Source organism: Gossypium hirsutum, chromosome A10 (genome assembly GCF_007990345.1).
Source record: "Gossypium hirsutum isolate 1008001.06 chromosome A10, Gossypium_hirsutum_v2.1, whole genome shotgun sequence".
In the NCBI taxonomy this organism is placed as follows: domain Eukaryota; kingdom Viridiplantae; phylum Streptophyta; class Magnoliopsida; order Malvales; family Malvaceae; genus Gossypium; species Gossypium hirsutum.
Genome location: NC_053433.1, coordinates 6189228 through 6256863, shown reverse-complemented (window position 1 = coordinate 6256863; position 67636 = coordinate 6189228). Strand labels below are relative to the sequence as shown.

Genomic DNA, 67636 nt, shown 5'->3' with positions numbered 1-67636 from the left:
AATGGGTTACAGGATTATTGATAAAGGCTATAGAGAATGGAGAATGGATTGTTCTTGAGAATGCAAATCTTTGTAATCCTACGGTATGCAGATTTTGTCATATGATCTAAAATCTTGTAATATTTTTGTTACTGTCTTGTTCATTAACTAATAGGTTTTCTGGGTTTTTTCTGTCAGGTTCTTGATAGAATAAACTCTTTGGTGGAACCAGATGGAACAATTACTGTAAATGAGTGTGGGTTTGTTGATGGAAAACCTGTTGTTCTCCGCCCACACTCTAATTTTCGGATGTTTCTCACCGTAAACCCAAGCTTCGGTGAAGTATCTCGAGCGATGCGAAACAGAGGTGTTGAAATATTCATGATGGATCCGTATTGGATTTTTGAGGAAGGAAGTGGATATAATTCTGAGGAGCTAGAAATGAAAGATGTGCAGAGATTTCTTGTTCTTGCAGGCATTCCTGGCGTTAAGTTAGTTGACTCAATGGCGAAAGCACATGCCTATGCTAGGATTGAAGGTTTATGTCTTAATGTACGCATCACTTATCTTGAGCTTGCACGGTGGGTTCAATTATTTCAGCACCTTCTCATGAATGGTAATCAGGTGCTATGGAGCCTCCAAATAAGTTGGGAGCATACCTATCTTTCATCTTTTGGCGAGGCTGAAGGGATTAACATTGTCAATCATGCGAAGAATGCTTATTTGTCGGTGACTGAATTGCATGCATCCAATTCATCACTGGAGTCTTCTCTTTGTTTACCTGGAGGGTGGCCAATACCGTTAACTTTGAGAGATTTTACATGGTATTCAAAAGGGGCCTTGGTCAAGCAGAATTGCTCATATTTGGAGTTCTTGGGAGCACACTATGCATCACATGAACTTGCAATTGGTATCTGTCCTGTTGAGGACATGTTACATAGGTTTGGATGCAAGCAAACATATCTATTGAACTCTAAGATGTTACATAGGATTCTCTATCCTCATGTTTCTAAAAGATTGACTTCAGATTCTGATGACAAAAAGGAATTTAACTTAAATGTTGTAGATAAGATGATGTTGTTCGCTGCAAACTGGGTAATTGAACAGGCAACAGAAGATGATTTTCAGCTGTATCTTCAGTGGTTTAGCTGGTTTAGTTTTCAATTGGAGCCATATGGTCAGTTTTTCGAATCTTTTTTAACTTCACTTGAACAGGAAAGGAGGCATCCGATTTGGACCTATATAATTCACTGTCGTCAAGAGCTTATATTACTTAATCAAGTAAATACGAACTTGCATCCAACCGCTATGCTTTCTCTGGAATTATTTAATTTAACTTCATCAGACCATTTGTCAAATTCATCAAGTAAGCTCCTGTATGACGCTGTTCGCTGTGTGGGCCTACTCAGACTTAGTTATCAACAATGGAATGCTGAAAGTAGGCATAAATACACAGATGAGTCACATTGTTTCATACCTTTTCTGGAAGCTCTTCGCAGTTTGGAGGAGGAAGTCTTAAGAATGCTTGTTGGGTCTACTTCTTTTGATTTGTTATATGATTTTTACACCAATCTCCTTGAAGATCATATACTGTTTTGGGAAGCTCTTATCTCATGGCAGCTTGAGGGCTTGCTGGTATCTGGGCGTTCATTATTAAAAGATGCTGAAAAGCTGAAGGAATTTTGCCCTACTGCAGTTAAGAATATGCTGGTTAGCCTCCTGAACAGTCATCTTGCAACTTTTCACATATTTATTATTTCATTATTTAATTATAGAATTGCTACTTTATTACCTTTGATGTAATTGAGGGGTAAATTATTTTGGCAACGTGCTGCATAGGAAACTAAGAATCTTGCTGAACCTTTATCGTTGCGATTCGATTGGGAGAGATCACTGCTATGGGTTCATGGGGGCCACCCAATACTGCCCCCATCTCCCAAATTGTATTATCAACAGCGTCAGCTTTTACAGTTTTGTGAGCTAGTTTGGCCAACAAAGGGAAAATTATGCACGAAGGGTATTGCTTCCTATGCTGGTATCTTTGTGGAAATTCTTTTTCTTGCTTTATCATGACTTGGGTTTGTGATTTGTTGGACTTATCTGATATTGCAGCAAACGAGATTCCTATTGAGATTGTTGTGTCTGTTGATCCTGAACTTCGCTTCATTGCATTGGAAGGTAGAGTTGGAAAACTTTTCAACACACACAGAGTTTTCCTTCATTTTAATATTCCTTCTGTTGTTGCTTGTTGCATGGAGATAGGTTTTTGAGTTGTCTAGTATTGTTAAAGCTGTACCTGCTAACATCATGCTTTTCTAAATAAGAACTTCAGTACCTTAAGATAGTATTTTTATGTTGTTTGTGGTGTCCATTAATGTTGGATACTTCATAGCCATTCTAGTTATGCAATCCCTTTATCTTAGGGTTTAGCTTCTGCATTTTCTTGGAGTCAAACTACAATTACTTGTTCACTGATGACTCTTGCTATGAATCTTATCTAATAGGCTAAGTCATGAGTCTTTAAGGCTTTGGTTAGTAAGATGCAGTGGTGATTTCATTTTTCTAGTCAGTTGAAACAAACCATACCTGATTGATAAGTCTTACAAAAAATTCTACCACAGACATAAATCCTTATTTCTCTAATTTAGTTGTGCTGTTGTAGTGACTGTGAGCCCTACATAGGCATACTTGCCCAATTGTGTCCTCTGTTACTTTGCATGTGTAATCAGCATATTGTGTCAATGTGGAATTTGTGTTTTGTCTTGCTCCTTCAGCACTTAAAAGTTTATATCTTCATCCATCTCAATTTTTCTTTTGTCTTCTTTCTTTAGGCATTTGCATGTCATCCTTTATTATGGGTAAACGTGATGAAGATGAAATCCATGTTTTTCATCAAATGGGGGAGGTGTATCAGGTTGTTTCCTGTTCACGTATTATTTTTGTTTCTTTATTATTCAGGCCCTTTTTTTTTATTTTAATCATTTGGCATTACTATCTGACACTTGTGGATTTGAACTTACTGTATCCAGATGCTTTTGAAACGGTTTGAACATGAGAAATGCAAATTGTTGAGCAAATATGGGACTGGTGAAGCTATTTTTGGGGCAAACTCTACTACATGTGATTTTGGTTCTGAAATGTTGTGTTCAAGGTCTGGTTTTGACAGTTGGCTGGATATACATCCGATAGTTGACTGTGCTAGTTGTTTCCTAGATATGGAGCTACTTCAAGAGCTATCATTGCTCATGTTTGTTGATAGTGGGGACCTACAACGAGTAAGTGGACAACTTTTTTCTTCATACTACATTTTTTCCTTGAATGGTAATTTTTTCCTGCTTTACCATTTTATTTAAAGAGCATGAAGAGGCACACCTAACTTCTGGTCTTCCTTAATGGCAGAAGGGTTTAGTTGATCTGTCTAGCCTTTTGGAATCTAACATTAAACATTCCCTGACTTATTCAACAAGGCCTCCGCAATCTTTTGTACCACATCAAAAGCTGTTATGGTTAATTGATGCATGGACATCAGTGGATGCAGGTCAGTATGGTTTTGTCTACATCTGTCTGTTTTTCTTATCAGGAAGCTTAATGCTCTCTATCCTTATATTATAGTGCATGCAAAAGTTTCTAGTTTTATACTAGAGATGTGGTTTTGGTGGCATTCATTCCTGTGGAGCCAGTTCACTGATCCTGTCATGGTATGTTCATCAGAAAGCTCTGTGCTTTTATTTCATGGATGCCTTTCAAAATTCATGATTTGCTTCTTATTCCAGAATTTCTCAGTAATTGATGGTTATGATGTTCCGCTACCAAATGCACTTTTTCAGCCTGTGAGAACAGCTAGCGTTGCCAAAATATTGTAAGATAACTAATTTCACTCTCAACCTGTTTAGAATCTTTATAATATGCATAGAATGTTGCCTGGAAAATTTAATTCTGTTGTAGAGATTTCATTCAACTTACAACATTTCAGTGTAAAATATAAAGTGGATGGGAAATTCTCTCTTCTCTTAACTGTTTGCTCCTGTCCTCTCATTGTTTATGATTTCCATTATGATTTGAGGCTATATTCTGTGTTTAGATGTTTTTGACTGTTATTGTGGTATTTTGCGTAGCTAAACTTCCTTTTTAAACTAATCTGGCAAGTAGGATTCCATTTATCAGCAAATTACTATCAGCTTACTTTCCATAGGTTTAGATTCAAAAGTAATCTCGAAGATTATGTTATTTTGACTTCCGTTCTCACGTTTTTTCCATTTTATTTTAGGCAAAGTACACATGATATCAAGGACTTTTCTGTGCTTTCTATGAAGCTTAAGGTTTCTTCATGTGTTCTCTCGCAAATTTCTTCCCCAAGGACGGATACATATAACTTTCTTTTCTCTGCTGCTCGCTCTCTTTTCCAACAGGTAGCTTACTTTTGTTTTATTATTCATTTCCTTTGATCTCAACGTGAATGCTCAAATCTTGATGTCATTATGTTCCAGATTATTTATTCACATAAAAAATCATTTGATGCTGAGAAGTTTGCTGCCATCAAGTCTATTCTCTGTTCATCTTCAGACAGTGTGACGGTATGATTTACTTAGGCATGTTACAGATGTGGGAAACTTCTGTGCTGTTTTGAAAAATTTTAAGCATGTTACAGATTTTAACTTTTTTTCTTAGGCACTTCCTATTCATTAAATGTATCATAAATTTCCATTTCTGAGCGCCGTCTTCTTTTATTGACAGGAAAAAAGTATAGAGCTTGTAAGCTTGCTTATTGCATCATCAAGTCATCAATGTCTGCAGTCGTTGATCCCTTTACACATTGATCCACTGCTCAAAGGACTATATCTTAATGGCTCATCTACTGGTGACTATTCATTGTTGTCTTTCGAGTTCAATTCTGAAAGTAGTCATTTTGGATTAACATTGACATCCTTTCTTATAGAATCATACTGGGATCTTGGTATTGCTTGGATGCATATTGGAGGATTACGTTTTGAACTCTTGCTTAGATGTGATAGTATGGATCCTGCCAAAAAATATTCATGGAAATTGTCCCATTTAGAAGAAAAGATTGTTTCTTCTAAACTTGAGATGAAGGTAGGTATCTTGATCTATCTTTGAAAGGTTATGCGGTATTTAGTTCTGTTTCAACTTGTTAGCTCTCACAAGTGATGTTGGATCACAATAACATGTTCAAATATGAACTATGGTATCATGATTAAGATTTATTTATGTGTAAACACGTCTATTGATCAGTTTAGGCATCATAAAGCAATGAAACATTTTAAATACTATCTTTTTCCTGGGTTGGATGCCTACATTTTCATTTAAGAATGTCCCGAAAGGCCAAACCTAATGATCTTTTCTTTCTGGATACCTAAAACTCTCAACTTTTGATATTCCTTGTTGATTTCTTTTAGTTTTTTTTTTTCCCTTGTAAGCTACTGCCATTAGAAACTTTGTTTTCAAAATATTTTTTGAATTTGGTGAAAAATTCCTAATCACTTGTCGTATAAAATAAGTTTTATCAGAAATGAGCAACTATTAATTTTTTAGTCTGGGGCTTAACTCTTATTCTTTTATAGGTGCGGCAAGAATGCAATTATTTGGCCGGATGGTCTTCATCGAAAGAAACTGATAGCAGGATGTCCCAAGCATTAGAAAAGCTTGAAATTGAACGTAGGAAGCTGCTAAGGAAGGTCTGAATTTTTTTACTTATTTTCTCGGGTTTTTATATTTATTTTGCTCTTTTCTATATATTCATTTGTGGAATTGTTTTTTATTCAGATTGTTTTCCGCCCTGATCCTGCAAAATTCAAAGCACTGAGAAAAGAATGTGATGAGTTTCTTGTACTTGTTGATTCTTCTACGAGTTTGGTAAAAGATACTGAAGGCATGGAGTTGCAACAGATTGTTGACAAAGTGTGCAACTGGCAGGTAAAAATCTTTAGACATAGTTTGATTATATTCCCATTGAATGGAGTAGGTAGCTTTACCATACTTATTTGTTATTGTCTGATTGATTTTTTCAGGAGACAGCCAGCTGTTTCATTGATCATTTGTCAAATGAATATTCCGAGTATATTGATGTAGCCCAGCCAATTCAAGTGGCTGTATATGAAATGAAGCTGGGCTTATCACTTGTTCTGTCAAGTGTGTTGCGGAAAAAATATCTTGACAGAATCCAGGAGGACAATATGGATAGAGTAACGGTGATGTATCCATTTGTTTATTCTTTGGGTGCTTTGTTTCTCAGTCTTGTTTATTAGCTTTCTTGGCTGATTTGAAGTTCCTTGCAGGAGTTGATCCACTCGTTTATGAGGTTCCCAAGGGGCTGCCCATCTAAGTTAGTTTCTGTCAATGACAGGATGCTGCCAATGTTTTCTTCCCTTGACATGCCTTGTATTACAAAATTCTCTGAAAGAGAGTTGAGCTTGTTGGAAAAGTTGGTTACCATTTCCAGTGATGTCAAAACTGAAAAAGTACTTGCGCTTCCTGTTTTGACACTTTAATTGTATTTTTCCATTATCATGCCTGACATGGTTTCATATCTGAAATAGGGATCTGTTTTGCAACTGAAAGCTGCTCTTTATAATAACGTTCTTATTCGTATTGCACATTCGGTGGCTACTTCAAAGTTGATGGATGATGCATCTTTTATGGTAAGTCCTTTGGTTGATCATTTGCACCAGTACATGACGTCATGCTGATGCTTCATTATGTATTGTCAATCAGCTATTGGACAAAATCTTCTCTGGATTTGCAACCATTTGGATGCATATGAAAATTCAAGGGAAGAATCAAGAAGACCTTCATGGTCAATCTTTTAAGTTCAGACCTAGGGCATTTAGAATTGAAAATGTGATGGAAGTGGATATATCAGCTTTGGGCAAGATGCTTTCAAGTGACAACTTCACTGAATGGCAACAATTGCTGTCTGATGAAGAATCCACTGAAATAGTAAGGCTCCTATGCTGTTATGACCATCTATTTGTTTTTTTCCCCTTCATCTTTTATCTTATAATAATGTTAATGGCCTGTTGATTCAGATGGAAGAGGGAGAGAGAAATGAAAATTTACAGGATGAATGGAGCCTAATGGAAGAATCTATTCTGATTAACATGATCCATATACACAATCAATTGTTTGGTTCCAGCAATCTTGTCCTCACTGTAAGTTCTCCTGAGAGTGTACTGAAATACATTAATAGAATGTCGGAAATGACTTTTTAGTTCATATTCAATGTTCCAAATTGCATTAACTCCTTTAAGAGTTATGGAAAAAATGTTGTTAATTTTGTTATGTAGAAAGTGTTCTCTCTGCTCCCCTCTCCCCATAAGCTATTACTTTGGTTTCTTTTCATTCCTCTTAAAAGTTTGATCTATGTATAATCTTGTAGTTGTAATTCTAATTTTTTACTCCCATAAGATGGATGTCCATCATGATTATCTTTCTTCTCCTTGTATTAGTGCGTTTTTGACTTTATGTTGATTTTTGAGTTTTCTCATGTGAACTTTTTGCCATGTACCTCTATTTTCTTCTGTCCAGCCTGGATCTTTTCAAATCACTGATGTGGACAGATTGCATTCCTTCAGTGGCTCTTACACTTTGGGAGTTGGAATGATCAAAGGTGTGGTTTATAGTTAATATTTTGTTTTTTGTTGTTTGGAGAAACGCTAACCTTATCTTGCTTCTTATTTGCAGGTTTTGGAGGTCTATTTTCTTCCACTTTGGATGCCAAACTTGTGCCGGAGCATCTACTTCGACTCTGGTGGGAGTATGAAGAGAAGTTTCCTTCATCTCATAAAGCTGCTTGCAAATATAATTTTTACAAGGTTTTATAAACCAGTGCATCTTACTATTATGACATCAGTTCTGTATTCCTATTTCCAGCTCAAAGCATTTTCAACTGTATTTATTTTGTTTCCTTTTCCCTTCGCATAGGATTCAAATACTAACATAATGGCCGAAATGGTGGAGTTACTCATTACTCTTAAGAAGCGAGTTCTCACTCTTTTAAGTGAATGGGAAGATCACCCTGGTCTACAAAAAGTCCTGGATGTGATTGAAATGCTATTGGCTATTCCACTGTGCACCCCTTTAGCTAAGGTAGGAGAAATAACAATGCTGCGTGTTGAGCTATTTGTGCTGGTTGTTTATTTTTTATGTAAAGGTTAAGCTTGCAGTAAAATACTTATGATTTTGTCCGAAGGTGAAAAGAAGGTTTTCATATCCCCCACCCAGCCTTGTTAAAAAGCTTTCTTGGATCTTTTAAATGTGTTCCCAGTTGCATGTTTGTGGCATTTATTATGAAAATAAAGTGGTGGGGTGAGTGGGGGGGTTGGTGGAGGGAAATGTATATAAATGTGATAGACATGTTGCTTGAAGACCTTAGTATCTCCTTTTGATGGCTGAATTCATCTTGTTTGCGAAGGCTTTATCAGGATTGCAGTTTCTGCTTAACAGGACCCGGATTTTACTGGAAAATGGATCAAAATTTTCTCTCTCTGGTATGTATTTAATGCGCTAAGTCTTAGAAATCATTTCTTGGATTTGTGATTTATTTATCCATTTTCTGTTGTTTTTAACTTGGTAGAACAACTTGAACCCCTTATTTCTTTGGTGTGCTCGTGGCAAAAAATGGAGTTTGACTGTTGGCCTGTGTTGCTTGATGAGGTTCACGACCAATGTGATGTAAATGCTGCGAAGGTATGAATTGTATATATTTTTGATGTGTGGACTACAAATAAATTTGAATGAGAAAAAAAATTGAGATATTCAGCTAGATGTTTACAGATGTGCACATATACACATATGTGCAGTCACACTCGCTCTTGTAGACCCCCTTCCCTCCCTCTTTGTTCTCTTCTCCCCCCCCCCCGGCACCCAAAAAAAAAAAAAACAGAAAAAAAAGAAAATCCGGTGTCCGTTCTTCTGGATGCTTTGATCATTCCCTCATGAAGTTGAAGCCAATTATTCCTATAGTGTATAATCTGATGCATTATTTATTATGCTCAGAACATTGAAGGATATTTAAACTCATTAGCGTTATATTCATACTAATTGGCCATATTTAAGAAGCTGTTTTATCTTTTAGCTGAATCCCGTTTTCACAACATAATTTTGGGTTAAAGGTTGACTTAGTCCGCAAATTTTTTTTTTTTTGTTTAGGTTGGCCCCCTAAAGTTGCAAATTTTCATATTCGATGGGCCAACCATTTGCATGTTACAAAAAAGCTGACATGGGATGTTGAGAAAGCGCCACACTGCACAAAATATTTTCTTATATGTGATAAATTCAGAAAAAATGGGAAAAACTAAAAAAGTAAAACTTCAGAAATCTTTTTATTTTTAAATCACTAAATTTTTTAAAGATTTTTATTTAATATTTGTTTGTGACTATTTTCATTGCAGTTATGGTTTCCGCTTTACTCTGTTCTTCATCCAAGGCATTCCTCTGATTCTGCCGGACATGATCAGTCTACACTTGCAAGGCATGTTTTGACTTCTATTATTTGTAAATTTTCATTTTGCAAGAGCTGGTGTCTAACACAAATAACATTTGCAGTTTGGAGGAGTTCATTCAAACATCAAGCATAGGTGAATTCAGGAAGCGCCTTCAACTTCTTTTTGCATTCCTGGGACAAATAATTAGTGGTAGAAGTCTTGGAATATATTCAAGGTCAGTCATGCTGGAGACTGGACACCTTTACTGTTTTTGCATCTGTTATGATACATTTCATATTAGTTACTATTTATAACAATTTTTTGGAGGATTATTTATATTTACACTGCATATAATTTCCTTATTTTGCTTCTTTTAGTGGCTTGGCATTTTCATCATAATCAGGCCATGTTGCAATTTTAGCTTTTCAATTTTCTCTGATATGTTCTCATTGTAAGCATTTTGTTTCAAAACTTTAATGCAGCCCTTGGCAAGAGGAAAATATCAAAATTTTGTACAACATATTTGGATTCTACGTGCAGTTTTTACCGCTGTGAGTTACTTTCTACTATTGCCATCCATAATACCCAAGCCCTGGTCTGAGAATTTGTATACTTGTTTTGTTGCTTATCATATCTGTACCTTCCTCAGTGTAATGGAGTTGATAGAAGCTAATAGAAAAAGAATAGAGACTGAACTGAAAGACCTTCTGAAGTTGTGTCGGTGGGATCGTTTTGAGAATCAGTTGTCCTTTGATCACTTGAGAAAGCCTCGGCAGAAGATCCAGAAACTAATACAGAAGTACAGTGTAAGTTGCAACCCCTTGGCAGTTATAGAGGATTTTCATTCAGTGTTCTTGGTTCAGGCTTATATAACTATTTTTGGAGAAACATTTTCAGTTGCTTTTAATGTGTTGGACAGGATATGTTGCAGCACCCTATTATGCTTATTCTTAATGAAGAGGCAGGACAGAAAGGATTGAAAATTGTTTCAATGCAAAGCCCAAAGCTACTCAACGATACCTCTGAGAGCTTTAGGATGTTAAATTCTGTTTTAAATCTGACACAGTTTAGTGATGAATACAGGTTCAATTGCTTTTACAGTTTTCCATTTTGGCTCTTTGTATTCATCTATTTCTTCATCAAGAAAACTTCCTTAACATTGAGGTCATTTCTCTGATCTAGGTCTCTGTGGTATACCAACTGGGGCAAGAAAGTAAATGACACCCTTCAAAACTTGCACCTTGAGAAGATAACTGAATTACATTTTATCAATTCTGAAGGTTTTCTTCTTTTTGCTCCTACTTCTTTCCTTTACAGTTTCATTTAAATAAAATGTTCAGGAGACATTATCAGATGAAATTCTTAAGAAATTAATTTTTGAAGACATTGCAGGTGTCACAAGGCAGTTCTCCTTCACCCAAATTGCATGTTTATCTTTCCAGGATGAGTGGAATGATTTGTGGCACACACTTGAAAAAATAGGTAGAACGACTATGGATTGTGGTGACCTTTGGATGGATGTTAACAGAAGTCAAGGGAAGAAGAGGGCGTTGTCTGAACTTCTAAAGCTGTTAGAAAGCACTGGGCTACATAGACACAAGTTTGAAATTATGGAGGTAACTGATGCCTGATTTTACTTTTGTAGTTTTTGTGCATTGTTGTTTAAATTTCATGATTCATCCTAAATTGGTTGTACTGGCATTTGGTAGATATCAAATCCTTCAAGCTGGTTATTCCTTCAGCCCTCATATGATGCAAAGCATTTGTTGATGGCACGAACTAGGCTACCTAATGGAGTTGCTGATGTTGCTTCTAATGTGGAAAAATGTTTGCCGAAGGAAAATCTGGATTCTGAATGGAAAACAGTTAATGAGTTTTACTTCAAAAGCTTGGCTGCAGTGCAGGTTCTTCAACAGATTCGCCTGAAACATCATCAAGATTTTACATCTGAACAGGTAGAATTTGTGGCTATCAATGCCGCTCGGTAGAAACCTGGTTCTTTGCATGCTTGTTTATACCTCTACTTTTGAATATTAAGGATAAATCACATCTTATTTATCTGCTTCATTTGCTGCAATTGTGCAGCCATTTTAATTATTGCCTTCTTGCCTGGAAGGTTAAGCTTTAGGCAATGAAGAAAAGGGGGATTAAAAACAGCTTACGATAAAATTTTATTTGTTTTAATAATTTATGCAGGTTAGCCGGTCAGTTTCTTATCTTAGCCATCTTTTAACTATACTACAAATGCAAAGAGAAGCTGCCTATGATTTTGCGAGACAATTAAACACCTTGCACAAATATGCCACTGCTCTGGAAAGTTCATTTTCGCGTTGCACGGATTCTTTTGGAAAAGCAAATGGATGTTGTGTATTTGCTAAAAGTCAACATGCCACCTTTAACAGCTTGTGGCAACAGAAGGTATATGTTTTGTTTTTGCTTGTTCTATTTTCTGTAAAGCTTCTGCTAAGTCTTATGTTGGTAATATTGCAGCAACTGTTTGATAATCTGGACGCAATGTTGATTGAAGAGTCTCTGTTGCTCAGAACTGTAGAATCTACCCATTTGAACTCTTGTCAAAATGTCAAAGCTGTAGCAAATAGGATCCTTGGTGTCATTGAAGAATTTATCCCAACTTTAAAGAAATCTAAGGTGCAAAAACTTGCTTCTAAGCAGTATTGGCCTTTTCACAAGGATGTTGTTACTAATTAGAATTCTGTCACAGGAATTATTGGACAACTATTTTGTTGGTTGTGATGGATCTATAGTCACTTTGGCTGGTACCATTCATCCTTATGTGATTTCGGAGCAGATGGAACAATTGGTGCTTCATAACTTCCAAGTGCTTCAGGAGTTTGAGCAGAAGCTTTCTGTTTCTGTCAAGGGAGATTTTGAAAAAAATTCAATTGTAGAGTCTGTGCTCAGTCATTTTGGTGAAAGATTCAATAAGGTATCTTCTATTTCTAGAAGTATACATGTGTCAATTATAGAGTCTCGAAATAGTTGAATGTATTCTGTGCATGGCTGGTGTGTTTAGAGGGAGCTTTAGTGAATCAAGTGTTCCTTTTGCAGGGGAAGTTGATCGCTGAATGGTTTAGGGTAGCCTTTGAGAAGGATAATGAATGCAAAAATCTTCATGAGCTAGCTGGTCCTTGTGAAAAGTGTCCTGAACTTGAGGCTCAGTTTGGTGATGCCTTCAAAAGAACAATTACTCATGTTATGGACGTGTTGCAAAAGTTAGGTTCACTGGATAACCATGTATCTAAACCTGAAGCTCAATCAGCGAGTATAACAGCATGGGAGTTCCTATTTAAATCTGTAAATTTGAGAGTGGATGAACTATGTAATAAGGTTCTTGAAACAATCCAGTTTGCAGTAAGTTCGTTATTTGTGTTTCTAAGTGACTCCTAACAATATGTTTGGTTTTTGCCTTCTGATTTAGTTCTGTCTGTGGCAGGAATATCTGATAAGTCATTCTGGCAAGAATATTTTCAGTCTCTCTGTGCATTGTGGAACAAACTTAAAGTGCATACATGCCTTGCTGGACTTAATATCAAGCTTTAGTGATAGTTTCCTTGAAGACTTCTTAGTTATGCATAAAACGGTAAGTTGGTTCATCATGAGTCCTTACGATTTATTTTATGTAACTTGCTTTTCCTGTCTGTCCACATTGAAATGAGGCATAACTTGTATGTTGAAAGTATTTAACTAGAGCGATTGAGCTATCACAGTTACTATATTTTCATCCCATCTAATCTTTTATGCATTCTGTTTTTGTATATCTCCTAATAAAATGTGTAGGAAATTGGATTGGTAGTTTTGCCATCAAAACTTTTATGCAATTCTGTTTATAGAATTTAATGTATTCTTTTGTACAATCTTTTAGCTATTAGAAAAAGCAGCAAAAGGTTCCCCAGCTGGATATTTCTAGGACTTGATTTTTGTTCTTCTGTTCAGGTTTCTGTAGTTACTCATGGACTTGCAAATATATTAGCTGAATTGTTTGCCAAAGGATTTGGTGTTTCACCGAAAGACCAGGAAGATGATACCAGTCATGATATGACTAGAGATGCCAGTGGGACAGGTATGGGGGAAGGTGCTGGGGTAAATGATGTCAGCGACCAGATAAATGATGAAGATCAGCTACTTGGCGCATCTGAAAAGGTATGTTACTGTATTAAATTGGAGTTTCCTTATTCATTCCTAACATTTAATTGTGAGAAATTATATTGAACTTTCACTCCATGCTGCTGCAGCCAAGCGAAGAACAAGATGCCTCAAATGATGTTCCAAGTAAGAATGAAAAAGGAATTGAGATGGAGCAGGATTTTGCTGCTGATACATTTAGTGTCAGTGAGGATGACTCTGGGGAGGATAATGACGAAGATACTGAGGATCAGCAATTGGAGTCTGCTATGGGGGAAACTGGAGAAAAGAGTGAAGTGGTTGATGAGAAGCTTCAGGACAAGGATGATGATGAGAATCCAAATAACAATGAAAAGTATGAATCTGGGCCTTCAGTTAGGAACAGTGACATGAGCAGTAGGGAGTTCAGAGGCAAGGAAGATTCTGCTGGTAATGCTGATGAACGTGAAGAAAATAAAGTGAATGAACTTGAGAAGGAAACTGGTGAGAGTGAAAATCAGGCTGATATCGACGAGAATGAGAACATTGAAGACATGAACTTAAACAAAGAAGAGGCATTTACTGATCCAACTGGATTGGAACTTGATGAGCTGAATCAAAATTCTAGTGAAGATATCAACATGGATGAAACTGATGTTAAGGAAGATGATGGTGCTGACGAGGAAGAAGAATCTGCTAAAGATGGCACTGATGAAGGTAACTCAAATCCTGTTGAAGAAACTAATGAAGAGATGGAGAGTGAAAGACATGATGGAGCTGCTGAAAAGGATGATATGGTGGATGCTACTTTTGAGAAGGATGATCTTGGTGGCGATCAGGAGGATCCTGAGATGAACCAAATGGCTGCAAAGAAAAATGTTTCTGAATCGGAAATTTCTGATCTCAATAGTGATCCTGTTCCTGATGGGGGAGCTGCGACTCAGCCAAACAGTGAGGCATTGGATGTGAGTAATGTTGCATCCGAAGCAAACTGGGCTAATAGCAGTGATGTCTGCAATGACATCGCTCAGAGAAATCTTCCTTCCACTAACAAGTCCGACTTGAATATCATGGTTGCTGACTCATCAGATAGTGGGAAGTTTGGTGATCATCATCCAAAATCAGAGTTTCCTCACCCAGATGATATTCCATTTCAGAAAAAACAATCAAACCCTTACAGAAATGTTGGAGATGCCCTTCAGGAGTGGAAAGAAAGAGTCAACATCTCTGTTGATCTTCAGGATGATAATGAGGAGTCACAGGAAGAAATTGAGGATGAGAATGCTAACGAGTATGGTTATGTCTCTGAATTTGAAAAAGGAACGGCTCAGGCACTGGGACCTGCTACAGCTGAGCAGATGGATGCTGATGTCGATGTCGATGTCAAGAAGCCTGATGAAAATACTGTTTCGGAAAAGGAAGATGGTATCATTGATATGGAAATAGATGAGAAAAATCCTGAAGAGCATCCTATTAAGCACTCTTCCTCCATTAAAAATAGGGAGAAGGAACAGGTTCAGATTTCTGAGTTAGAGGAGCAAGCAAATCATCTATCCCCTGGAGACTCTAGTCATGATGATGGTGATCAAAGAAACATTTCAGAGGGCTTGATCTCTGTAAAGAAGTCCTACTTGAGTGAGGATGTATATCAACTCAACAGACTTTCAATAGGTGAAGAGGAAATGGGGCAAGTCCAGGACCTTGAAGAAGCTGCAGGTGATGTAAAAAATAATGCAACTACTCTTTGGAAAAGATATGAGCTGCTTACAACAAGACTATCCCATGAGTTGGCTGAACAGCTACGTCTTGTTATGGAACCCACTCTTGCCAGCAAACTCCAAGGGGATTATAAGACTGGCAAAAGGATTAAAATGAAGAAGGTAGTGTGTATGATACATTGAGTGTATACCTGCCTTCTTGTTTTTTTTTTTTTTTTTTTTTTTTGGTTATTGCAAAACCTTATTTTTCTACGTGTTCGGAAATTATAGGTCATTCCATACATAGCTAGTCACTACCAGAAAGATAAAATATGGCTAAGGCGAACCAAGCCAAATAAGCGAGATTACCAAGTTATTATTGCAGTTGATGACTCTCATAGTATGGCAGAAAGTGGTTGTAGTGAGGTTGCTGTCAAAGCTTTAGTGACTGTTTGTCGTGCCATGTCTCAATTGGAAGTTGGAAATTTGGCTGTTGCCAGCTTCGGGAAGAAAGGAAACATAAGGTTGTTGCATGATTTTGATCAGCCCTTCACTGGTGAATCAGGTGTTAAGGTTAGTACTCTCAATTATCCTTCTTGAAAGAGAATGAGATTATTTGCCTTATTGCTGTGTCTTTCATTTAGACTATATGTGTGTCTAACTGCTCACTGAACTCTGAAGCTTCTGAGAACATGCTTTTCTTATAATTTTTTTCCTCTTCTGGATCTAGCAGAGGTTTATTCATCTTCAACATGACTGATTGTTTAGTAAATAATTTTCTGGGACAGATGATTTCTAGTCTGACATTCAAACAAGAGAATACTATCACGGATGAACCAGTTGTTGATCTGTTGAGGTTTTCAAATAAGAAGTTGGATGCTGCAGTTACAAATGCAAGACTTCCTTCTGGACAAAACCCTCTACAGCAACTTGTTCTAATTATTGGGGATGGCCGGCTACATGAGAAGGTGCTTGCTGAAAATAAAAACGAGAACGGAATCATGCGCTGATAGTTTTGTCCAATCCGAATTGATTAAAATGGTTTTATTTACTTTTTTGTGTTTATGCACTATGTATGCAGGAGAACTTGAAGCGCTGTGTTAGGGATGTCTTAAGTAGTAAGCGAATGGTTGCTTTCCTTATTCTTGATAGCCTGCAGGAATCAATCATGGATCTTCAGGTTTGTTGACGCCTTGTATCAGATTGCCTCTGAAGATATAAGATTTGATTTCTTTTGATATATCTTTGTTTTGTCTACAGGAGGTAATAACTAGTCAGGACAACAACAATCAATTTAAAATCTCAGTTTCGAAATATCTAGATTCTTTTCCCTTCCCATACTACGTCGTATTGGGGAATATCGAAGCACTTCCAAAGACCCTAGCTGATTTATTAAGACAGGTAATTTGGCTCTAGGTGATTATTTGCATGTATGTCTTATTTCATTTATTTGATTAGCATGAGTAAAATTCGGTTTCTCTTTCTGTTGGCAGTGGTTCGAGCTCATGCAGAATTCAAGAGACTAGACACATTTTTTGATCGAAGGACGGAGATGTGGAGAGGTTAAAGGGATCACAAATGAGGAAATATCCAACAAACTGTATAAGCTAATTTGGGAGCTGCCTAGGAGAGACTGAAGATGATGATGATCCAGTCCATGTACTTTACAGGTACAAATATGATAAAGACAGCTTGTATATGGAAGCCAGCTAGATAAGCTTCTTTGTGAAATTGTCATTATCATTTTTTTAATAGGGAAAAAAATATAGAAACATTAAACTGGTTAAAATGGGTAAACCAGTTTAACATAGGTGTATAGTTGGATGTTTACTCCTTCGGGAAAGAAGATGAAAGTTGTGATCGAAAGGGCCAACCCAACCATCAGCGTCTTATAATCTCAACTTTTATGGTCCAAATGTGAGATATCATACCATTTGGTCACCATCATTTGGTGCACAGTATTGGTAATTTACATTAATAAATTTACTTACATTGAAATAACTTTTTGCATATAAAATGCAAACAAATGGGCCGATAATCTTTGTAGATATAAAAGCTTGAGTTTAATGTCGAATAATTTCATTTTCCTTTAATTATAAAAAAACAAATAAACCAACAAACAGGACTCAAAATTGATAAAGAAATGATGTGTGATTGCGATGCACCACTACGTGGGAATGTGGCTGCCTTGAATTATAACCTGCTTCGAGAAGTATTAGGATCATACCATTGCCGTTGGAAAATCGAATAGAAAAATTCGATAGGTTATTTTCACATTTTGTAGTATATGTGTTACCCTTTTTTTTTCAAAAAAAAAATTCTACTATCCCTATGGAATGCATAGTTTCATTTTCGAAAAAAAAATATTTTTCCTAATGTTTGTAATGTTGGAATTATAGTAGTGTGAAAAGAAAATTGATATTCTCTTTTTAAATCTGTTTAAAATATAAAAAATCATAAAAACTAATAAAAATAGAAACTTTTAAAATTATTGAAAATATTGAAAATTAAAATTAATAAATAACTGTAGAAATTACATCAAAACTATTAAAAAGATTGTAAAACTATTTAAAAAGATTATAAAATTAATAACGATAATTATAGACTTGCTAAAATTACAAACAATAGAGAAATATAAAAAATTACCAAAAAAATAAAAATATGATTATTTTTTCATTTTCCCAACAAAAAATAAAATAAAATTTATATTAAGAATATTATATAAATTAAAATAAAAATTATAGAAAATTACAAAAAACAATAAAGAAATATAGAAAATTATATATGACCTAAAAAGTTCCAAAAAAAAAATAGGCCGCTTTGTTCACCACTTGGACATTAAAAAAAAGTTTAGATGAATTAAAAAACTTGGTTTATTTCCCATGCTCGTAGTACAGTGAGTGGTGATTCCGACAAATTGGCAATTGCTAGACTTAATTTTTATTAAATTGAATAAAAATTTTATTTTATGTTTTGTTGGGAACTTTTTTTTTATAATTTTCATTTTTTAATGTATTTTATATTTCTTGTAATTTTTATTATTTTATAATTATTTATAACTTTTTTAAATTTTTATACTTTTTATGGAATTTTTATAATTTTTCATATTTAATTATTAATTATTATTTTCTGTAGTTTTTGGATTTATACTAATTTTTATGGTGTTTATTAATTTTTTAATATTTTTTGTATTTTTAACAAATTTAGAAAGAAACTATCCATTTTGCCATGTGGTACAATAGTAGTGTGCCACGTGAAAAACATAATCCAAAAATAAAATCATTAAATTTTAACTATTAGCTGTTAAAATTACGATCAAAGGAGTTGATTGAATGTACTTTTTCAGTATGAGAACTAAGAAAAACAACAAGGATGGATGAAAAAATATAAAATAAAATTGTGAAAATTTTAAAAATGTAAACAATGATAAAAGAAGAAAACTGAGCGGATGGATGAGGAAAAAAAAAGATGAATGTACTTTAGAGGTTTTTTTATTATAGGGACTTAAGTAAAATTAATCCTTTTACTGTTAAAAAGAATAAAATAAGAATAAACTCGAGCTAACATTTATTATTTACAAAATATATAGGAAAATGCTGATGATTTTTGAAACATATGATTAATGAACAGTTAAAAAATTGATAAAATTTTAATATATTAAAGGAATATTATTTAATTAAATTAATTGATATATTAAAAAGTATTAATACACTTGTCTTTACAAGATCAGTTGATTTTGACAAAAAAAAAAGTTAATGGTGTGAGTTGTAGGTAATGGTTGTCAAATTTTAAGGACTGATATGATAAAAATAGTTTAAGGACCCATGTGAAAAATATAATGAGCTATTATTATTTGAATAAAAGGATGCTTAACGAATCGACAATCATCAGGGTTTATGAACTATGGATCTAATCAACTTTAATTTATAAAATGAAATAAATAAAAGACTATAATAAAGTTAATTCGCGGATAAACTTTTATTTAATTAAATAACATTTAAAGTTTATATTTAATAGGCAACTTAAAGAGCATTACATGCATTGGGGGAAATGTTATAAGCTATGGGAACTAAGTTTTTTTTTCTTTTAATTATGGGTAATTACGTTTTAATTTTAAGGATTTAGTCTCTATATATTTTTTATTTAAAGATTCAGATTCATTTAATAACTCTGTTAATTTTGTTAATTATGTTGATGTGCCAATTTAAATATAAAATAATTAATAAGGTTGAAATTCTTCTATTTTGATTGTTTTTAAGTTCCGGATAAATATTAAACTCTCATGTATTTTTATACCGAAATTTAAAGAGATTTATTTATATAATTTATCTTTTTACATAAAAAAAGTGAATTTTTAAATTCTCAAAATAAGATTAAAAAGTGATTATAATTGTTAATAATTTAAGCAAGTATAATTCAAGTGTATTAGAAAAAGTTACTTTTGTTTGCTTCGGGTTACATTTTAGTTATTCATGTTTAAAATATTACGTTTTAGTTACTTACATTATTGTATTGTAACATTTTAATCACTTAGTTATTAATTACCTTTAACGGCGTAACAGTAAGCTAACGTGGCACATTAAATCATTATTTCAAACAAAAATTTTAGGTTAAATTATATAATTGGTGCCTATATTTTTTTCGTTTTGAGCAATTTAATTTTTATTTATTTTTATATTTTTTTAACCTTTTTTTCTCTGTATTTTTTATTCTCTTCTACTTCTCTCTCTGTTTTCCTTCCTTCTTCATTCCTTTTAATATAATTTTTCTATATTTTTCATTTGTTAAAAATAGTCCCCATACTTTATGAAGATTGCTTTCCCCCATAACCATATTGTCGTCTTCAACAATATTCACCCCTCTTGTATACATTTTATAAAGTTAAATATAAATTCATGATTGGATCATAAAATAATCGAATGCAAAACAATACCTTCAATACTCATTTCATCTTTAGTAGATTAATAAGTTTGATCTTCTTTGTCATCATTTAGACAAGTGTTAGGTTTGTTCAAAATTACATTATCACCTTGGACTTCATCACTAGCTTTGTCATCCGAAAAGCAAAGTTAGCTCTCCTGTTCCTCTGCTGCTACTTGACTTGGATGGCTGACATAATTTTGTTTGATCGTTTTCATTCACATTCTGGAGTTTGTCACAGCTAGTAAATCTCATTCGTGTAGTTATAAAACTAGATTCTGAGTTCCTCCTAGGGCTGCCAAAAGGGGACAAATTATACTCTGGGAGAGAAAGAATCCTCCTTGAGGATTTAGAAACCTTTTGGCACGAAAAATTCACATTTTCATCCCCATTTATTATTATATTAGATAGATGTTTCTTCGCTTCGATATAGAGGTTATATAATGCCGGAAAAGTTAGTAATCTCAAATTTTATGCCTAATTTGGAGCCTTTTAACTTGCTTGGCTTTTCTCCCTTGTTGACACAAAAAGATGGCCTTGCAACTCTTTCGTTAAAGAAGTGATCTTTAGTTGGAGAATTCATCCTAATATATTCCTTAACTCCTCCATCGTTCCCTGAACTTTGTCATTCGATAATCTTTCAGAAATACCATCAGTGGGGTTTCTTTGTTGCTCCCTTCCCATGACATGTTTCCACTTTCTTTTGATTTCAGAAAGAAAATAGTGGGAACCACCTTCATGAAGTATATGGATTAGTTTTAACAAATGGAAAATATAAAAAAATATTATGTTAAAAGAAATAGAGAAGGGAGGAAAACAAAAGGAGAATGAAAAAAAAGGAAAGTTAAAAGATCATAAAAGAAAAAAAATTAAATTACTCAAAATGAAAAAATATGGGGACCAATTGTATAATTTAACCTAATTTTTTTGTTTGAAATTTTTACAATGTCATTGGTTAGCTCTAATACTTTTGTTTTGATTAAAATATTGATGTAACTTTTAAGATTTATTAGTACTATTAAAATTATTTGTTAAATTCAAGTCCATTGTAATGCCAATTTTTTGTTACGTAACTGTTAAGTGAGTATTTTTTTTAATTTCAAAATATTACATCAGCGAAATTGATAGAATAATTTAATGGTGTTAACAATTTTATTTGAATTTTTAAATTTGAAAAATAAAAGTACCAAACTTCTAAAATAAAAATATTAAATTTCAAATATAAAAAGAATACTTAAAATATATTGTTCCATACTAGTTATATTAAAATTATTGTGTAATTTTAAGATTTATTTAATTTAAAATTGAATTATTCCAAAAATTGGAATATTTTTATTTTGATTTACACGAATTCAACAAGAAAGCAAGGATTACTCGGAATTCAGACCATTTACCTGGGATGCGAAGAATCTAGCAATGAACTTCCATTCTTGTCGATTTCAGTTCGTTGTGAGAGAAAGGAATAGAGCAGCGCATGCAATGGTTGTTAAAGGTTTGCAAACTAATGGAGATTCGTTATGGGTTGAAGATGCGCCATTGAAAGTTTTGGAAGTGGTTGATTTTGATTGACAGTTCAACCGACCACTATAATTCCTCCTTTGTGATGTCGATTGGGATGAGAAATTTAGAAATTTGGTTGCCTGTCTCAACTTGCTTCTGTTCCTGGGTGAATCACTGCCGGAAATTGGAAGATTTAGCTGTTTATTTTTGGGGATTTCAGATATGTAAGAGCTTGGAAGATTGCTGTAAGGAGAAGAGAATGCTTTTTGGGTTTTTTTCTATTTTTTTTGTTTTTCTTGTTATTTGTTTTCCTTTTATTTTCTATTTGAGATTGTTTTCTATGGTTTTATCTTTCAAGCTCAAGTAATAAACGGATTTCATTTAAAAAAAAAGCTTAATGTTTTTATTTGATTTACTATCGTATTTAATCAAAATAAGTAATTATTTTTCCTAAATTTGGATTAAATATTAAGTGAAATATTATTGAGAAAATGTTAAAACATTTTAAAATATTATATGATGTTAAGTAAATATTTGTTATGCTTCTTTTAATTGTGATTTTGTCTCACTGAAATATATTATCACTTTTTTTCTTTCGTCAACAGTTTTTTTTTTCATTATTGTAAAACAAATGTATATTGAAATAAGAAATTTGATATAATTTAGGATTATGATATCAAATAAAAATAGAATTTTATTTAGGGCAAAAAACCAAAATTTTATATTATTTATATTTATTATATCTATAAATTTAAATTTAAATTATAAAATAACTATATATTAAAATAAAAAATTTGATAAATTTTAAGATTTTGATATCTAATAAAAGTAGAATATTATATTATTTATATTTATTATATCTATAAATATAATCTTTAAAGAAAATTTGAAAATAGTCTAATTTAAGAAAACTCCCAGACGGCATTGTACCTTTGAAACTTCGGAGTTCGCACGGCAATCTCAAAGGTACAATCGCTGATAACACGACACTCTCAAAAAGCCATCATTTAATTTCCTATTTTTATTTGATTTTATAAATAAAAATCCCATTCTTAACGCCCTCACTTTCCATTTATTTTCATCTCATTAAGACTTGTCGGACCACCGGTCGTTTCCCCTTCCTCAGATCGTTGAAATCAAGGAGAAATCCGAAGACCTACATGCTCTAATCAGGTATTCCATTAAAAACTAGTAGCTTTTGTTTATCGATTTTTAAATGTGCATGCATATAATTATTTGAAGAAAAAAATGGTTCGTTGTGGAAATTCTTATATGAGATTTTTTTTTCTTCAACTGAATTTCTGGGTTTTGTTGGAATCCTTGAAAAATATATATTTCCTTGTCAGATCGTGATGACATTGACTAGATTGGTTGTCTTTGGATTACATTAATGACCTTTCGATTGGAAAAAGAAGTGTTGGGTCGATCTTGCTTTTGACCAATGATGAGGGTTTACTGAATATCAGAATTAAGGAATCAATTTATGTTTTTTTCCCCGTTAATTTTAATTGTTTGCAATGATAACTTTTCAACTGGAAAATAGTATTTATTTTCAGCTTTGTGGTGGGTGGTTGTACCATTAAGATTGAGAATGAAATTATCGAATTATAGTCAATTGAAATCCGCTGTGCCTTTTTTTATTATCATGGTATGGAATTTGGCGTGTTAATTTTTACTTAAGGTGTTAATTTTGCGTTTCTATTAGTTTGAAGGGATTTTGTGAAAGCTGAGAAAAAGGGGAGTAAAGATGGTGAAACTGACAATGATTGCTCGTGTTACTGATGGTCTGCCTCTGGCGGAGGGACTAGATGATGGTCGGGATCTGACAGATGCTGAAATGTACAAACAACAAGTTAAGGCTTTGTTTAAGAATCTCTCTAAAGGCCATAATGAAGCTTCAAGGATGTCTGTCGAGACTGGTCCTTATGTATTCCAGTATCCTTGTCCTGGTGTCTATTTTTTGGATGCCATATTTTTTGAATTATGAAATAGGTTTATACTTTATGGTCTATTGAGGGAAAGAAATAAGTTCTGTTGTATGTTTTTCTCAGTACGATTTGCAGGTGCATCTGAATTATACCATTATGGTGTTACCTTGACCTAAGTTCATAGCTATATCATTGAAGGTCGTGTTTGTTACTTGACAATGTGCGACCGTTCTTATCCTAAGAAACTTGCTTTTCAATATCTGGAAGACCTCAAGAATGAATTTGAACGTGTTAATGGAGCTCAAATTGAAACTGCTGCCAGGCCTTATGCATTTATTAAATTTGGTAGGTTCCTTTTCTGTTGTTTGGAATTAGTATTTCTTCCTCCTTTTCTTTGTGTTCTTTCTCTTCCTAGGCTTGATTGTATTTTTTTCTTTGTCTATCAGATACATTCATACAGAAGACAAAAAAATTATACCAGGACACCCGTACTCAACGGAATATTTCAAAGTTGAACGATGAACTCTACGAAGTTCACCAAATAATGACTCGCAATGTGCAAGAAGTTCTTGGTGTTGGTGAAAAGTTGGACCGTAAGAGAGACCTTTTTCTTTTCTGAATTACTTTAGGACATTTTTATAAGATTTAGTTTGAAAATTCATTGAACTTTGTTTGAATCAATGCACCATGAGGAATGCTAAAATTTACAATCATGTGCTAGGTAAACTTTGCTTTTACAATTTTAATGCATCTGCATTGCATGTACTGGTTAAAGATGTGAAAAACAATCGTTTAGGTGAGACCAGCCTGTTACTCTATATTTGATTCTGTCCCAATTTAACTTTTATAAATTACCCTCAAGTCTTAATCCAAGCTGGGACATAACTGATAACTGGATGATTTTAGTTCCTTATAATTATATATTCGTGTTTAAAAGAAAAAGCATTTTTCTAGTGTGAGGTCATGGGTTGGTTTTGTAGCTTTTGTTCCTTTAATAGTCAGATTTAGCTATTCTGGTCTTTTTGTTGTTGAGTTTTTCTGGAACTTTTCATCAGTTCACATTATGCCAATTAACATTTAAAAGAACCGGGCTTTTAGATTTTTATTCTCTACTAGCAGTACAAGGGCAAAGTTATTTATGGCTGCACCTTGTCACTGCTTAGTTTACTTCTAAGTATTACTTTCAGATTGAAGTCACCTAATCAGATTGTCTTTACTGTTGCTTTGATCTCTCTCCTTTTCACTGACTGAGGATAGATTGTATTGCTTTTCACTGACTAAGCGTTAATTTCCCTTTTCTGACAATACAGAGGTCAGTCAGATGTCCAGTCGTTTGACCTCGGAATCTCGCATATATGCTGATAAGGCGAGAGACTTAAATCGACAGGTTAGTTTTCTGGATTAGTGCAGGATGAAGACTCGTTATTGCAGTCATTTTTCTCTTTCTGTCTCTCCCCTTTTTTACGTTGAGGCATTTAGCTTTTTCCTTTTGACATTTTTGTTGACAAATGCATGCTGCTAAGTCATTTTCTGGTAGAAAACATAGGCGATTGATATAATGTACATGATCGAAGTCAAAATGGATCCTTCAGCATGGACCGGCCTATCCTGTTAAGAAAAAGAAAAAAAGATCAATGTCTGCTTTGGGCAATTAATGCATCAATTAGTTTGAGTTCGAAGCTCTGCTTATAGGCATAAAGACAAGCATGGCTAGTTACATAAGTATAATTGCTCCCTCCCCACAAAAAATCAATGTCTGCTTTGGGCAATTAATGCATCAATTAGTTTGAGTTCTAGGCTCTGCTTATAGGCATAAAGACAAGCATGGCTAGTTACGTAAGTATGATTGCTCCCTCTCCACAAAAATCAAGAAGAATATTAGCACTTAAATGTGATATGATTTATGTCGGACTGTTTGATTGAAGTTTGCCTTAAGTACCATGGGTTATTAATTTTGTTGCCTAATTCCTTCTATTCAAACTACATAATTTTTAATGTAAGTCTCTTTAGCTAGAGCTTGCCATGCGGTTGTGGCTGGATTATTTTTGAAACTGTTCTTGATTCGTTCTAAAGATCATTATTGTTAGCAATTCTGAAGTTTGGAAACTCTTGCCTGTAGGCTTTAATTCGGAAGTGGGCTCCGGTTGCCATCGTGTTAGGAGTCGTGTTCCTCCTCTTTTGGGTGAAAGCAAAGCTGTGGTGATTTCAACCGTGCTTCATGGTTTTAACAACTCATCATCAAGTTTCTTAGGTTTCTCTGTTTTGCTGTGGGTAGCTTGTTGTCCACACCCAGAGACCAAACATTGGAGTGAGTTATGGTTTTTTGTTCATCATACTATTCGGCAAAGTATAGGGACGGATTTGCAATGTGGAATTGTGAAGGAGAGACCCTACCTTAAGAGCATATGTTCAAAGACAAAACTATTCTTTCAATATGTCAAAAGCCAGAATAGAACAACAAATAGTAAACTAGTTAAAAGAAAGCCTTTTGTGGTAATTAATTTAAATTCTAGCACATCTAGTGTCTATTTTCTCTTTAATGCTTGGCCCGCCACGAACATGAGCAGGATTTATGTTGAAGATTAAGATAATGTCAATTTAGTTTTTACTGCATGAAATAGCCAAATCTCCTCATCATGATTTATTTTTGGCTCATCCCCAACCCTGCATAACTTTTGCAAATGTTTTTATTTGATTTTTTACCTTAAAATTGGGATAGATTTTTCTCTATCTGTGACAAAAATTATAATGATTTATCTACATTTCTCAAAAACTTGCTTCCAGGATTCATGTCGTGATCCTAGGAGCCAATCTCCTATGGCCCAAAGGGTAAAATTATAACACTATTCATCCTCCAAATTACAAAAAGAAAGAAAGCAAACAAGGTAAAATTCTAATGATATGTTAAGCGAGTGGTCTATTGGCAAAAAAACTTCGATTATAATGTAATTATTAAAAGGAAGGATTAATATATTATTTAGTATTTGAATTTAGTTTTAATGTTTAATTTAATACTTAATTTTGATAATGAATATTTGATACATGTATTCTAGTAAAAGAACGCATGTACTTAATTGGGACAAACAAAATAAAGCTCATTTACCAAATTGACAAGTGAAAACAAATTTCAGTACTTAAATGGAAAAAATTAAAAACACGCGTATCAAATTTAAAAGAACTTGAGTCTAAAGTAAAAGTCAAATTCAAATGTCAAATCGAACATTAAAGCTAAACTCATGTTGTGCCTATATATTGCCTTTAAAAAAAAGAAAAGAAAAGAAAGAAAATTTAAGTCGAGACAAGGGGTCATCACGGTCTAGACTACTGAACGGGTAAGATTCCCTAATATTATATAGCCAATTCTATCTTATTAGATCACCTCCAAAATCACAGTTTACAAGGTGGCCTAGTCAGAGAAGGCAAACTCCATATTCAGTACTAACTTCTCTTTTAGTTATTCCTTGTAAACATTCCTATTTTCAGTGTAATTAGTTAGCATAACCAAGTAAACTAGTAGGATAACCTTATCATTTACTAACAAGAATTCTGGAGAAGCTTTCAGCTGTCATCGGTATGTTTTTCCCAAGATCAGCTTGGTTGCTTTCATTATTTTTGTATGAACTTTAAACCCCAGCTCTGATGGGTCACTATGTACTGGTTTTTTTTTAACTTTTTGACGCAATTCAAACACTTCTCATTTGTTCTTATGCATTTTATCAGATTACTTCATGCTATGTATTGTATTTAGTGAAGAATAGGGTTGCTAAGAATAGTTAGCTCCCACTTCTGTGCATACCAGCTAATGTCAGCATGCCTGTACCTGAATCTTGCCCTAGCTCACCATCCCCACTCTGTCAATGAAGAAACTTTGACCTGTCATTTATGATATGCTTGAGAAACCCTGTACATGATATAAACATGAATTACCTCATTATTAATAGCAAAATTCTTAGAGGCTCAAAATAGGGGATTTTCCTGTTTTAGGAAATTGCAGCAACCAAGGTCTGTATATCAGTACTCATGCTTGGGTTTATTACTGCAATTGATGTAGCAGAACATTATATATGTATCTAGGATAATGGCAGAAGAACCTGTTAATGTCAATGGATTTCGAGAACTAGCGAGGCAAACCCTTCCAAAGATGTACTATGATTTCTTCACTGGAGGAGCTGAAGATCAATACACCTTAAAGGAGAATGAAGAAGCTTTTCATAGAATCACGTAATGCCTTAAATTGTTTAACGATTCAAAACTGAGCCAATAGGTTCCATCATTATAACTAATTATTTTCTGTAACTTCTTAGTATTCAGCCTAAAATTCTTGTAGACATGAGCAGCATCGATTTATCAACTATGGTATTGGGTTACAGTATCTCAATGCCAGTCATGATAGCTCCAACTTCTAGACATAAGCTGGCAAACCCTTCAGGTCTAAGTCTTCTACAGAGAATTCCTTTCAACTTGTTCCAACTTGTATTCATCAATTGTTTGTTTTATGTCCAGGAGAGATTGTAACAGCCAGAGCAGCATCTACATGTAACACAATAATGGTACAATATATATGAACTGTCACTATATTAGGTGCAGATTTAATGTTTGTTTCATTGTTGATTCTCATTCCAGGTTTTATCTATCTCATCCACTTGCACTTTAGAGGAAGTAGCTGCCTGCTGCAATGCCGTTCGCTTCTTCCAATTATGCGTATTCCGCCTTGCCTAAACTCTTTTTTAATGTTATAATTTAGACTTTATCTTCGGTTGGCAGCAGAAATATCATTGCTAGGCAATGGACTCTAATTTGGTTTCCCACTCAATAGGTGTATAAGAGACGGGATATAACAGCTAAGCTGGTGCAAAGAGCTGAAAATAATGGATATAAGGCCATTGTCCTAACCGGTGACTCTCCAAGACATGGTCGAAGGGAGGCTGACATCAAGAACAAGTGAAGTATCAATGTTCTCACGTTCATTAAGTTTCCGGGCACTAAAGAAGCTATTACTTACGCTTCTCATGTGAAAACATTAATTTGATGAATCTCTACAGGATCATTATACAAGAATTGAAGAATGTGGAGGGTTTATTATCAACTAAGATTGTCACTGTGAGTAGAATTGTTTCAATCCTGCATCTTCCATCAGAGTTGTTTGATGCTTCTTAGATGTTTTTGATCATGAAATAAAGATAAAGCATAATATATTTTGCAGGATAAAGGTTCAAATTTAGATGCTCTGGCCAATCAGACCCGTGACCCTTCATTCACTTGGGAGGTAAAGATGAATAAATCATTCATGTTATTTCTGTAATATGTTTATGTTATTTATTACAGAACTTCCATTCTCAAGCTTGTTTCACCCTCCTTCACTTTCCCCTTGCTGATATAACTAGTACATTATCATTTCTACAGGACATCGGATGGTTGAAATCCATCACAAAATTGCCAATTCTGATCAAAGGGGTACTCACTCATGAAGATGGTACGGTTGAGGCACTACCTTTCTTAGTTCAGCTTACATTTTATTCAGTTTAGTTTCATTTGATTAACTTTTGAAATCTCATGCTGTCATTCACAAGCCTTAAAAGCTCTGGAAGTAGGTGCTGCTGGGATTATTGTCTCCAATCATGGAGGTCGCCAACTTGATTATTGTCCTCCAACCATTTCTGTTCTTGAAGAGGTGTTCTCCTTGCCCTGCAATAGGATTTCATTTTTCTACTTGTGAAATTTAGCAGGCTACCAATTCAGTCCATATTTTTGTATGCACAATGAGGTTGCAGGTGGTTCATGCTGTTGGTGGAAAAGTTCCGGTTTTCCTGGATGGAGGAGTGCGGCGAGGAACAGATATTTTCAAGGCAATGGCTCTTGGAGCACAAGCTGTCCTAGTAAGCATATAGATCTCCATTGATGACTTCAGTCCTGCAAATGGCCATAATTTGGGATTCATAATTTTGCTTGTTACCTACTTGGTAGGTCGGAAGGCCGGTTCTGTATGGACTAGCTGCAAAGGGAGAAAATGGAGTTAGACGAGTCCTTGAAATGCTGAAGGAGGAGCTTGAACTCACAATGGCCCTTTCTGGTTGTTCCAATGTGAAGGAAATTACCAGGAGCCATGTCAGAACCAAACATGATAGGCAGCTCCTCTCATTGCTTTAATATTTTATCCACTACAAACATCAAATAGCCTATGTGCTCTATGTTCTGTTAATATTGGAATCATAAACTGAGAAAAAAAATGCATAATAATGATAAAATTATAAACTAACGAATTATAAATTTGTAAAAGGCTATATTCTTCATAAATTTGGAATATAGTCTTTGGTACTTTTATTTTCAGGAGTTTCGTCTCTCTACTTTTTCAATTTCAACATTTAAATCCAGTTGTTAACACTATTAAATTTATTGATGACATTTTGAAATAAATGAAAAAGTTCACTTAGTAATCATGTAACTAAAAAGATACATTATAATGAAACTATATTTAACAAACTAATTTTAACAATATTAACAAATCAACTTGAATTTTGAAATTTAAAAAGTAGAAGGATTAAGTTATTATAAATAAAAGTATAAAGACTAAATTTCAAATTTATGAAATGTGCAGAGACTTATGACATATTTTAACATTTATAAAATTATAAATTAACATAATGGATTCAATTCTGATTCCTAAAATGTTATTTTTGCCTTCACGGCTTCACCCCTACCATGTTACCACTTGAACTAACTTTAGCAATCAATCTTCAATGAATTAGGTTTGTACGATGTTTTAGCACATTAACAAAAATATCTTTCTTTTTAAGTATATTGTGCTATCGTGAATATCGCATATCTCAAAGTTTAGTCCTTCAATTTTGAAGAGAGCTTAGGAGTGCCTTTTGATGCTTGAAATGGATCGACTCTCTGTCGAGAGAAGTTTTTGAAATGTCATCCTTTGAATAACCAATCAAACCCTCAAATAGTGAGGTATTGTATTTTAAGGTGTCTATACTTGATTTTAGTCTCAGATTTTATCTTTTTATTTCGAGGGGAGCTTAATACCTCCATTGAATAAACAAAACTTGTTGAGGGTATTGTTACGGTTAAATTCCGTAAATCCCTTTGAACTCTTCTAAAAATAGAAAGACAAAACTCAAAACTAAAATCAATTCTAAACACTGCAAGAATAATATATTCATTGAAGATTTAAAAAGGAACGAACTCCTCTCAAGAAAAAACTTTATTCATTGTGAAACTTGAACCGATAACCTCTAAATATAAACATCCCATTATTCTTTGAATAAAATACTGTCATAAAAAAGCACACATTTGAGCCATAAAAATTCGAACGAGGTTGGAGTGCCAAACACTAACAGGAACATAAATACCGCATTGCAGGCACAATGCGGCGCATGTAATAAGAGTATCTTGCCAGTCAACAATTTTCACTTTTTTTAATATAAAAAATTAGAATTAAATGAAGAGATTAGTGGGTATATTCTATGTTTATTCGGGCCCATTAGACACCCAAACGGTAAAGAAAACTTTGAATTTCAAATTTTCTTCCTTCAAAGCCCATACCTCAACATTAAAACCAGGAACCACACTGCTAGTCTAGCAATTCATCAATGGCAATTTCTGACTCTGACCCAGAAAGTTCTCAAGATTACAATGAAATCTTTGAAGAAAAAGATTGCTGTAATAACTCTGAGTCCGACCCGGATTATCATTTGGGTACGGACTCAAGTTACAGCAATGACAAGGACACTAGCACCAAGTTCCATAACTTGTCTATCAAGAAAGGTCATGATAATTCCCATATCCCTATATGCTGTAATAATAGTAGAAATTGTATTTAATTTAATTTATTTTAATTGGGTTTTCTTTAAAAATTTAGTTTTAACATGATGGGTTGTGCTATAGTTTTTCATTTCTTTTGGTTTTTGTTTATATTTGCAGTTTGGCCAAGCATTCTGATTTCAGTAATGTGAAAGACCCAGAGATGGGGATGGATTTTTCACACATTGATGATAAAAGTTACGAGAATGTTCAAAATATTATTAAAGGTTAGTGTTTATGATCTCAATACAATAAAATGAGAAATTAATAAAAAAAATGGATCATTTTCACTGAAATTAAATAGATTTCATGGTTATTTATTATGTACATGTGAGTTTCTTGTTACAATGCTTGACAGATGGGAGGCTAGAGAAGGTTAAAGTAGATGAGTGTAAAGTTTATCTGAGGAGAAATGGACTTAGATTGAGTGGAAACAAGGATGTTCTTATTCAACGCATAAAGGAGCATTTAGAGTAATATCCATTTTCTACATTAGCATCATTCATGATTCTTTAGCCTTGCTTTGATTGGCTTTTGTTTCTTTAATTATTTTTTTTCTGTATTTTAGAATCTCAAATGGTGGAGGGGAGAAGAAATATCCATTATCAAGCTTTGTAGTGAACTGCACAGGTGAACATTTTACCGAACCCAGAGTTTATGAATCCAGCTTAAAAATTGTAGGAAACACTTAATATCTATCAGTTTGTATCTTCTACATTATACAAGCTAATGGGACTCTTTAGATTTGTGCCTACCTTCTTTTTAAATTTGTTCTAAAAATCAAAGGAATCTGGTGCAGGTGATGCATGCACTGGTGATGTTGTTATGTTTGAGCAGAATGTTTATGAAATGTAAGGTTTATTTTTTCTCTTTTAGCATACATGCAAAGTATCCTTTGATATGGACCTTGGCTACACTTTATCCTGAATTCCTTATTTTTTTTTTCTTTAGTAACCATGGTTGGATATGAGTTATGGTCCTCCAAATTGTATGTGAAAAATCTTTAAAAGTTGAGCATATATATGTTCTTATAGCTTCCAACTTATATTATCTAATTATCCTTGATTTCTATATCTTGTTACCACATATTATTTACAAATTGTTTCAGGTTTAACATAGCATCGCAAAGTGCTTCTGGTCCTCCATGTGGTACAAGAATTGTTGTAGGGCGCATTGTCAAAGAAAGCTATGGCAGTGCCAAGCAGCAGCATACATTTACTGTGAGTCAAAGACAGAAATAAACATGTTTAGATTAGATAAAGAGAACCAGATATTTAAACTGTTTACTGTTTTTCCTAGTTGGGCTACATCCAACTATGGCTTAAATAATATCTTGAGGCAATAACTTGAGTGAGAAAGATCACTGAATGAAACAATCGGTTTATATACATACCCGATTCCTTTGTTTTATAAAACTCTGAGCAACCTTGATGCAGAGTTTCCTACAAAAGCATGCAGAAGACATGCAGTTTTGATATGATCCTTTTGAGAAGATGATATGTTAGCCTCAAAGTTAATATAGTCCTTAACACAATGTTTGTGGCTAATGTGATCAGATAGAGGTCCTTTGGAGTAAAGGAGAGAAACCACTTTCTCCACTTCATCCCCTCCTAATCAAGGGTCGAACCTTTACCGACTAAAGACCTTGAGACAGGTTTGAACCATTTCAATGGTTTACATTTTCAGCTGTCAGTTGATTTTTGAATATGATGCTAGCTTACCAATAGTATTCATCAGAGATGGAAGGATGAAGGGGAGAGGCAAAAAGTTTTGGTGGAAAAGCATTCAAGGGGCTCACTAGCCAGGTCAGATAGAGAAGTGCGGATCCAGGAAAAGGAAAGGAGGAAAATACTCAGATCAAATAGGTAAATGTTGGTTTTGATTCAAAAGATTCAATATTAGATTAGAGTGATGCTAAGTATTCTGCACTAATTCAGAAATCCAGAAAAGAAAGAGATTAATCCTAGAATCTCATTTTAGTTACTAATATCATGTTGGACTTTAGAATCTTAAAAAGAGAAGAAAAGAACAAGAAAAAGTCCCAGACCCAGTTAAGTTCAACAACAACAACGAAGGAAATTCAACCTCGACAGCCAAGCTCATATACTAATTCAGGGTTCATAGCACCCCAACATCAACAATCAGGTTCAACTGTTGAAGGAGGACACCTAACAAATCAAAACCATGGGTCAGGATTGCTCTTTGATTTGGAGAAGCTATCAATTAGAAGTCGTCAGTCAGTTTCTAGTCATAACAATCATTTACGAGATCAAGTTCCTCATAACTTGGTTGAGACCAGTGGCATTCAGGAGGTGCGACTTCAAAAGGGTGATAAAATTTACTTGAACAGCATCCAACCAAACTTCCCTATGGATAGATACTGGAATCTTACCAATGGCAGATTCACAGCAAATGAATTTCCAGAGACGAATTATCGTAGACAATGGCTAAGAAACATGGACCATTGTCATCCAGCAACTCCACCACAGAGACAAGGCTTCCTTTCGCAACAAATTTGCCGATATTATTCTCAAGGACGATGCTATTATGGAGAAAATTGCAAATTTTTGCATGAACCAAGAGAGTTGCATGTAGCAGAGGAAAGAGGTGCCAAAGGCAATTCAAGTAAGATGGCTTTATGAACAATAAAAAATTTTGTATGTAGAAAGACTGATGGGACATTTCATAGTGTAAGGAGTAATTAAGCATCATGTTTTTAGTCACTTCTATTTGGAGATTACTATATTACCTTTGTCTTGGAACTGAAACTGCCTAAACTGAATTCATTACCATTACCATTACCATTAGAGTAAATATTTACCAGTAAACTTGACAATCTCTCATGTCGGCAGTCTTGAATTTTTTTTTTCTTATACAAGTCTTGGATTTATATGTATTCTACAACCCTTTAAAAGATTCTTTAAATATATGAAAATATTTGCAATAAATTAAATATTCTTTTGTTGAACATGTATGGGTATTTATACCAAAATCCAAGTAACATAAGACAAAATTGATGTGCTCTATTTAATTCCTAGACCAAAACAAGAGAACCATGGTCCAATACTGAAAAAATGAATGAATCGTAAGAGGTTGAGAAAAGGACATGAGCTGGCTGGGAAAGATTATCTGCAACTTGACTAGCAATAGTTTAGTTTTATCTAAAGTTGATTAATATGAATACAGACAAAACTAATCTTTACTTTTCTTGAGGTGCGTGGAAAATTCAGAAGAATTAAAAAGTAGAAAGGTACACAACTAGATCATTTTTTATAGTTCATTATTTATTGTTGCAGAGAATCTCAAGAAAAGAGAAATATTTCTGGATAAGCTTTCTGCTCCAAAAGGTAATTCATCGTCATCTTCTGAGCTTCAATCCAAGCACTGGTTTTCATGGCACTCAAGCAACTTTCAGTCTCTTTCATGCTTGCTATAAAATGACATCATGTGATTCAGATATTGATATATGAGCAAGAGTTCATTTGTTTTAAAAGTGATTAGCTTATAGTTTTGTTGTACCAGCTTAAACCTACATATCTGTACCTAAAAATGCTCAGTAATCATAACACAGCTCCCTCCCCCTTCTGTCAATAAAGTTCATCATTCAAGAGTTCCCTTGATTTCATGCCCGATTGCCGCTTACAATTTAAATATCTAGTATGTAATAAAAGCTTGAGAATCCCATACGTTATATAAGCATTTCATCTTTAATATTAATGACAGCAGCAATTTTCTTTTTCAGAAGCTTCTGCAGGAACATTGCTCGGATTCTGGCAATCAAGGTCTGTATATCACAACTCTTCTAAGATCTATTCTGTAACTTATACATTGGCTTGTTGGTAATTAAAGCTAGGAAAACCTGAAAGTTTAAACATCATATTATTGTTCCAGGAAACCAGGATAATGACAGGAGAACCTGTTAATGTCAATGAATTCAGAGAATTAGCAAGGCAAGCCCTTCCAAAAATGTACTATGATTTCTACACTGGAGGAGCAGAGGATCAGTGCACCTTAAAAGAGAATGAGGAAGCTTTTAGAAGAATCATGTAATGTGTTTAAAATTGATTAACGCTCTATAGCAAAGCTTGTTCAGATCATGTTACTGATTATGGTATGTGACTTGTCAGTATTCAGCCTAGAATTCTTAGAAATGTGAGGTGCATTGATTTATCAACTACAGTGTTGGGTTATAACATCTCAATGCCAGTTATGATTGCCCCTACTTCTTTGCAAAAGCTCGCAAACCCTGAAGGTCTGAAGTCCTCTTCAAAGAGTTCTCAACATTACTTATTTTGAAACTTGTATCGAATACCTTTATATTTTCATTCCAGGAGAGATCGCAACTGCCAGAGCTGCATCCGCGTGTAACACGATAATGGTACTAATAGTACATACGAACTTTACTCAAAGGTTATGGCCCAAAAAAGACTTCCTTACTGAATTTCGGTCTCAAAATATTGTGTCTATTTCCAGGTTTTATCCACCTCATCTACCTACTCATTGGAGGAAGTAGCAGCCTGCTGCGATGCTATTCGCTTCTTCCAACTATATGTATATTTGGCCTTACCAGAGCTCTTTTCAATAGTTTCTTTTATGTCCATACCATCAAAAGGAAAGGAACACTAATTTGGTTTGCTCCAAATAGGTGTATAAGAGACGGGATATATCGGCTAAGCTGGTGCAGAGAGCTGAAAATAATGGATATAAAGCTATTGTCCTGACTGTCGATTCTCCAAGACTCGGCAGAAGGGAGGCAGATGTTAAGAACAAGTGAAATATCAGCATTCTAACTTTCATTTTCTATCAACTAAAACTTGAGTTGCTTTTAACTGTGTAGATTAATCTGCTTTATATCATTGAGATGAAATACTGTTCCAGTTTAACGTCATACATGAAAAGTTACTTCTTATGCATCCTATGTGAAAAGATTACTTGTGACGAACATTTGCAGACTGGTTGTACCTCCGCTGAAGAACCTGGAGGGTCTATTACCAACGAAATTTGTTTCTGTAAGACAAATAGCCCCTATCCAATTCATCTTCTTTATCTAACGGAGACAAAACTTGTTTTCATTATGCCTGTTTGATGTGCTTAATAACAAATATATTCCCTGTAATAAATTTTACAGGATGAAAAAGGTTCAGGTTTGGCTGCTCTGGCCAGTGGGACTCTTGATGCTTCTTTCTGTTGGGAGGTAAAAATGAGTAATCAATCCAGGTTTTTTTGTGATATGTTTCAATTATATAGAAGTTGCACTCTGGCTTTGTTTTCCCTCCATCCAGTTTGACACTGCTTAGGTTGCAAAACTGTTGGTGTGAACCACGATTGCATGAGGTTTATGTAAAAAGAAAGTGACTTTTCCTATGGTTCTCAGCTCAGGACTGATATTCTTCGACCACCCCACGAGTTCGAACTAATGCTTAGTTGTTAGGAAACTTGTACTTGTTGGCTTAAACGCTTAGCATAGGGCCTCATATATGTAAACGAACAATTTATTCTCTGTTAATGTTGATGTTGGAGGGGAAGTCTGGGGTTAACATGAGATCCATGGTTCTGGTAGTCTTATTTGTTAATTATCACATTCTTATATTCCTGCAGGACATCACATGGTTGAAATCTATTACAAACTTGCCAATTCTGATCAAAGGGGTGCTCACTCGTGAAGATGGTAAGGTTGAGGCGCAGCTTGATAATATTCTTCACCTCCTTCTCTCTTTATTATCTAGGATAGATTATAAGGAGTATAATATTTCCACTAGAAGGCTTCTAAAAGAAGCGCTTGGATATTGATTTCAGTCAATATTGTCATATATATTTCACAGCAATAAAAGCTTTGGAAGTAGGTGTTGATGGGATGATCGTCTCCAATCACGGAGGTCGGCAGCTAGATTATTCTCCTGCTACCATTTCTGTTCTAGAAGAGGTGCTCCACTTCACTTACTGTTGTTGATGGTGACCGTGGCATAGTTGCAGCTATAAATTTCATATGTTCTTAGTTAAAGGCATATACACACTAGAGATTACTGAAATTTCTTATTGAGGTCACAGGTAGTTGATGCTGTAGGAGGAAAAGTTCCTGTTTTGGTTGATGGAGGAATACGGCGAGGAACTGATATTTTCAAGGCGTTGGCACTTGGTGCTCAAGCTGTCCTAGTAAGCTATGTTATTCTGTGTCACATTTACCTTCAAGTTAAACCATGAAATCACAGAGCTTCTGTATGATTTCCTGTACACACATATATATAGTAATATGGGCGTAATAAGGGAAATTTCAATGGTAATGGATGTGTAATAGGTTGGAAGGGCAGTTGTTTATGGACTAGCAGCAAAAGGGGAAAAAGGAGTGAACCGAGTGCTTGAAATGCTAAAAGAGGAGCTTGAACTCACAATGGCTCTGTCTGACTGTTGTAGCGTTAAGGAAATTAGTAGGAGCCATGTGAGGACCAAACATGATCAGCAGCTACGCTCAATGCTTTAATGTTTACCTAGAACCAAAACATATTTCCTGTTGATGGAAGGATTATGCCAGTTAATTTTTCAGGCATCAAATAAGTGTAGGCTTCTTTATAACATATTATTCACTCTTTACACGGTCAAATAAATAAATGCTTCACTGAAATTTGTTTCACTTAATTCAGTCTATATGCCTAATGACCTGAAAAAATAAGTTCCCATTTTTTTTCCTACATTCAGACGTATTCGTTCCCCCTCCTAAAATTTCATTAAAAGCCATGCCTAGCAACAGTATGAAATATATGAAAGTGGAGGCGGAGCACGAAGCATGGGTTCTACATCTATTGGATTTTGGATACCAAACCGTATGAAATGTATAAAGGAGAAAATACATTAAGAAGCTTCCTACACGTTTTAGAACTCAGATAAAATCTGGAAATACGTACGATTGATACAATCGACAAACATATGCTATATAAAGATAAAAAGCAGGATGGCATGCAGCCTCACTGCTATCCAAGGGAAAATACATTTAAAAAGCCTTCTCCTATTTAGAACTCAAATTAAAAACCTGCAAATACAGGAAATAAGGATATTACCACACAACCACTTATTTCTTTATATGTTACTGATAGTACATTAGCTGCTGGGCAGCAGCAACATTCGGGTATCCACCATCATATATAGCCTGGCTTGCTCCAGCAGCACCCACCCCCATTGCTGCCTGCTTCAGAGGATGCTGTCCCTGTGGGTGCATTAGAGCATGAACTCCACCCATCTTGCTCATGGCAAGTTGTCGTTCGTAAGCTAAAAGGTCAGTGGCTGAAAGACCAGGTAATGGTGCTGCGGGTGGGGGAAGTGGATTGGAGCTTGTCCCTGGTGGTGTAGGCTTGCTGCCCCAAGAACACTACACAAGCAAACAAATGAAAGATAATAATCCACGGGGAATTAAATAAAAATGAAAGTTGGAATCATAATTACATGGATTTCCACGCAAGATGTAATCTAAGAACACTGGCCATCCCTAACAAATCCAACTCATTCTATGGCTCATTGTAGGATACTTATGGGTTAATGATTCAATTAACATAATAATCTACGGAAAGAATAGCTAGAGCATCATTGTTGCATATTTATATTTCTCAAATACAAATGACTTTTGACTAAAAGCAGAGAACAAACCTTTATTTGCTTGCCGCATAGATATGACTGAGCATTCCCCATCTGAATAGCCAAAGCTGCCTCAGCATGAGTACTGTATCTCACAAAGCCAAAGGCCTTATCACGCTGGACCCGAACCTCCTCTATCACCCCAGCACCAAGAGCATGGAAATGACGATGGAGTTCAAGTTGGGTGACCTGCAGGAATGAAAAATAATTGGTTTTCTTGGATAACATAACATACTCCTTTACAGTGCAAACTGATGCGTTCAAAACACGGGCAACTCTCGCATGGACTAAATACTTCATCAGAAAATGATAGCTATCAGGGTCAAAGTACCAAAAGGTTCAAACTCATACCAAATACAGTTGAAAAGCTTGAATTGGTAGGTGAAAGATCAATTGTTCTTTTTTACTCTAGGTGGTTAAAAGCCACACATTTGTACAATGAAAGTAAGCTCATAAAGCATTGTGAAACCCACTCTGTTGTAACTTGCATGATGAATACTATTGATATACATGCGAATATTTATAGAGCTACACTTTGAACAATAAACCAGAAAATGAAGGAATTCAAAAAATAATAATATTAACAGCAATAATCAAACATAAACCAGAAAGAGAGGAAAAATGAATTCAAAAGAAGCAAAACAATCAAAACAGAACAAGTTGAAAGACTTGATCAGCAGCCGTTATTTAAAAGCTGGTGGAGATAGTTACTTGCCTCTGAAGCAAGATTGCCCACATAAACAGTAGTATATTGAGGATTATTCTCAGGAGCCTCAGTATTGGTTGTCTCTTTACCATCCTCTGCATAAAAAGGCAATAGATGTAAGTTTATTTCCCTTTCAGCATAAAGATAAAGATATACAAAAGGTTAAATAAAATGATGAAGTACTAATAGTAATGAGGCTAGCATTGAACAATGAAATAATTATTGTAAATGTTTGATTTTGAACAAAAGATAATGAATTGCAGCAAAAAAAAAGGCACCAGATGAGCCATTGGTAAGTTCCACCACACTTTTGGCATCAGAGCTCTGCTTGTCATCATTGCTACTAGCACCCTTTGTTGCCCAATTACAACGAATCTGCCGACTGCCGAGCCACTTTCCTAGAAATATAAATTAAAGCACAATTGAATTTTGACTGCAATGAACAACAACTCATACAAGTAACAGTTCATCTAAAAAATCAGTGCTAAATACAATTCTTCCAACTAGGCCATGACAATTTAATGAATAAATACTCTACACATGGTGATTTTACAGCAAATACAAGGAATAGCATAATAAATAGAAAGTCATTCTTTTTGGCTTTACTATTACAGCAACCTATCAAAATCACTCTGAAGCATGAGATATATGAAATAAAAATTTTGGGCTATAAATCACAGCTTTATTTGATGAGTTAAAAAATGCAACTAATGAAAATAACATGAAGAGTGAAAAACATCAATCTTACCACTTAAGTCATTAATTGCACTTTGTGCTTCCTGAACAGAGGAAAAAAGTCAACATCAATAGATGAAACAACCTTACAATAGAAGAGAAACACAAAGAGCCACCAGATACTTAAACAAAGAGTACCTGCTGGTTACGGAATGAAACAAACCCAAATCCTCTTGAACGCCCAGTTTTCTGATCCCACATAACCCTTGCATCCCTGAAATAGTAAAGACGTCAATTTGTTATTTACGGTGACACTAATGGATCAATAGTGTATTATTTGAACATGAAACACAAATCAAGGTTTACTAACTAATAAATTTGCAACACTGATAGTTTAGGAATTTAGTTTAAGAATGTCCAACATTGTCAACACAAGCCTTTACTGAAATCAAGATCAAAAAGAGAAGATGCTTACGAACAACTGGGATAGACTGAAAAGCATGCAAACAGCATTGCATCAGTAACCTCAGGACTGAGATCCCCAACAAAAATGTTAAAGTGACCTGCAAAGATTATGATACTATCAAACAGTATAGTTATAAAAATAGTTTCCAGCTCCTCACAAATATTTTATAATGAACTTCTGTAAACCAGAAAGGAAGCAAACCTGATGTATCCTCTCTCTGACCACTAGCATATGCCCAATTGACCTTGATAGGCTGTCCAAACCTGCAGATTACATGATATGATGGAAATGCACACTCAAAAAAAAAGTAAGAGGAGACATCAAAGGTTATTACTTACAAATGCCTTCCATTTAGAGACAATATAGCAAGAGCAGCTGATCTGCGATCGAAGTAGTGGACGAATCCATACGATGACTGCTTAAGTAAAGTACAGAACAAAAAACAGATCAATAATATGCTAATTGAAAGGATAAAGGGAAAAAAAAGACACAAGATAATAATTGCAAATTTGAACATCTCAGAGTTTCAGATAAATAAAAAACATACAATATTGAAAACAATATACCTTTTCCTTTCTGACAAGCTTGCAACCTTCAACAGGGCCAGTACTTGCAAAAACCTCTTGAAGTAGTGGTTCAGTCACTTGTGTATGGATATTTCCCACATACCTGCAGTTTCTCAAAAAACAAACAAATAAAAGGCTATAAGCAACTTTTTAAGTTGTTTGAATTTTCAAAGAAGCAAGAACATACAAGTATCTATCAAGTTCCCAAAACCATTTAACTATCGATCAAAGGAGCCATTAGCTTCAAATTTTGCATTAAGGGTAGTTGCAACATCTTTGATTGCCAGATTCATGAAGGAAAAATGTCTCCAATGAATATAACCATAAGCATGAAATCAACTGTACAGTTGCTTAAGCAAGGGAAATAACAGGCACCAAATATAAAAGAAACAAAAACTAAAAAGAAAATATAGGCAAACACTCACACACTGCGGCAAGTGCTTGGATCAAAACCAGCAGGCAGATTTCCACTGGGAATTGGCTCTATCTGCAAAATTAGAAAAGAAAAAAATAAATTAATAAAAGAATAAAAAAGGGGAAAAGAAGAAATTATGTACAGCAAAAGTCCCTTCCCAATCAACCCAATTTTACAGTGTTCAAATCCGGGAACTAAAAAGGGTTTTATGAGGCATCCAACACAACCTAAAACACGACCATCAGCAATGGGAACATCACGTCTCCAACCTCATTGATACTATCAACTTAAAGACAAAATAGACAACACGTTTACTCGCTTTTACCATGATCTCTTTTTTTCACCTTTGGTTTTTTCAGTGACAACAAACCAAAAAGTTTCTGCCTAATCTAAATATGAAATACTTCCAGCAGAACTATAATCTACAGGTCAGAGTAAACTCAAGGATAAATACAACTCAAAATTCTTCTGAACCCCCACCTCCAAATTGAAAAACAAGACCATTTCGTTCTATAAAATTCAAACAAAGTGGTCTTCCAGAAATGTAACTTTTGACAAAAGGAAAACACATTGAAAGTGCCATATACTTCATAAATTTGCTTCATGATGTTATATTCAAGTACTACTAATTATAACCCTAAACAATCCCACAATGAAATTGGGAACCATGTTTTATGCTCCTCAACTTGAAACGAGAGAGAGATGCAGCACACTTTTACCTAATATTAGCAAACACGAGATACAGATAGATGTTTAGATGCATATAAACATAGACAAATAGACTGATCGATTAATTGACAATGAGCGTGACAAGAACGATGGCAACTAAGTTTACCGGGAAATACTCAATTCTTTCTCCAAATTTGCAAAAAAGAAAAAAAAAACATGAAGATATCAAGTAGCCGTGAACCAAATAAAACCAAAGTGATAAGAAACACAAGTAAATAATAAAGAAAACACCAAAGAAAAACTTCGGCTTGAAGGCTGTAACTTCATACAAGAGAACTAACAACACTAGAAATTCATGCGAAGAAAATGTCAAACACTAACAAACAAAACAATCTCTCATCAAATTTAACCAAAACAATGAGCTTCAGTTTGCACCAAAAGCATGTTAAAGACGCATACATTGCCAAACTAAATGCTAATTAATTAACATTCAAAGCCTTCGAATCAACAAAAACAGAAACGAAACCCACCAAATTCAAGCAAAAGACACGAAGAAAGCCGTCGCCACATAAAACATCAAGCTAATCAAGCTCTACGATTCAATCAAAAAGAAGTAACAAAACACGAGCTCGAAGATAAAAAAAACGATTTCCAAAAAAAATTCAACAAAACATTCCTAAAAACCAGATGAAAAACACGTTGATAATTGACGAAAAAGAGAAATTAACAAAAAATTAAAGGGATACTAGAAGACAAAAAAAGTTGAAAACCTGAGGAGGAGCTAATATGCCGGGATGATAGAGAGACTGCTGTTGAAGAAGAGCTTGTTGCATCAAGGCTTGTTGCTGTTGCTTCAGCCTCTGGTGCTGCATTTTTTTTCTTGGCGATTGACTGGAGATAAATTAATCGAAGTGTTTGGTTTCCAAGAAAATTACGTTTTTTTTCTCCAGCTAGGGTTCAAAAATGGAGGCCTCGAGAAAGTGAGAGAAGAAAAAAAAAAGGAAAAAAAAAAGAAAAAGAAGAAGAAAACTGGAAAAAGAGAAGAGGCCCCTAAAGAAAGAGGAAGAGAAACGAGTGGCTCCAAAAAAGTATTTATAGCGGGATTATTATTGAGGAAGGAAAAAAAGATAAAGTTATTGCTCAGTGTTACTTGTGTTTGTCAACAACAAATCAAACAGTGCCACGTTTTTACATATCTTTCATTTGGGCCTGGACCCCCAAAAAACTTTTACCATATACATATCAACTACATAAGCTTAAATTAATTTCGTTAATTTCTCTACTCATTTTTTTATCTCATAATATAATTTTTAAAATAAAACCATATTATAATTATTTTATTTATGTATCCATCGAATTAAATACTTACTAATATTAAATTCGAAAATTTGTTTTTTTATTTTTAAATTACAATCATGTAAATTTAACAAAAAACCAAATTACCATTTTTTTGAAACAATTAACATATTTTTTTAACTTCGATTATAACTTCTTAACCAAATACCAAATGTGTGTTTTTCTTGTTTCTAGCTTATTACAATTTTCACTTGAATATTACTCTATATCTCATTACCACGTTAATGTTATCAATATATACCTGTGTACGTATTAACTCATTTAAAAATTATTTAAAAATATTATTTTTATAAAAATACTTTATCATTTTATATTTTCATATGAAATTAATAAAATATTAAATATTGTGACATTTTAACTTAAAACAAAACTTCATTTACACTTTACATTAAAGATTAACAATATATATTTATTATATAGTTTTTTCACCCTATCGTAGGTATAATTAGAGATGAGTAAAACTCAATTTGATTCGAAAAAATTAAATTTTGAATTAATTGAATCGATTTAAATTTTATAATTCGAATAACTCAAATAATTTGAATAACTGATTGGTATAAATACCCCTTTATATCTTTGTCAGTTTTAAAAATAAGCAAATTGGTCTCTCTTTCAACAAAAATTACAAAAAAAATCAAAATATTTATAAAATTTTAAAATATAAAGAATATATAAATAAATTTAAATTTTAATATTCTCTAAAATAATAGTTTTGGGACCCAAATAAGTTAATTACTGATTCAAGTTTGTTTTGAAAAAAATTCAAATATATATAATTTTAAATTTATGTACTTTAAAATGAAACTAGTTATATTGTAATAAAATTTTAATTTTTTTAATTTAACTCAAAAAATTTATTCGAATTAAATTTCATTTCACAAAATTTAATTCGAAAAAATATAATATTAATTGACTCCTTCAAGATCAAACATCAACTTGCATGTATTATATTAAAATTTTTAATTTAGATCAAAGTTTAGATAAAATTCATTCAACTCGATACATTAATTAAAATAATTACTTTTTAATTTTATAATCATGTTTGATTATTTTTAAAATTTTATAAATTTATAATATAAATTGAATTTACCATTAAAATATTAAATAGGAATGAGTTCAAAATACATATACGTAAAGATCTAATAGGAGAAGGAAAAAAATCTCAACGCTGCCAACCACATAAACTTCGGCCTAATGGATTAGAAAATGGGCTTTTTAACAAAACGGCCCACTAGAACAGTTAAAAGTGACCGAAGCTTTCTGTGAAAACTTTTTTTAAGATACCATTACAATTTACAATTATTCATGTAATGGATAAATTCTGCTATTAGACCCTATACATTATAAAAGTTTCGGATTTAGTTATTATACTTTAATTTGGTCATTTTTACTCCGCGTACTTTTTAAGTTCTGAAATTTCAGTCCTCAGAAAATGATACGTATTAAATTCATTAAGTTAAATTCTTCTATTTCCTAAATATGATGCGACAATAATACCATATCAATTTGCTATTTTCACATACTATTTATTAAAAATTCAATTAACGGATTAAAGCATAACTTAAGCTTTAAATGTCGGAGTCGAAGCTTTGTCCCTATTTTAATTTTTGTCTAAGCTTATTTTTGAATTTAATATTTTATTTCTAAACCCTTTCAAATTTCGAAAAAAATTTAAAGTTTCAGCAAATCACCTAATCCTAATTCACTAATTCATACATCATGGACATGGTGTACAAGTTCTTTTGTCGCTGTTAGTATAGTGTGAACTAGTCTTCATTAACCCATTTTTCCGAATTTGGACAAGCTAAGCTTAGCTAAGAAGGCACCGGAAAAGCTGAAATGTATAAAGACGAACTGATATCAAAATAGCCACTGGGATTTAGCCATCATCAGGGGGGCAATGCCTAATGACATTGATCTCCCTGTTAAAACTTTGGTCTGTTTTCTGCTTTTTACAGTAATTGGGCACATTTCAAACAGATTATTGGCTTCTTCCACGGTTCACCATGCAACCAAACCTAAGTTGAGATTTGTGGCCTCTGATTAGTGAGAAAAAGCGATTCCAAGACATTTCAGAGAATTTATTTAAGACCTTCGGGATTTTGATAGTTTTGTATTACAGGCAACAACTAGTACAATAGGACATTGTCTCCATCACACTCCATTTACCCACTGTCACAGTAACTTTAAAAAACGAAACCCATCAATTGTTTCTGAGTTTGCTACAGAATCAATGGATTAAAGCTTGGCATGAAAGGGGGCAAAAATAAATCAAATCTCAATTCAATTGTAAATAGATTAGTTACAAAAAAAGATAGCAACATATTGGTGGAAGAAGTATAAAAATGCCTAATAAACAATAGTCAAAAGAGTTTTCAGACCTTTTTAAGCCTGTATCACTAAAGGTATATAAAGTTACAACACAAGTAAGTGATGGATATAACTATAAGTTGAGATCAATGTCTCTTGGTGTTTCTTTTGATGATTGACCTTCCTCGTGAGATGGCTTGTTTTCGTCGGGTTTAGGTGGAGGCGGGGAACCTTGGTGGTTGATCAGTTGGTATGGAGCTCTCATGGCCGCCCTGCAAAACGAATGCCATTGATGGTCAATTTAGTGAAATATCATTCCATAATGAAGTGAAGAACAACAAGGTTAATTCTCAAATTCTCAAATTTGTAGTTTTTATAGTACCTGTCTTTTCTCTTTTCAAAGAACTTGTGAAGTGAGTTTCTTCTTGCAATTCTCAAATCTGCAGAGATCAAAGGAATGCAAACAAGTTAGGGGTTTTGTCATTAATGGTCTTGAAACTTCATCAACATGATTCAAGGCCTGGTTTTATATCAATTACCTGAACCGACATATTGGTGTCGCTCAACCGAAGGATCTTGAGCTGAACTATTCACGGTTGCAGAGGTGATGTTCAAGTCAGGGATATGAGGACTGCTGTAGTCAATTTTGTCAAGGTTAGCATTCAGTTTTTCCATGGAAGAGTCGGCAACAACACCACTACATGCAGTTGACCATCCACGGTTAGCTACGGCCATGATCTCCTTCACCTTGTCCGCGGGAAAATCATTATATACAAGCACTTGGCCACCAAAAAATATGGTCAGCTGAGCATTCTTTGGTTCCACTGCTGCTGATTTCCTAAACCAAAAAAAACAATATTGTAAGTCCAGACTCCATAGATGTTTCTAACAAGGTCAGGATCTAACAATTTCAACTAAAATAGACTAATTGCTTCCAATTAAAGATCAAAGGGGGGTATATAAATGAAAAACAAAAACACATACATGAAATCTGTCTTGTTAATGGTATCTTCCTTGGAACTGGAAGCACAAAAACTGCCAATCTCTGGAAAGAAATCTGAAGATTTCACATTTGAGGTAGACGCCACAAGATTTGGTCTTGAACTCTCAGAACAATTCGGCATATTGGACAAAAAATTCATGTTTTTTGCTTGTTGCCTAGATGTTTCAAGCCCTGCAAACATAACCATATATATGTCATCCTTCTCTCCAAATCCAAGAACCCTTTTTTTTCCTAACAACATCCATAAGAAGAAACAAAATTCTTTGACAAATCAAGAAATCATAAACTCCCCTCACCAAACACCCTCCACAGAGATATATAAAAAAATAATAATAAAAACCAAACAAAAACCTCAGTATTTTACTAATAGAAGCCTAAAAAGAAGGCAAAAAAAAAGTACCTTTAGCATCTGGTTTTGAAGTCATTCCAAGGCTGAAATCCCCAAGATTCCTTTTTTCTTTCAAGTACTGGCTTAGAAGATTGACAAAACTTGCTCTGTCAGGAGATTTTTGCCCTAAATTAGACATTCCTCCCTTCTGATGTTGTTTGAAAACTCCCTCAAGTTTCTTACAAAAACTCAAATGAATGAATTGTTTGTAGAAGAAAATAAATCTACAGAAACATGAAGATTCAGGGTGTTCAAAAGGTTTAGCTACTTTGAGAGAGATTAATGCTAAAAGATGATGACGGGAAGAAATATAAGGTGAAGCAAGTTTCAACAAATTGAACCCTTCTCACACCATGTTCCTTGAACCTGATTAGCTGTGAGTTGTCTTGGTTTCTTTATCATGTAATTATTAAAATCTTAATTATTTTATTTTATTTGAAGCACGTTTTTCTTTTGCACAGAAGATTAAAAGGAAAAAATAACAATATTAAACAAGTAGAAGAAGTCAAGTGGGATGCAGATGGGTTTCCATGCAATTGCCTACCTCACTTTTTTCCATGGTTGCCCTTTTACTGTTTTTCTTTTTTTTTCTCCTTTAATATTTGAATAATTCTTAAATTATTGGATAAGATTTCGTGGTTCTCATGTTTTTACTCACGTTTTTTTTTCAAAATGTTATTATAAATGTGAGCAAATAGATTTTTTTTTTAAATTTTTGTTGGTATAATTGTTCAACAGGAGATGGTTGTGGTGATAAGGGGACTGATTTATCTAAATAAGTAAATTTTTTTGGGGGGCTTGGGTTTGAAGGAGCAGTCCAACTGAGTCCCTTTATTGACTTGGCCCGTGCCTAAATGAAAGTGAAGTGGTGGATTTACCCAACACAACCAAGGGTATGTTCGGATTCGCAAAGAGCAGCACCTTATGATGTTCATGACTAAATAGATTCTAACTTACTAGTGCCATGGGTCGTAGCTCAAAACCTGTGTCCATTGCACAAAATGCATCCTATGGAGGTCTATCGTTTAAATAAGGATCATTTGACCCACGAGAGCTGACCCAATTTAAAGAACTGTTAGAGAATCTTGTCCGTTTGAAGCCTAGGTTGCCCAATGATGCAGATATGAAAATTTAGGCTACCTTGATAAATAGGGAATCTAATCTTAGAAGATTGAGTAGAATAATATCTTATAATATTAAATGTGATTTGATATTGTAAACCATGTAAATCTCTTAATTGTAGGGATAGGCTTCAGCTCATCCATCGATGTAACTTGGTCTAGACTGTCGGTTTGAGAGGAGCTCAACTATAGAGTCTCCCCCTCATTTGTAAATCATCAATTATTCCATTGTATTCATTATTCTTTGAGAGAAAGAATAAAGTGATAGCATTTACTCAAATACCTATCGTGCATTATTTTTTGTGGCTATTTTGTTCTTTGAGCATTCTTTTGGCTTTATGTTGCTTCCGCTATATAAATTGATACCTTGGAGAAATTCTACGAGAATCCTCAATTGTTGATGGTTAGGTTAACTTAGGTGTGTTTGTGATGAGGGAATCGCCTAAGGCCACATGGATTGCAAAACTAAAGTACTAGCCCTGTGACAGTTAGTATTTGAGCTTAGGTTGCGAAGGCACCATCGAGATGTTGAAAGAAGTTGTCTATCAGAATAACTCAAAGGGGACCCATTGGTAGGCCAAAAAAGTCGAAACTTAACTATAAATCATTTGAGCCCTAAGTACATATGTCTAATCGATCCCTCTGCTAGCTCGTTGAAACCATAAATGATTTGTGTGTTGAATCGAAAATGAATAGAATGAATAGAAGTAGAGAAATGAAAAATATTTAAAAATAATTATGGTTTTCTCCAAAATGAAAAAATAAAATCATTTGAAAATGATGTGGTTTTCCCAAAATAGAAATAAAAATGAAAATGAGAAGTGATTCATTTGCAAATGTACATGAATTACTCAAAAATGATCAGAAGAATAAGTTTGTGTTTTTGAACAGTTTTAAAGCCCGAAAATGAAAATAAATCATTCAATCGTAGTGAACAAGTTGAGTTGTGAAATATTAAATATATTTTCTTGGAAATTTTACCAAGAGTAAAAATCGTCACAATTTTATCAGAGTTAAAATTGGGATAAGAAAATTATTTAATTGGAAAATTAATTTTTATTTTGGAAAATAGAAAAATATGTATTAGGTTGGATTAAATTATAATGTGTTGGGTTAAAAGTCTAGAAAGCATATATAATTATGCCCAATACAATGAGAGGCCCGAATCCCCATAAGAATATATATGAGGGGAAACACACCCTATTAACCCCTCTCCCTCTCCTAGTTAGACTAAGAAGTTGTTTTTCTATTTAAAATAAATCTCTACAATTTAACAAAGGTTTTACTTTCTCTCCCTATAAATAGATGTTACAAGTAGAGCTATTTATACAACTTTAATATATTGTTACTTTACTGAAAAATAGAGAGAATTTATTATCAACTATTAAATTTTTTTTCAGAATAACAATTCTATTGTTTTCTATTAAATAAGAGAGAATTTTCGTTTTCACCTCAAAAGGAAAAGAAAGCTTTTTCTAATTCTATGTTTTGATTTAATTGGTTCAAGTATACACTCGAAGTAGTTTGTGGTACGAGAATAGTGGATAACATTGTTTGGTTAAAAGTTGGAAAACATCAAGGATCCGCTTATCTAAAAACACAGGTATAGTCTCGGTTTAAGGTTCATTGCTATAAATATCACAAACTTGGTCGATTTTCAAAATTTCAATTTATTACTGTGCAAGAAAATCATTTTCAAACTGATTTTTTTCCAACAATGTCGTGTTGGGGTGTCGAATTCTAGGTTACTACCAAATCCTGGCTGCTAGACATTCTGCCTATCACTGTTAAAATTTAAGGCTGAAACAGATTAGTATCTTCCTATTGATGATTTTGGGATATCATAATGGAAACTTTCTAACAAAGCCGCGAACCCATCGCACAATGGTGTCGTTAGACTCTCAGCATGCTCTTCCATTCCAGCCTTTCGAACTGGAACACATGTCGACTTTCGACCGCTTTCATCTATGTTTGCAAACTCCGCATATAACTCAAGCATTGGTGATCCACTAGAAATATGTGTTTGGACCATCACCTTCATCCCTTTTGCGCATCTAATATCTAAAGCTTCATATTTAACGAGGTTGACCAAAACACAAAATTGAAATTTCAATGATGATATTCTCATCCGGGTGGATTCGATTATCTTTCGCCTAATTCTTACAAAAAGCTTCGATAATTGTATGATCTGATTGAAAGCCAATTGTGCTACCATGTAAATTGAAAATGTTTCCAGCTAGGCGCACTTTCAGTGTTTTTTTTTACATGTCACTAAAAATACGCCCTGTGGGTAGTATTTTCTGTAACACCCTAAACCCGGTCTAGACGTCCAAACCAAGTTCGGAGAGTTACATCACCAATACTAAAATTACTACTATCATAATCGAGTCGAAACAAACCATTCATCACATAGTATCCTTCACAACAACTAATTAAACACATAATCTTCACAAATACCATAGCATCATAGAATATCGAAATTCTTAATAGTAATATTTAAAAGAAAAATAAAAGCTTGATCGAGGTCTCGTGGCATTGACCTGATCAAAACTGGGAATCACCTGAAATCCAATCAATAATAAAATAAGTTGTGAACTCAGTGCATAAATGAAAATTTATTCAATTAATACTCACTTATAAAGCAATTCCAAATTCAGAGATTCGATTCGATATAGCATTAATTTCAGTTCAAATTCAGAGCAGACAAGTTACATACATATATGCAATTTCAGTTCATATATGGTACAAATCAGATTCAGATGTGACATTTCTATTTCCGTACGCTACACACCATCTTCGGCCATCCCAACACACCTTTATGGACATTCAATGTCCAACTAACTCTGCACACCTTTAGAGTGTTCATTGACGCTTTCACAGAAACTCAACTTGGTTGCTAGATTAATATGCGACAAGCGCCAAAATCAGAGTAACATTGTGGCGTAGCCATGATTTCAGAACAAACTTCTTTCTCCTTCACAATATCCCAACACATGCCAATACAGAACACAAATGACCATAACATGTATTCAGTCATTCCAACTCATTACACAACTAAACATGACAGTTCGATATCAGAGTAAGTATTATAGTGCACATATAATCATGTTGCTCACAGATCAATCTCAGAGTACCAAACAATTCTTATATAATTAAATTCAATTATCCGTACATTAAGGAAGCCAATATCAAGATTAAGTAACATTCACGACCTCAAAACCAGCTTCCAGGCCCAATAACCTACCACACGGCCAAGTCACTGATAAACCGTAATTTATACGTATTTTTACCCCATGCTTAACACATTTTATGGATGATTTTTCCTTAGAATTGGTGAATTTGATGCTCCTAATGCCTTAATTTCATGTTTTATATTTAGGTGAGCATAGGAGAGCGAAAGGAACAAGAAACGGGCCAAAAAACGGAGAAAATGGGCCAATGTACAAAATCAACACGGCCTAGACCTCCTCACACAGGCAGACCACACGACCGTGTCAATTTGGCAGAACTGAAGCACGACTCACACGGGTGGATCACATGCCAGTGCCTATTTAACAGGCTTGACCATAGCCTGAAGTAATCGCACACGAGCGTGTCACACGGGCGTGTCCTTGCCGAGCCCAAGTTTAGTCCAATTCAGAAAAGGCCAATTTTGAGGGTTCTGAAGCATTCCAAAGCCTATAAATACACCCTAGAGGAGGAGGAAAAATGAGGCACAAGGAGGAAGGAAGAAATTACTCGAATAAAGCCGATTGATCCATCTCAAAAGCCGGATTCATCATCAAGACTTAAGAGCTCCCCTCAATTTCCCTTCAGAAGTTTTTGGGTTTTCTTTATGTTTTGTATTCATTATTCTTTTGAGATGTTTTCCTTTTTAGTTATGAACTAAATCCCCTAAATACCTAAGGGGAATGAAACCTAAGATGAATCTTGTTATTATTTTCTGAATTGTATGATAAATATTTCGCTTGTTCTCAATTATGTGTTCTTAATTCTTGTCTTGATATTCCAGGATATTGATTCAAGTTAAGCACTTATTTAGAGGAGGAATAGACCCTGTCTAATAGTACATTTGTCATAATTAAGTGGAGTTGGTTGCGCACCTAGAGATAGGGTGACAAGATTTTGCCGGATTAGGGTGAAACCTAATAAAGGGATCCATAGATCGAGTTAATGCAACCCTAGGGAGTTAATTAAAAAGAGATTTCAATTATTCAACCTAGGGTTAGACGTTGTTAGTCTCTAGAGGGATAATAATATAACTTAGGGATTTCTACGGATCAAGTCAAATGAATAAATCGTCCGATTCGGAGTTAGAATAACAATTGAAGTCTAGGTGGATTTTTCCTTAGGTATTGTCTTAATTCAATCGTTTTTCCAAAAGTAATTCCCCAATTTTATTTCCTGTGAATTATTAGTTTAGTTAATTAGTTAGTTAAAACAAACCCCATTATTCTTAGGCTAGATAATAAAAGACAGTCATTACTAGTACTTTTAGTTCATTTGGGTTCGACAATCCGGTCTTGCTAAAGCTATACTACTGTTTGATAGGTACGCTTGCCTTCATCATGATAATAGTTAGTTTTAAGAACGATTCATTATAAATTTATAAAACTTATCACACAAAATCACGTATCAAGTTTTTGGCACCATTGCCTGGGAGCTAAGATATTAGGAACACTCAATTTTTATTACTTTAGCCATTTATTTTTCTTACAAGTTAATTTTATTTTAATTTTTATTATTATTTATTAATTTACTTTTTCTTTCTCTTGCCAGGTTTTTATAGTTTATGACTAGAAGAAACCAGTCAGGACCATTACTTTTTTACAGTGAGATCAATCACACAGTTCGCAGAAACTAAAGGGAAATAAGGCGAAACTTAAGATACACAGAGAACGAGCAAGAGGACGATATTCAAAACACAACCGAGGAGATGGCTAAAAACCAAGAAAATCTGCTACCTCCTGCAATTGCTGTTAATCAAAATCCTATTCCGAGAACTATGTATGATTATGTTAAACCTTCTTTAACAGGGACTAAGTCAAGTATAGTTAGACCTACTATTGCTGCAAATAATTTTGAACTGAAACCTAACACAATTAAAATGATACAACAGTTTGTTCAATTTGATGGTTTGCAGGACGAGGATCCCAACGCTCACTTGGCAAATTTCTTAGAATTTTGCGATACATTTAAAATCAATGGTGTTTCTGATGATGTCATACGTCTTCGGTTGTTTACTTTTTCGTTAAGGAATAAGGCTAAACAATGGTTAAACTCGTTACCACGATGGTCAATCACTACTTGGGAACAAATGACCGAAAATTTTTAATTAAAATATTTTCCACAGGCTAAAATAGTCAAATTACGTAATGATATCTCTTTTTTTGTGCAGATGGATTTAGAAATACTCTACGATGCCTTAGAGAGATATAAGGACCTTTTGAGAAGGTGCCCTCACCACGGGTTACTGCTTTGGCTATAGGTTCAAACGTTCCATAATGGCCTGAATCCTTCGACTCGACAGATGATTGATGCAGCCGCTAGAGGAACTATCAATAATAAAATACCTGAGGCAGCTTACGAATTTATTGAGGAGATGTCACTGAATAACTATCAGTGGCAAGTTATGAGAACAAAACCGACGAAAGCAGCCGATGTTTTCAACCTTAACGTGGTTACTATGCTATCCAACCAAGTAGAACTCTTAAATAAAAAGATTGACGGTTTGTGTGGTTCTATTCAGGTACATCCAGTGATAAGGTACGATTCGAATGGAGGAGGAGCGTGCACAAAATATCAACCTTTCAACCCTAGCATCGATGAGGAACAAGTCCAATATATAGGTAACAATAACTCTAGATCCCAAAATAACCCATATAGTAATATTTACAATGCAGGTTGGAGGAACAATCCAAATTTTTCATGGGGAAGCCAAGGAAACCAGAGACCACCTCCAGGCTACCAACAACCACCCTACCAACAGGAAAAGAAGCCAAACCTTGAGGAGATGCTAACAAAATTTATATCGGTGTCAGAAACTCGTTTTCAGAATACCGGGATAGCACTTAAGAATCTAAGAGCTCGAAACTCAAATTGGACAGCTTGTCAAGTTGATTTCTGAACGACCACAAGGTAGCTTGCCAAGCAACACAGAATCTAATCCAATAGAGCACCTCAACGCGATTGCTAGTCAAGATGAGGAAGGGTTAGTCACACCTAAACCAGAACCTATGCAAGAAACTGAGATAAGCAAAAGTAAAGGTGAGGTAGACCACAATAAGCAGAAACCGTTAAGTACAGAATACAAACCTCCTGTGCCATACCCTAAAGCGACAATGAAAGGCCGCTCAGATGAACAATTTGGTAAATTCCGTAAACTCTTAAAAAATTACACATTAACTTACCGTTTATTGAAGCTCTATCGCAGATGCCAAACGCAATGAAATTTTTAAAGGAGCTTTTAGCAAATAAGCAGAAGTTGGACGAGGCTTCGCATGTGAAGCTAAACGCAGTTTGCTCAGCTGTTCTACAGAATAAGGTACGCAACAAATTAAAAGATTCAGGGAGTTTTACAATTCATTGCTTAATTGGTAGTTTAGATGTTAATAATGCATTAGCTAATTTTATGGGCTAGTATTAACGTCATAACCTACAAAATGTTCAAACAATTAGGTATTGGGAAACCTAAACAGACTAGGATGAGTATTCAATTAGCAGGTAAAACTATAAGATTTCCTAGGGGTATTATTGAAGATGTGTTAGTTAAAATCGACAAATTTATATTTCCCGTTGACTTCATTATTCTAGACATAGAGGAGGATAGCAACACTTCTTTGATTTTAGGAAGACCCTTTTTAGCAACTGCTAAAATGATTATTGATGTTGGCACAGGTGAGCTCACACTTCGCGTGGGAGACGAAACAATCATCTTTCAAGCTCGCAATTCTGGCAACGCATTAGAAATTGAAGGTGATCGTCTAAACCATTCTACTAAAATTGACAATATGGTGCAACCTACTTTGCAGGAAATGAGTTTGAAGGAAGTACATAGGCCATTCTCAAGCAATAGTAGATGACCTATTTATGAGGAACGAAGGCTACAAATCGAGGACCTAGATGAATGGTGGACACATAAATCGAGAACACACAATAAACCAAAACTACGCCAAGATGAGCTCAATACCTTTCCAAATTAACTTAAGGTTGGAGATTAAATTTTATTAGATGCCGCAGATCCTCACATTGTCACTACCAAACCGAATGAAGAAATTCCTCTTACGGTACTTAGCATTTTCCCATTCGGTACAGTCGAGGTAAGCCATCCCAAGTTCAGCACTTTTAAGGTAAACAACACCCGTCAAAACTTTATCTTGATGAAAATCATAGCAGAAATAAGGAGTATAAGCTCCTCGAATCACCATGACCATTCAATGGAGAGGTAAGTCAAGCTTAGACTATAAATAAGCACTTTTCGGGAGGCAACCCGAGCACTAACTCTATTAACTTCTTTAAATTTTAGTGTTTAACACCTAACTTACTAACGGAGCTCTTGAATACAGGTTTCCCACACAGACACGGCCTAGCACACGGGCGTGCCTTAGGCCGTATGGAAACAGGGCAAAGATTTTCCCCAACACGGGCTACGATAAATAGCCACGGCCGTGCGACATGGTCGTGGGCGAACCTACCGCACGCCCATGTCTTGAAACCGTGGTTAAATCTGTCAATTTAACACTGGCGTGCGCCTTACTACACGGGCGTGGGAGAAGTGAACAGAGATCGACACTGCCGTGCAATATGGCCGTGTACACCAATGCTCCTAATTTCGAAAAATACGAAATGCACGGGCTGAGCTTAGAGCACACGGAGGTGCCCCACGGCCGTGTACTCCAATTTCTCTATAAAAATCTATTATTTATTTTATTTTATTTTTATCTCTATATTTTGAAATTATTTTTTTTATTTTATTTTATTTCCTTTTAATACTATTTTATCTTGAGTTTTTACAATTTTTATTCTTCGGCTATTTCATTATGAGTAATTATGCTTCAGTATACCTCTTAAAGAGTTATTGATTTTATCACAGTTATAAAGAGCTCCTCAGCTCATCATCACATAGGAACTAAAAACTCCACTAGGAAAGGTTCCCCACGACTGCCATGTCCTGCTCGACCACGACTATAGCCAACTTCAGATCTAATATTCTTTTGGCGCAGGATTTATAGACTAATGAACCTCTACCACTGCCGGAGTATCCTCCTCCGCCCTTATGCCGATTATTCTCTAAAAACTCTAGTTCGAGGAAATTCATTCATCAATCAGGAAGTTTCACTTCTCTCCCTATCTTATTTTCTTTTCTATATATATATCTTTATCTTAAGTGTGGGGGGATATTCATTTCACTATCAAAAAATCCCTCAATGATTGTCTTGTTCTCCTGCAAAAGCTCTCATATCATGTTTAGGATAAATTTTGATTGATTTATGACTTTTATTGATATATCTTGAATTAAAACATAGGCATTTATGCATTGAGGGTTTAAAACTTTAAGACATTAGGGAATTAAGCATGATAAGTTGATTTTTGAAGAATTAAAAACTTTTAGGTTGTTTCACCAAGTTTAGGTATTATCTTGAGTTCGAATTCACAAATTTAAACATCAAAAAGCCATAATTTTTGTGAGATCTTGAGCCTTTAGAGCATCTATTATTTCTTTCATGTTCACTTTAATTATGAGTGCGTCAGTATTGAATTGCTATTCTAGAATTTGCTTGATTATGCATGTCAAGACCACACCATTTGATTTGATATGTCAAAATGATAAAGGCTCTTAGGTTTAACCCACTCACTCTATAAAAGCCTACCCTCACAATTAACCCTTAGTGAACCCCCTTGAGCCTAACAACCCATTCATTGGCTTACCCTCGATATTAACCCATAACTCATTATTATTGAAACCCTCTAAATTAATTTAATCCTTATTTTTTGTCTAGATTTGAGTTGGAATAATTGCTTAGCTATGTTTTATTGTATTTTTCAATTATTTGTTCTTAAAAAAATGTATACATATTAGTAGTAGTAATCTTTTGAGCAAAAGAAGTTAAATTCCATATTCTAAGAAAAAGCTCTGTTGTACACAATTGATGACTAGTCATTTTTCTAGTTAGGCAATTTTTCAATTCAATCTCGATTCTAACCCTTTCTTTCAGCTTGTGACCACACCCTTAACCAAAGCCACGTTATAACCCTCTAAAGACCTTTTGATTGATGTTTCATCTCAATTTATAGTGGTGGAGATTTGATTTTCATGCAAGCCTATGGTAATGACTCTTCATTATCGACTATGGAGTGCTTCATTTTATTGTCCTTAAACACCTTGAGTGATTTAAGTGAATCTTTAGTGAGTATGTGAAAATCTGTGATATTTTGAATCAAAGGTAATTACTTAAATGTGGTGAGACATCTATGTTTTCATGATAAAATTCTCAACTTAGAATGTTTGAAAATTTGATGTTCTTTTAGTTGAATTCTCAATGTATGATTACCTATGGATTATTTTGAGATATTATCGATAGAATTTAAAAGTTGAGAAGAATTTATTTTGATTATGAGTTAAGGATTTTGCTTAAGGACAAGCAAATGCTTAAGTGTGGAGGCATTTGAAAAACCGTAATTTATACATATTTTTATCCCATACTTAACATATTTTATGGATGATTTTTCCTTAAAATTGGTGAATTTAAAGCTCCTAATGCCTTAATTTCATGTTTTATACTTAGGTGAGCGTAGGAGAGTGAAAGGAATGAGAAACGGGCCAAAACGGAGAAAATAGGCCAACATGCGAAATCAACACGGCCTGGACCTCCTCACACGGGTAGACCACACGGTTGTGTCAATTTGGCAGAATCGAAGCATGACTCACATGGGTGGATCACACGCCCATGCCTATTTAACAGGCTTGGCCACGGCCTGAAGTAATCGCATACGGGCGTGTCAGAAGGGCGTGTCCCTGCCGAGCCCAAGTTTAGTCCAATTCGGAAAAGGCCAATTTTGTGGTTTCTAAAGCATTCCAAAGCCTATAAATACACCCTAGAGGAGGAGGAAAAAGGAGGCACAGCGAAGAAGGAATGAATTACTCAAAGAAAGCCGATTGATCCATCTCAGAAGCCGGATTTATCATCAAAACTGAAGATCTCCCCTCAATTTCCCTTCAGGAGTTTTTGGGTTTTCTTTATGTTTTGTATTCATTATTCTTTTGAGATGTTTTCCTTTTTAGTTATGAACTAAATCCCTTAAATACCTAAGGGGAATGAAACTTAAGACGAATCTTGTTATTATTTTCTGAATTGTATGATAAATATTTTGCTTGTTCTTAATTATGTGTTCTTAATTCTTGTCTTGATATTTCAGGATATTGATACAAGTTAAGCTCTTATTCAGATGAGGAATAGACCCTCTCTAAGAGTACATTTGTCATAATTAAGTGAAGTTGGTTGCGCGCCTAGAGATAGGGTGACAAGATTTTGCCGGATTAGGGTGAAACCTAATAAGGGGATCCATAGATCGAGTTAATGCAACCCTAGGAAGTTAATTTAAAAGAGATTTCAATTATTCAACCTAGGATTAGACGTTGTTAGTCTCGAGAGGGATAATAATATAACTTAGGGATTTCTACGGATCAAGTCAAATAAATAAATCGTCTGATTCGGAATTAGAATAACAAGTGAAGTCTAGATGGATTTTTCCTTAGGTATTGTTTTAATTCAATCGTTTTTCTAAAAGTAATTCCCCAATTTTATTTCCTGTGAATTCTTAGTTTAGTTAATTAGTTAGTTAAAACAAACTCCATTATTCTTAAGCTAGATAACAAAAAGATAGTCATTACTAGTACTTTTAGTTCCTTTGGGTTCGACAATCCAGTCTTGCTAAAGCTATATTATTGTTCGATAGGTACACTTGCTTTCATCGTGATAATAGTTAGTTTCAAGAATGATTCATTATAAATTTATAAAATTTATCACACAAAATCACGTATCAGTCACACACCCATGTGCCTTGCTCGTGTGATTCTGAAGCATAAACAATGACTTACATGGCCTAGACACACATTCGTGTCCCTGCCCGTGTGACTCACACGGCCGGGGTACACCCCCGTGTCCCTGCCCATGTAGTTTTATACAAAAAATAGTGAGTTACACGACCAATACACACGCCCATGGCCGTTGCCCGTGTGAACCTTACACCACTATGGCCACATACGGCCTAGACACATAGTTGTGTGACCCTAAAGAAGTAAATAATGAGTTACACAGCTGAATCACATGGCCTGGTCACGCGCCCGTGTGGCGTCGACAGCCACCGTTTTTTGACGATCGAAACTTGCAAAAACTATAATTTTCTATGTGCACCTGGATATATTTCGAAGAAACTACAACATAAAAGATCCTCGAAACCTAAAACAATCATTCAGTAACATAATTTAGCCATTTAATTAAGACAATTTCTCGATTATTCACTTAATGCATATGTCAAAAGTTTCGACACGAAGCCTTCAACTAACCCAAACTTACTGAAACTTCAGCAACAATCACAGAGATTGTCTTGTTACTTTTCCTTGTTGTTAATACTCTCACCTGATAGGTAAATAAACGATCATTAATAAGAGATTCTTGTAACTCACAGAAATATCCCATTCCAAGTAATTTACGAAGCAAAGAAAAATCGCAGAGATGCTCGCATTAACAGTTACTTACCCGATAACCTTCTAACCAGTGGCTAACAACAGAATTTCAGTTAATCCAAAATTCCCCCGATACTCCGATTAACAAAATAATTAAAATGAAAAAGAAAAAAGAAAATGACCAAGAAGGAAAATAAAAAAAAATAAAGAAGAAACTATCGTTATTTAATTTTCAAACTTTCAAGCAGATTTCTAGCATTTGACAAAAATGTTTTCCTTATAGGAAACCTTCAAGACTCGAACACGGGACCTAACAATATACAGACAGATGCTTAAACAGTTAACCCGCAGGCTCATTCTTGCCACAATTTCATATTGAATTGAACTTAACCGGGTAATGCGTGATTATGGGTTGATTTCAAAAACAACAAAACTTCTAATGGTGCAACTCGAATTTCAGACCTTAAACACAGAAGCAGAACACAGAACAAGAGATACAGAAATATATTACTGCAGATTCTCACAATTAATTTCTTAAAATTTTGGAGCGTTACAACTATCTCCCCTTAAAAGAAATTTCGGCCTCGAAATTTTACCTGAGTCAAACAGATATGGATACAGACATCGGATTGTTTCCTCATGTTCCTACGTGGCTTCCTCAGTAATGTGGTTCCGCCATAAAACTTTTACTAAAGGAACAGTTTTCTTCCTCAGCATATTAATATCACATTCCAAAATCTGGACCGGTTCATTTTCGAATGTTACACCTAGTCGCAACTTGATCTCGTTGACAATAACAATATACGACGGATCTGAACGGTACCATCTCAGCATCGAAACATAAAACACATTATGAATTAGATCCAGTTCTATCAGTAATTCCAACTAGTAAGCAATAGCTCCAACACACTTCAGGACACGGTAAGGGCCAATGAACCTCGGGCTGAGCTTGCCATTGCGTCCAAATCAGAAGACCTTTTTTTCACGGTGATACTTTTAGGAAAACTTGACCACCAATAAAAAACTCGATGTCTTTCCTCTTTAAATCAGCATAAGATTTTTGCCTATTAGATGCGGCTTTCAGTTAGTCCCGAATTACTTTCACAGTGTTATCAGTTTCATAAACCAGCTCAGGACCCATATCTAGCGTTCACTTAATTCTGTCCAACATAATGGAGTACAACACTTACGTCCATATAAGGCCTAGTAGGGTGCCTTCTGAATTCTAAAGTAAAAGCTGTTGTTGTATGGAAATTTTGCCAACGGTAGGTGTTCTTCCGAACTACCCTTGAAGTATATCACACAATCCCAAAGCATATCCTCTGGAATCTGAATAACTTGCTTCGACTGTCCGTTAGTTTGGGGGTGATACACAGTGCTGAAATTAAGTCGGGTGCCCAATGCCTCATGGAGTTTCTTCCAGAATCGAGACGTAAATCGCGGATCACTGTTAAAGATGATTGAGACTCGAATTCTGTGTAGCCTCACAATTTTGGCGATATACAATTTAGCTAACTTCTGTAAGGAGTAATCTGTTCGAATAGGAATGAAGTGAAATGATTTGGTCAACCGATCAACGATGACCTAAACTAAATCTTTCTTAGTGGGGGTTAAAGGCAACCCCGTAACAAAGTCCATTATTACCCATTCCCATTTCCACTGCGGAATATTAACTGGCTAAAGCAGTTCGGAGGGCAACTGATGTCTAGCATTAACTTTTTGATACATCAGATAGTGAGATACAAAAGTGACTACCTCCAATTTCAGTCTGGGCCTCCAATAAAGCTCTGAGATCCCAGTAGATTTTATTCCCACCAAGATGCATAGTATAGGGACTATTATACACCTCCTGTACGATTGAATACCTTAATTTCTTATCATTAGGTACATAAATCTGACCTTTGAAGCATAACACGTTATCGTTATTCAAGCTAAAATCAGAATTCTCAATCGAATTAACATACCGCAGACACTGAACTAAGGACTCATCGCTCAACTGTTTAACTCTAATCTATTCCACACAAATCGGTTACACCTATAATTCAGCTAACAGCCCTCCATCATACACTAAATTCAGACGAGCTAACATTGCTCTCAGATCAGTCATTGCTCTACGGCTAAAGGCATCAGCTACCACACTAGTCTTACCTAGATGTTACTCTATCATGCAATCATAATCTTTAAGTGACTCAACCCATCGGTGCTACCGAAATTTAATTCTTTTTGGGTTAACAAATATTTGAGACTCTTGTGATCGGTGTAAATAATACAGCTTTCACCATACAGATAGTGTCTCCAGATTTTTAAAGCAAACATAACTGCAACTAGCTCAAGATAATGCGTAGGGCAGTTACTCTCGTGTGTCTTAAGCTGCTATGACACGTAAGTGGCCACCTTACAGTCTTTCTTAAGTACACACCCTAACCCCAAATATGAAGCATCACTATATACCACAAACTCTCGAATTGATTCTGATTGAATTAAAATAGGAGCTTGTGTCAAAATGGACTTGAGTTTATCGAAGCTAGATTGTTGTGCCTCAGACTACATGAATGGAGAATTCTTGCATTGCAACTTCGTTAGAGGTGACGCAATCAGAGAAAATCCTTCAACGAACCTTCAGTAGTAACCGGCTAAACTCAGAAAGCTACGAAGCTCAAATACATTTTTTGGTTGCTGCCACTCAATAATAGCTTCTATTTTCTTGGGATCAACTCAGATCTCTTCCACCGTTACCACATGACCCAGAAAGGTAACTTATTGCAACAAAAACTCGCACTTATTAAACTTGGCATGCAACTGTTTTTCTCGAAGTATCTGAAGTACAATACGAAGATGGTTATCATGCTTAGTTTCAGTTTAGAGTAGATCAAGATATTATCGATAAAAACCACTACAAATTTATCCAAATACTGTTGGAACACCTGATTCATTAGATCCATAAATACCGCCGGGGTATTCATTAAATCGAAAGGTATCACCAAGTACTTGTAATGTCCTTAACAAGTTCTGAAGGCAGTTTTATCCACACCAGTCTCTTTGACCTTAAGCTAATGATAACCAGAATGCAAATCAATTTTAGAAAAGATAGATGCTCCTCGAAACTAGTCGAACAAGTTGTCAATCCTCGGTAATGGGTACTTACTCTTGATTGTCAACTTGTTCAACTTTCTATAATCTATGCACATTCTCATCGACCTGTTTTTCTTTTTAACAAATAATACCAGTGCTCCTCATGGAAATATATTCTGTTGAATAAATCTCTTATCAAGGAGTTTCTGGAGCTACGCTCTTAGCTCGGTCAGCTTTTTCAGTGTCATGTGGTAGAGCACAATAGACACTGGAGCAGTACCAGGTAACAGATCAATTTCAAACTCCACTTCTCTATCTAGAGGCACTCCGGGCAATTCCTCGTGAAAAATGTCTGGGAACTCTTCACGGTGCAGATTCTCCTATCGAAAGTTTTACGAGAACAAAATCGGATACGTAAGCAAGGTATGCCTTGCACCCCTTTCGGACTAACTTATCTGCTACAAGAGCAGATATTATGTTAGAGAGGTAATCTCAACGCTCACCAACCATAACCACCTCGTCATTCTCATTCAATCTTAGAGTTACCCTTTTGGTTGCACAATCTAGACTGACTCGATACTCAACGAGCCAATCTATTCCCAAAATTAAATCAAACTCATTAAAGGGTAATTCTATTAAATCAGTTGGAAATATCATACCCTGAAGCTCTAGGGGTACCCATCTGTATACTCTATAAACTCGAATTGATTGACCCAAATAACTAATCACTGAAAACTTTCTAACAGTATTCTCAGTAGTTAAACCTAGATTTACAGAAACAACACTAGCTATGTATGAGTGAGTAGAGCCAATATCAATGACAGCATAATACGAGGCAGAATGAATAAAGAAGGTACTTGCAATGACATTAGCATCATCGATCTCATCGCGGCATCTCGATGCATAAACTAGTACCGGTTGACCTGCACCTCTACCCGGTGCTCTCTATCCTCTCCTAGATCTATTACCACTCTTACCAATACCACGACCTCTGGATGGTTGTTGAACCTTTCTCGGAGGTCGAACAGAATTTAGAGCCGGAGCCTATACCATAGCTGACACTAGATCTGGTTGGCGGGGGCAATCCCTAACTTAATGCTCCATCGACCCATAACAGAGGCATGCTCCTAATTTCCTCTAGCACTCGCCCTGATGGCGCTTCCCAAAATCACTGCACAGCTGAATCTCAGTCACTATTACTAGTGCCTCAGCCATCGAGGGCCTATCAAATCTCGCCCACTTCTTAGGATGCCGACTAGGACCAGAGGGACCCAAATCCCCCTTAATCTTATTCTGATCCTTCTCATGATCATGCTGCTCGCACTTAGTATGCTTCACTTCTTCCACTATTTTTGCTTTGTTAACTAAAACGGTAGAAACTCGCTACCTTTGAGGAGCTATCAGAACTCGAAAATCATATCTCGATCATTCCTATAACCTCACGCACTTGTCATAGTCAGATGCTACCAAAGTCCATGTATACCTACTTAGTCGAAAAAACTCAGCTTCATATTCCGTCACAGATCAGTCACCCTGAACTAGGCTCATAAATTCACGCCAGCAAGCCTCAACACAACTCTCTCCCACATACTTACCCTAGAAGCCGTTCTTGAAATAGTCCCAGTCCACTTGTTCAGGCTGAGCTCCTTGCTCAAAGGTCAAACACCACTGATAAGTTTCGTCTCTGAGTAGGGACACAGCACTAATCAATTTCTGAGTGGGATTCCAGTCTAGATCTATCATAATATGCTCAGTAGCTTTGAGCCAATATTCCGCAACAGTAGGAGCAACTCCTATGATGCCCCTAAACAATTCAGCCCCATTCGACTGGAGTCGTTTAGTAATTGACCCTTAGCATTCTGATCTTGAATGAGTCCCTACGACCCTCTCTAATGCTCGAATCATGGCTCAGGACAGTACGTCATCCCCAGCCGTCGGAGTCTAGGACTTCATATCAGCAATGGGAGTACTAACAGTCTTGCTGGTCTCCAGATTGAGCATACTACCCATAAAGGATGACTCTGCTGGAGCTACTCCTCAGCATCCTCGATGTCGCTGTATACCACGTCCACGATTACTGCAAGAACTCAATGTAGTAATCTAGCTACAATGTCAGAGTACACAGATCAGTTCAAACTTCTAATAGGATGATTTTGTTAGTTCACATCAAAACATTTTACCCATAACAGTTTAAGTATTATAGTCTTTATAACAGAACAGAAATACTTACTGGGTCAGTGTCGGAGGCTCGGTCGTTCACTAAAGTTTCAGTGTTTCTATATTATTTGAAATGTTAAATTATCATTAAGATACTTTCTCAAAAATTATGAGCCCAAAGATAGTTTGAGTGTTGACAAACCTGGCTCTGATACCATTAAATATAACATCCTAAACCCGATCTAGACATCTAGACCAAGTTGAGAGAGTTACATCACCAATACTAAAATTACTACTATCATAATGGGGTCGAAACGAACCATTTATCACATAGTATCCTTCACAACAATTAATTAAACACATAATCTTCACAAATACTATAACATCATAGATTATCAAAATCCTTAATGGTAATACTTAAAAGAAAAATAAAAGCTTGACCGAGCTCTTGCGACACTGAACCGATCAAGAATGGGAATCACCAGAAATCTAATCAATAACAAAATAAGTTGTGAAATCAGTGCATAAATGGAAATTTATTCAATTAATGCTCGCTTATAAAGCAATTCCAAATTCAGAGATTAGGTTTGACATAACATTAATTTCGGTTCAGATTCAAAGCAAACAAGTTATATACATATATGCAATTTTAGTTCATATATTGTACAAATCAAATTCAGATGCAACATTTCTATTTCTGTCCACTACACACCGCCTTCGGCTATCCCAGCACACATTTATGGACATTCAATATCCAACTAACCCTACACACTTTTAGAGTGTTCATTGACACTTTCACAGAGATGCAGCTTGGTTGCTAGATTAATATGCGACAAGTACCAGAATCAGAGAAATACTAATTGTGGCGTAGCCACAATTTCAGAACAAACTTCTTTCTCATTTACAATATCTCAACACATGCCAATGCAGAACACAAATGCCCGTAACATGTATTCAGTCATTCCAACTCATTATACCATTAAATAAGACAGTTCGATATCAAAGTATTATAGTGCACATATAATTATGTTACTCATAGATCAGTCTCATAGTATTAGACAATTCCCATATAATCAGATTGAATTATCCGTATATTAAGGAAGCCAATATCAAGATTAAGTAACATTCACAGCCTCAAAACCAACTTTCGAGCCCAATAACTTGTCACATGGCCATGTTACACACCCGTGTGCCTTGCCTGTATGGTTCTGAAACATAAATAGTGAGTTACACGGCATGGACACATGTCCGTGTCCTTGTTCGTGTGACTCACACGACCTGGGTACACGCTTGTATCCCTGTCTGTATGGTTTTATACCACAAACAGTGAGTTACACGGCCCAGGCACACACCCGTGTTCGTTGCCCATGTGAACCCTGCACCACTATGGCTACACATGGCCTAGACATACGCCCGTGTGACCCAAAATAAGTAAACAGTGAGTTACACGATCAAATCACACGGCCTGCTACACGGCTGTGTGAGCATACGCCCGTGTACCTGGCAATGTGGCATCGACAGCCACTATTTTTGGTGACCGAAACTTGCAAAAAGTAATATTTTTGATACACACCTGGAGATATTTCGATGAAACTACAACATAAAAAATCCTTGAGACCTAAAAAAATCATTCAATAACACATTTTAGCAATTTAATCAATATAATTTCCTGATTACTCACTTAATGCTTATGTCGAAAGTTTCGACACGAAACCTTCAACTTACCCAAACTTACCGAAACTTCAGTAACAATCACAGAGATCGTCTTGTTACTTTTCCTTGTTGTTAATACTATTGTCTGATAGGTAAATAAATGATCGTTAATAAGAGATTCTCGTAACTCACAAAAATATCCCATTCCAAGCAATTCACGAAACGAAGAAAAATTGCATAGATGCTCCCATTAACAGTTACTTACTTGATAGCCTTCTAACCAGTGGCTAACAACAGAATTTTCATTAATCCTGTATTCCCCCCGATACTCCGATTAACAAAATAATTATAACGAAAAAGAAGAAAAGAAGATAG

At 34.9% G+C, this 67636-nt stretch overlaps 7 protein-coding genes, 1 long non-coding RNA gene and 1 other non-coding gene across 19 annotated transcripts in view; 5 read left to right on the top strand and 4 right to left on the bottom strand.

Moving 5' to 3' along the window:
- The window catches only part of LOC107897422 (midasin), a 33385-nt gene extending 16149 nt beyond the window's left edge, over positions 1–17236 (top strand). For 2 of the 4 annotated variants that reach the window (XM_041079697.1, XM_041079696.1), the window contains 45 exons: positions 1–83; positions 178–1689; positions 1819–1996; positions 2092–2157; positions 2811–2893; positions 3009–3254; positions 3379–3517; positions 3592–3677; positions 3753–3838; positions 4247–4388; positions 4467–4553; positions 4714–4837; positions 4916–5070; positions 5559–5672; positions 5761–5910; positions 6006–6185; positions 6273–6455; positions 6534–6635; positions 6709–6933; positions 7023–7145; positions 7522–7603; positions 7678–7808; positions 7918–8082; positions 8408–8483; positions 8570–8682; positions 9387–9466; positions 9541–9654; positions 9902–9970; positions 10069–10225; positions 10339–10502; positions 10602–10699; positions 10803–11035; positions 11129–11374; positions 11616–11837; positions 11910–12068; positions 12142–12366; positions 12489–12791; positions 12874–13020; positions 13374–13580; positions 13673–15421; positions 15530–15811; positions 16027–16206; positions 16320–16418; positions 16499–16639; positions 16732–17236. The exon at positions 1–83 is cut by the window's left edge and continues 792 nt beyond it. In XM_041079697.1, the coding sequence (XP_040935631.1) occupies positions 1–83; positions 178–1689; positions 1819–1996; positions 2092–2157; positions 2811–2893; positions 3009–3254; positions 3379–3517; positions 3592–3677; positions 3753–3838; positions 4247–4388; positions 4467–4553; positions 4714–4837; positions 4916–5070; positions 5559–5672; positions 5761–5910; positions 6006–6185; positions 6273–6455; positions 6534–6635; positions 6709–6933; positions 7023–7145; positions 7522–7603; positions 7678–7808; positions 7918–8082; positions 8408–8483; positions 8570–8682; positions 9387–9466; positions 9541–9654; positions 9902–9970; positions 10069–10225; positions 10339–10502; positions 10602–10699; positions 10803–11035; positions 11129–11374; positions 11616–11837; positions 11910–12068; positions 12142–12366; positions 12489–12791; positions 12874–13020; positions 13374–13580; positions 13673–15421; positions 15530–15811; positions 16027–16206; positions 16320–16418; positions 16499–16639; positions 16732–16764 (9539 nt within the window). In that variant the 3' untranslated portion in view covers positions 16765–17236. The remainder of the gene's footprint in view (positions 84–177; positions 1690–1818; positions 1997–2091; positions 2158–2810; positions 2894–3008; positions 3255–3378; positions 3518–3591; positions 3678–3752; positions 3839–4246; positions 4389–4466; positions 4554–4713; positions 4838–4915; positions 5071–5558; positions 5673–5760; positions 5911–6005; positions 6186–6272; positions 6456–6533; positions 6636–6708; positions 6934–7022; positions 7146–7521; positions 7604–7677; positions 7809–7917; positions 8083–8407; positions 8484–8569; positions 8683–9386; positions 9467–9540; positions 9655–9901; positions 9971–10068; positions 10226–10338; positions 10503–10601; positions 10700–10802; positions 11036–11128; positions 11375–11615; positions 11838–11909; positions 12069–12141; positions 12367–12488; positions 12792–12873; positions 13021–13373; positions 13581–13672; positions 15422–15529; positions 15812–16026; positions 16207–16319; positions 16419–16498; positions 16640–16731) is intronic. The other 2 variants (XM_041079698.1, XM_041079699.1) reach the window with 2 other exon arrangements.
- A 2914-nt stretch (positions 17237–20150) lies between these two features.
- LOC121208595 (uncharacterized) lies at positions 20151–22038 on the bottom strand. The gene is made up of 2 exons (XR_005903705.1): positions 21553–22038; positions 20151–20892 (listed from the first exon to the last, which is right to left on the bottom strand). It is a non-coding gene; the product is annotated as an uncharacterized lncRNA (long non-coding RNA).
- Positions 22039–22132: 94 nt separating this feature from the next.
- Positions 22133–26204, top strand: LOC107897421 (25.3 kDa vesicle transport protein). Its single transcript, XM_016822873.2, has 7 exons — positions 22133–22624; positions 22750–22831; positions 23364–23593; positions 23771–23931; positions 24033–24179; positions 24897–24973; positions 25706–26204. Exons 3-7 carry the CDS (start codon positions 23406–23408, stop codon positions 25787–25789), a joined length of 657 nt encoding a protein of 218 aa, XP_016678362.1. The 5' UTR covers positions 22133–22624; positions 22750–22831; positions 23364–23405; the 3' UTR covers positions 25790–26204.
- Positions 26205–26790: 586 nt separating this feature from the next.
- On the top strand, positions 26791–29913 carry LOC107897418 (peroxisomal (S)-2-hydroxy-acid oxidase GLO4). 6 transcript variants are annotated; one of them, XM_016822871.2, is made up of 12 exons: positions 26791–26918; positions 27661–27807; positions 27891–28015; positions 28090–28136; positions 28210–28287; positions 28403–28527; positions 28629–28686; positions 28790–28852; positions 28990–29059; positions 29157–29257; positions 29358–29462; positions 29551–29913. In XM_016822871.2, exons 1-12 carry the CDS (start codon positions 26794–26796, stop codon positions 29731–29733), a joined length of 1227 nt encoding a protein of 408 aa, XP_016678360.2. In that variant the 5' UTR covers positions 26791–26793; the 3' UTR covers positions 29734–29913. The 6 variants fall into 6 exon arrangements, with proteins under 6 accessions (XP_016678360.2, XP_016678359.1, XP_016678357.1 ...); XM_016822870.2 differs by having other exon boundaries at positions 27641–27807; XM_016822868.2 differs by lacking the exon at positions 26791–26918 and adding an exon at positions 26945–27157.
- Positions 29914–31014: 1101 nt separating this feature from the next.
- LOC107897419 (zinc finger CCCH domain-containing protein 62) lies at positions 31015–33260 on the top strand. The gene is made up of 8 exons (XM_016822872.2): positions 31015–31359; positions 31516–31622; positions 31754–31868; positions 31964–32025; positions 32195–32246; positions 32504–32615; positions 32952–33049; positions 33133–33260. The coding sequence occupies exons 2-7, from the start codon at positions 31559–31561 to the stop codon at positions 33033–33035; spliced, it is 489 nt and encodes a 162-aa protein (XP_016678361.1). The 5' UTR covers positions 31015–31359; positions 31516–31558; the 3' UTR covers positions 33036–33049; positions 33133–33260.
- Positions 33261–34606: 1346 nt separating this feature from the next.
- Positions 34607–38028, top strand: LOC107897417 (peroxisomal (S)-2-hydroxy-acid oxidase GLO4). Of its 2 annotated transcripts, none has more exons than XM_016822866.2 (13): positions 34607–34742; positions 35138–35177; positions 35287–35441; positions 35523–35647; positions 35727–35773; positions 35869–35946; positions 36041–36165; positions 36347–36404; positions 36524–36589; positions 36994–37063; positions 37218–37318; positions 37444–37548; positions 37691–38028. In XM_016822866.2, the coding sequence occupies exons 3-13, from the start codon at positions 35299–35301 to the stop codon at positions 37871–37873; spliced, it is 1101 nt and encodes a 366-aa protein (XP_016678355.1). In that variant the 5' UTR covers positions 34607–34742; positions 35138–35177; positions 35287–35298; the 3' UTR covers positions 37874–38028. The 2 variants fall into 2 exon arrangements, with proteins under 2 accessions (XP_016678355.1, XP_016678356.1); XM_016822867.2 differs by lacking the exon at positions 34607–34742 and adding an exon at positions 34799–35052.
- Positions 38029–38241: 213 nt separating this feature from the next.
- LOC107897416 (oligouridylate-binding protein 1B) lies at positions 38242–43614 on the bottom strand. 2 transcript variants are annotated; one of them, XM_016822865.2, is made up of 12 exons: positions 43286–43614; positions 41857–41918; positions 41432–41534; positions 41204–41280; positions 41067–41128; positions 40875–40962; positions 40598–40673; positions 40473–40503; positions 40003–40122; positions 39734–39819; positions 39031–39207; positions 38242–38755 (listed from the first exon to the last, which is right to left on the bottom strand). In XM_016822865.2, exons 1-12 carry the CDS (start codon positions 43385–43387, stop codon positions 38474–38476), a joined length of 1266 nt encoding a protein of 421 aa, XP_016678354.1. In that variant the 5' UTR covers positions 43388–43614; the 3' UTR covers positions 38242–38473. The 2 variants fall into 2 exon arrangements, with proteins under 2 accessions (XP_016678354.1, XP_040935627.1); XM_041079693.1 differs by having other exon boundaries at positions 40033–40122; positions 43286–43577.
- A 2524-nt stretch (positions 43615–46138) lies between these two features.
- Positions 46139–48171, bottom strand: LOC107897415 (protein TIFY 11B). Its single transcript, XM_016822864.2, has 5 exons — positions 47585–48171; positions 47166–47355; positions 46721–47019; positions 46564–46621; positions 46139–46453 (listed from the first exon to the last, which is right to left on the bottom strand). Exons 1-5 carry the CDS (start codon positions 47709–47711, stop codon positions 46315–46317), a joined length of 813 nt encoding a protein of 270 aa, XP_016678353.1. The 5' UTR covers positions 47712–48171; the 3' UTR covers positions 46139–46314.
- A 5888-nt stretch (positions 48172–54059) lies between these two features.
- On the bottom strand, positions 54060–54165 carry LOC121208744 (small nucleolar RNA R71). The gene has a single exon (XR_005903870.1). It is a non-coding gene; the product is annotated as a small nucleolar RNA R71 (small nucleolar RNA).
- Positions 54166–67636: the final 13471 nt, after the last annotated feature.

Bases quoted from the DNA above. Each gene is read 5' to 3' on its own strand.
- LOC107897415 (XM_016822864.2), bottom strand. From the start codon at position 47,711: ATGTCTAATTTAGGGCAAAAATCTCCTGACAGAGCAAGTTTTGTCAAT. The intron at 47,356-47,584 runs GTACTTTTTTTT...TTATGTTTGCAG, and splicing joins TTCAAAACCAGATGCTAAAG to GGCTTGAAACATCTAGGCAA. The intron at 47,020-47,165 runs GTATGTGTTTTT...TTTTTGGTTTAG, and splicing joins ATTAACAAGACAGATTTCAT to GAAATCAGCAGCAGTGGAAC.
- LOC107897418 (XM_016822871.2), top strand. From the start codon at position 26,794: ATGTCAAATCGAACATTAAAGCTAAACTCATGTTGTGCCTATATATTG. The intron at 28,288-28,402 runs GTATTCCGCCTT...CCCACTCAATAG, and splicing joins TTCGCTTCTTCCAATTATGC to GTGTATAAGAGACGGGATAT. The intron at 29,258-29,357 runs GTGTTCTCCTTG...ATGAGGTTGCAG, and splicing joins CCATTTCTGTTCTTGAAGAG to GTGGTTCATGCTGTTGGTGG.
- LOC107897416 (XM_016822865.2), bottom strand. From the start codon at position 43,387: ATGCAGCACCAGAGGCTGAAGCAACAGCAACAAGCCTTGATGCAACAA. The intron at 41,281-41,431 runs GTATATTGTTTT...TTACTTAAGCAG, and splicing joins AGCTTGTCAGAAAGGAAAAG to TCATCGTATGGATTCGTCCA. The intron at 40,674-40,874 runs GTAAGCATCTTC...TTACTATTTCAG, and splicing joins TCAGTCTATCCCAGTTGTTC to GGATGCAAGGGTTATGTGGG.
- LOC107897417 (XM_016822866.2), top strand. From the start codon at position 35,299: ATGACAGGAGAACCTGTTAATGTCAATGAATTCAGAGAATTAGCAAGG. The intron at 35,442-35,522 runs GTAATGTGTTTA...GTGACTTGTCAG, and splicing joins GAAGCTTTTAGAAGAATCAT to TATTCAGCCTAGAATTCTTA. The intron at 35,648-35,726 runs GTCTGAAGTCCT...TTTTCATTCCAG, and splicing joins AAAGCTCGCAAACCCTGAAG to GAGAGATCGCAACTGCCAGA.
- LOC107897419 (XM_016822872.2), top strand. From the start codon at position 31,559: ATGGGGATGGATTTTTCACACATTGATGATAAAAGTTACGAGAATGTT. The intron at 32,247-32,503 runs GTAAGGTTTATT...AAATTGTTTCAG, and splicing joins GAGCAGAATGTTTATGAAAT to GTTTAACATAGCATCGCAAA. The intron at 32,616-32,951 runs GTGAGTCAAAGA...TAATGTGATCAG, and splicing joins AGCAGCAGCATACATTTACT to ATAGAGGTCCTTTGGAGTAA.
- LOC107897421 (XM_016822873.2), top strand. From the start codon at position 23,406: ATGGTGAAACTGACAATGATTGCTCGTGTTACTGATGGTCTGCCTCTG. The intron at 23,932-24,032 runs GTAGGTTCCTTT...TTTGTCTATCAG, and splicing joins TTATGCATTTATTAAATTTG to ATACATTCATACAGAAGACA. The intron at 24,974-25,705 runs GTTAGTTTTCTG...TCTTGCCTGTAG, and splicing joins CGAGAGACTTAAATCGACAG to GCTTTAATTCGGAAGTGGGC.